The sequence below is a fragment of the Vicia villosa genome, linkage group LG4 (assembly GCF_029867415.1).
Source record: "Vicia villosa cultivar HV-30 ecotype Madison, WI linkage group LG4, Vvil1.0, whole genome shotgun sequence".
Lineage (NCBI taxonomy): Eukaryota > Viridiplantae > Streptophyta > Magnoliopsida > Fabales > Fabaceae > Vicia > Vicia villosa.
The window spans coordinates 120,864,764-120,931,991 of record NC_081183.1 but is presented as its reverse complement, the minus strand read 5'-3'; the positions used below and the strand labels follow the sequence as shown (position 1 = coordinate 120,931,991).

General features: G+C 31.2%; 3 protein-coding genes and 2 long non-coding RNA genes across 6 annotated transcripts; 4 read left to right on the top strand and 1 right to left on the bottom strand.

Annotated features, from left to right (window-relative positions):
* Positions 1 to 6,886: 6,886 nt before the first annotated feature.
* On the top strand, positions 6,887 to 10,141 carry LOC131597754 (chitinase 2-like). Its single transcript, XM_058870430.1, has 2 exons — positions 6,887 to 7,001; positions 9,711 to 10,141. The coding sequence occupies exons 1-2, from the start codon at positions 6,887 to 6,889 to the stop codon at positions 10,139 to 10,141; spliced, it is 546 nt and encodes a 181-aa protein (XP_058726413.1).
* Positions 10,142 to 21,318: 11,177 nt separating this feature from the next.
* Positions 21,319 to 24,062, bottom strand: LOC131599578 (uncharacterized). Its single transcript, XM_058871880.1, has 5 exons — positions 23,912 to 24,062; positions 23,634 to 23,804; positions 23,466 to 23,522; positions 21,953 to 23,074; positions 21,319 to 21,717 (listed from the first exon to the last, which is right to left on the bottom strand). Exons 1-4 carry the CDS (start codon positions 23,978 to 23,980, stop codon positions 22,952 to 22,954), a joined length of 420 nt encoding a protein of 139 aa, XP_058727863.1. The 5' UTR covers positions 23,981 to 24,062; the 3' UTR covers positions 21,319 to 21,717; positions 21,953 to 22,951.
* A 28,063-nt stretch (positions 24,063 to 52,125) lies between these two features.
* On the top strand, positions 52,126 to 53,189 carry LOC131599577 (chitinase 2-like). Its single transcript, XM_058871879.1, has one exon. It carries the CDS (start codon positions 52,163 to 52,165, stop codon positions 52,994 to 52,996), a length of 834 nt encoding a protein of 277 aa, XP_058727862.1. The 5' UTR covers positions 52,126 to 52,162; the 3' UTR covers positions 52,997 to 53,189.
* A 350-nt stretch (positions 53,190 to 53,539) lies between these two features.
* LOC131599576 (uncharacterized) lies at positions 53,540 to 55,629 on the top strand. The gene is made up of 3 exons (XR_009282850.1): positions 53,540 to 55,060; positions 55,151 to 55,210; positions 55,333 to 55,629. It is a non-coding gene; the product is annotated as an uncharacterized LOC131599576 (long non-coding RNA).
* A 226-nt stretch (positions 55,630 to 55,855) lies between these two features.
* On the top strand, positions 55,856 to 57,282 carry LOC131599575 (uncharacterized). Of its 2 annotated transcripts, none has more exons than XR_009282849.1 (5): positions 55,856 to 55,926; positions 56,249 to 56,408; positions 56,732 to 56,870; positions 56,996 to 57,128; positions 57,244 to 57,282. It is a non-coding gene; the product is annotated as an uncharacterized LOC131599575 (long non-coding RNA). The 2 variants fall into 2 exon arrangements; XR_009282848.1 differs by having other exon boundaries at positions 56,249 to 56,587.
* The last annotated feature ends 9,946 nt before the right edge of the window (positions 57,283 to 67,228 follow it).

Here is a 67,228-nt window from a genome sequence, read left to right as displayed (position 1 = left end):
GAGGACGAAAATCATTGTTACCATGGGTGTGGAAGTAAGGTTGCATAAGAGAAACGTGCACAATAGGGTGAGTCCGTGAGGAGGACGGAAGATCCAACATGTAAGCCACCTGACCAACTTTTTTTATCACTTTATAAGGACCAAAAAATCTTTGAGCTAATTTTTGTGAAGTTCTTTTGCTAACTGTGTTTTGTCTGTAGGGATGTAACTTTAACAAGACCAGATCTCCGATTGCAAAGGTAAAATCAACTCTTTTCCGGGTTGCTTGTTTTTCCATTTGATACGGCTTCTTTTCAAGTTGTCACTGAGTTGTGTTAATATCTCATCGCGTTCCTGCAAGGAAGTGGCTAATGATTCATCGGTGATGGTGCCACTCACATAAGCTTGGATGTTTGGTGGATCTCTGCCGTACAGTGCTCTAAAGGGAGACATTTGGATTGCCGTGTGGAATAATTTATCATACCAATACTCCACAAGGTGTAGAAACGGATACCATTTGCGAGGCTGGTTGCTAGTGAAACACTGAAGGTAAGTCTCCATCGATCTATTGACTACTTCAGTTTGACCATCGGTCTCTGGATGATACGGTGTGCTATATTTCAGGGTAGTCCCTTGGACTTTGAAGAACTCTTTCCAAAATTTGCTAAAAAAAAGGCCACGATCAGAAATGATAGATTTGGGGACTCCATAAAGTCGGGCTATTTCCACTGAAAAAATGGTGCGCCAGATCTTTTGATGTGAATTGGGTAGGCAGAGCAATGAAGTGAACGAACTTAGTGAGACCTTTGCAAACAACCCAGATAACCATGTGACCAAACGAGTTTGGTAGGTTTGTAATAAAATCCATTGTTTGATCTTCAAAAACATGGTTAGGGGTAGGCAGTGGTTGAAGTAACCTTTCTTTCTGAGTCGGGTATTTGTTATGCTGACATACAGTGCACTGCTTAACCAAAGTTTTAACTACCATGTAGATGCCAGGCTAGGAGAAAGAAGCTGCAATTCGAGCAAGTGTTGGTTTGATGCCAGAGTGACCACCTGAAGGTGAATGGTGAAATTCTTGTAATACATTGAGGCGGAGCTCCTGGATATCAGGTATAAACACTTTGTCTTTGTAATACAGCAGTCTGTTTATAAACTTGTATAGACTGGGGCTTTTGTTGTCAACTGTTGTCTGAGTTACTAATGTTCTACCTGATGGATCATTCGCATAGAATTGGCGAAGTGTAGCTAAAAGATCTGGAATCATAGAGGAAATAGCTAACAACAAGCAATCAGCGGTGGAAAACTGTCTACTCAACGCATCAGCGACAAGATTAGATCTGCCAGGTTTGAAATTAATTCCTTGTAACTTTGCTGCCCATGTCTGTTGTTCTGGTGTTTGAATCATGTAGTAGTAAATTGCATAAATTCTTCTGATCAGTGTAAATGTTAAATTTCTGCCCTATGAGATATTGACGCCACTTTTTAACTGCTTCTGTAACAGCGAACATCTCGCGAACATACACCGAAGAGGCTTGCATTCTAGGACACAGTTTCTTGCTGAAGAAGGCGATAGGGTTACCATCTTGGGAGAGCACTTCCCCAATACCAACAGCCGAAGCATCAGTCTCAATTATAAATTGTTTTGTAAAGTCTGGCAAAGCCAGCATCAGCATGTCAGTCATCTTCTTTAATTCTGTAAAGGCTACGACCGCCTCTATACTCCATTCAAATTTAGTGGAACGCAACAAATCGGTATGGGGAGCGGTGAGAGTGGCGTAGTTTTTTACAAAACAACTGTAGAATCTGGTGAGGCCTAAAAAACCATAGAGAGACGTGAGAGAACATGGTGTCGGCCAATCCAACATGGCTTTCACTTTTTCTGGATCAGGGGCAACACCTTCAACTAAAATAACATGGCCTAGGTAATGAACCTATTTAACTGCAAAAACACACTTCGATAGCTTCACCACAAAAGCATTAGATTTCAATAGGTCAAAAATAACCTGCAAATGAGATAGGTGATCACTGAAATTGTTACTGTAAATAAATATGTCATCAAAAAATTCTAAAATGAATTTATGTAAGTAGGGCCTTAGTAAATCATTCATAGCTGATTTAAAAGTGGAAGGGGCGTTTGTTAACCCGAAAGGCATCAGGAGAAACTCATAGTGCCCATCGAAATTCCAAAAAGTTATTTTATGCGTGTCTTCCGATGCAACGCGGATCTGGTGGTAGCCTGAGCGTAAGTCTAAATTGGTAAAATAATTTGCATTGCCTAGCTCATCTAGAAGTTCATCAATGGTGGGGATTGGGAAACTATCTTTTATGGTTACTGCATTCAATGCTCGGTAATCCACACAAAATCTCCATGTACTGTCTTTTTTTTTACAAGTAAAACCGGGGAGGAAAATGGGCTGTGGCTAGGTTTAATGGTTCCCTCTTTCAACATATCTTGAATAATGGTTGTCATGGATGCTTTTTGTGAGTGTGGATAGCGGTAAGGTTTCACATTGATTGGGGGTGTATTGGCGAGCAAAGGAATATGATGGTCGTGAGGTCTGGTTGAGGGAAGGCCCTCTTGATGTTGGAAAATGGTTTAGTATTTGGTTAGTAAGGATTGAATATCTGGGTTAAATTCTGGTGGTGGTTTCACCAATGAATCCGGTGGGGAAAAGCTGTTTGGTGGGGGTTCACTATTTTGGAAAATCATTAGGTGAAAAGAAGTAACTGAATTTGTGTGAATGAGATGTTTGAGCTGATAGTAGGCAGTGTGGCGGGATGGGTTGTGGGGTCACCTTTCAACGTGATGTTGTTCTTATGATGGGTAAAAGAGATTGAAGGGATGGAAAAGTCTGCTTGTAAAGGGCCTAATGTTCTAAGCCAAGCCATGCAAAGGACAACATCTGCACCTTCGATTAGCAATAAATAGAAGGGTAGATGGAAAAGTTCATTTTGTAACAATAGGGGAACATTATTGCAAATGCCTTCGCATTGTAAGTGGGAATCATTCCCTACCATGACTCAAAATTGAGTAATGGGTGTGGGTGATAGGTTGAGATGCTGTGCAATTCTTGGTTGCATAATGTTATGGGTGATGCCTGTGTCAACAAGCACCATGACTGAAAGTCCACTAATCATGTCTTTAAATTTGAGTGTTTGTCGTGAAAATTGGCCAGTTAAAGCTTGAGGGGATAGCTGGAAGTAAGTATCATTTAAGTCTTGCTCAATTTCTAGGTCAGCATTATCCTCATTTTGAAGAGATTCGCAAGTAGGTTCTTCTTCAGCTATAAGGATTAAAAATCTGCTAGTTGAACATTTATGTCCAATAACAAATGTCTCGTCACAATTAAAACATAAACCTTGGGCTCTGCGCTCTTGAAGTTAGACTTGGCTGAGTCGTTTGATAGGGAGCTTTGGGGGGGCTGGATTTGTATGAGGTTTGGGAGTTGGGCTGGGTGAAGTGGCAGCGGGTTTAGTATATTGGATAGAAAACGACTTAGTGAATTTGTGTTTAGATTCTTTCAATTTGGATTCGATGAGCTTTGCTAATCCAATAGCTTGCGAAATACTGGTTGGCTTATGAATGGCCATTTCATTGCGAATATCACTTGCCAACCCCGAAATAAAACAATTTAATATGGCATCCGGTGGTAAACCCACAACCTGGTTTCCTAACTTGTCAAACTTAGTTTGATAATCAACTACTGAACCATCTTGTCTCAATTTAAATAACTCAGCCTGATGGTTTTCAAAAGTGGAAGGACCAAAACGTAATTCCAATGCTTTGGTAAAAGAAAACCAATATGTTAATAAATGACTTTGGTAAATCCATTTAAACCAAGACAAAGCATCACCCTTCATGTAAAATGAAATTAATGACATACGATTTTCCGAAGGCATATTATAAAAATTGAAGAATTGATCCGCTTGAAATAGCCAATCAAGGGGTTCAGAACCATCAAACATACGGAGTTCGAGTTTTAGGGTCCTTATGGGTGGTAATGGAGGAATATGAAAAAGGTTGGAATAAGAAATATGTGAGGGAATTTGGGAAAAGGGAGTATTGAAGGGTTGGCTGGATGATAAAATTGATGGGATGGGTGGGTATGGTGGGAAAGGTTGAGAGATGGGAGTATTATTGTGTCTTGTAGGTGTAGGTTGAGGGTGTGTGGTCGAAAAAGTTGTTGAGTGTCTAATTGGTGTATGGGATGGTGAAAGAACATGAGAAGGGGGTGCTGCTACACTAGAAATTAAGCTAGGGTTAAATATCATACCTGATGAGCTGGCTGTTCCATGAATAGTAGCGGAGCTGTGCACTGTTCCGTGAATAGTGACAGATGGTGGTACTGTTCCGTGAATAGTAGCGGAGCTGGCAGCCATTGCTGGTTGTGGTTCCCTTTGAAGGGAGATCTCGGTGAGGAAAGCCATGAGGGTTGATAGATCTGAAGAGATTTGAGCAAATCTCTCATCCATTTGTTCTTGAGTTTCTTGTATTGCATTGTTTAAGTGGAGGTAGGATATTTGAACAGCCTCCTCTATGAGTTCTTTAGAAGAAGGGTTGGGGGTTTAGGGGGAGCCATGTGAGGAATGAAAGGCAAGAAATGAAAGCATCAATGTTAGGTTACACTAAGCTACCATAGATCTAAATTGCATAAGAAGATAAAAGCATAAGAAATAACTTTTCAGATTTTTATTAAACAACCAACAAGGTAGTTCTTACAATATATAGTTAGGGTTTAAAGGAACTATTGGGTCATGGGCCTCTAGACCCAATAAAACACAAACATAAACTTAAAGTCTAATAATAATAATAAATATTAATCATAAAAGTCTTTAAGTAAAACAAAGTCTCTTTTCTCTCTAATGGCCCTCTTCTTAACACTCTATCACCTGATATTGGCATCAAAATGGTAATTCAGCATCACCAATAACCTTTAAACCAGAAACAAAGAGAATCTCCGATTAATGACCATATTTTTAGAAGTTTAAACTTTATTAGGCAAGTGGTCAAGTATGGTTGAAAAACTATTTCTTGGTTAAATGTCTTAACATTTAAACTTTAAATATCTCTACCATCATAAAATCCATCATGACAAGACTCCAGAATTTCTATAGAGTTCGTTTTTGACAAATAGTTTGTACAAAACTTAATAGCTTCTTTTGTGATTTGTCGTTCAACGATCAAAGCTTTCGGACGGTGATGATTATTTGTATAGCCTTTAAAAATCTTAACCTATCGGGTACATCCACCGTAAATAAAATGGACCAAAAATTCTAATTTCCCTTACCAGATGAGCAACAAAGTGAACCATAATGTCAAAGAATGATGGAGGGAAAAACATCTTTAATTGGCACAAGATAGGTGCAACCTCATTTTCCAAGTCATCTAAATTTTCAGGATCAATGACTTTACTACACATAACAATGCAAGAATAAGCATTGTCTAGCTATAGTTACCCTTACATTTCTTTGTAAAATGCCAGAGATAGCCACTGGTAGACATTGTTGCATTAAGACATGACAATCATGAGTCTTAAGCCAACTAACTTGAGATCATTAATTGACACAAGTTTCAACAATTTTTACAATGACACAAAAAATTCCATTTTTTAGGAAGTTTTTTCCATGAAACTAAGAAGTTGTATCACTCGATTTTCATACTCTACTTAATCTATTGACTTTCATCCAACTACTGTCCATAATCACATAAAGCTTCTCAAAATAAAATAAAAATAGTACACAACAAACAAAAATAAAGCTTCTCAATAATCAACAATACAATAAACCACATATGTCTCAAAATAATAACAACAACAACGACGACGTCAACAACAACAACAACGATGGTGTCAACAACAACAACTACATCAACAAACAACAATCCTAGTAATGGATAACTTATACATACCAAAACTGTAATGAATGTTGTTGGTTCTTTCGTTCTTCCTGCACCCTTCAAGAAGAATGATGTTCTTTCGTTGGCCGGAGAAGAATGATGTTCTTTCATTCGCTAGGGCTCAGAAAGTAAATGAGCTAGACTCAAGATTAACTCGATCTGAAGGAATAAAACTTTTTAAGAGTTTTTTATCTCGATTTTTTAAAAACCGAGAGAACATATCTGATGTAAAGTCTATAAAATATAAATGCGTCTTTTTTGTTCCAAAAGAAATAAAAAAATTTAGAGAGTTTTTATCTCAATTTTTTTACAAACCGAGGGGTCATATCCGGAAAAACTCAAACCCTGAGCAATTTTTATGTCGGTTTTTCTGATAACTGAGGAAACAAATTAATTTTTTTTAAAAAAATAAATGACATGTTTTATGTCAATTGACCTCGGTATTTCAATAGCTGAGATGAAAGCTTTGTCATGAAATGTATTATTTATAGTAGTGGATATTTGATTTGAAATCGTATTTAAAGTGTATTGATATTATATTTTATATTATAATTTAGATGGTTATAAATTTTATTTTTTTATAATATATTAAAATTATCAATACTATATATTTTTGTTCAATATTATTTAAACAAATAAAATCTTTTTTTAGAGGAACAAATAAAACCTTGAAACAACAACTATACTATTTTAACGACTATTTAAAAAACTTGATAATGAATAACTTTAACTAATTAATGCATTGAAATAAGGAGATTGAATCTCATAGTAAAAATAAAAATTGTATATTGAAATACTCCTACTTATAGGACCAATTAATTAATGGACTAATAATTAATATTATAATTAGTCATTATATAGTACGTATTATAGTTTTGTTTTTTCTTTAAATAATCATTATATATATTTCTCTTATGTAACGACATTAATAGTTAATTCAATGAAATTGGAATGCTAACGACATCATAACTCATTGAAGAAAAAAATTTGTTCTTTTTCTTCTGCCGGATGATAATTCTTTGCTACAAAGTCGCATCTGGATTCTACTATCTCAAAGCTCAAATTTACAAGAGATTAGCTCCTAATGACCCTAGTCTCAACAGATCTCACACTCCTAGAGTTGGTAAGTTAATTACACTAGAATGATGAATGCTAGAGGTTCGAGACGAACGGTTTCAGGGTAAAATATCACGCAACAATGTTCAAAAGTTCACGGAATCAAAGCAAGAAAAAAATGTTCTTCAAGCTGTATTTGAGAGAGAGATTTTGTATGAATGACAGAATTCAAAATGGTTTTAAAAAACCTATGAGAGTTATGTGTGTGTATGAGAGTTAATGAAAGGAAAAAAAAAAAGAAAAAAAAAAGTTAAAAGACCTTTTTTTTTTTTTAAGCAAGTATTTGTTGATAAAAGAGAATCCAAGTTCTCAACTGAACTTACAAAAAACAGACAAGGACGAAAAACAAAACACCCCGAAGAAAAATTATCCACCAATTACAACTTACGGTAAAAAAAGCATGGGGTCTTTGCTAAAACTATAAAAATTACAATTGGTTTGGCTAATTTTTCCTATGACTAACCATTTCCAAGCCAAGGTCTTTGAGTTCCACACTATATCGTTGACATTCCACATATCATTTCTAAACACTATTCCATCCTAACCAGCCAAATGTTCCAGCAATTTGCCATCAACAAAACCCCTTCTATTCCTTTCCTTACTTTCCTGAGCTTGCAAAAACCATACCACTTCATAAAGCTCTCCTTAAGACTTTCAAACTTATCCACCTCCCAGCCTATTCAATCCGCCATATCCTTCCAGACCAAAGAAGCGACGACGCAATCCAATAATAGATGCTCAATTGATTCGGCAAATAACCCGCAGAAAAATCATTGAAGGGAAGATGTTATACCTCTAATCTCCAGCGCTACTCGAGTCAGAATTCTATTAATGAAACATCTCCAAGGAAACGCCTTCACCTTCATTGGAACATACATTTTCCAAATAAGTTTGAGAGCTTTGTTGTTTCTTTCCTTAGGACCGCAAGAAATATGCACTGCATTGATGATGCTGTAACAATTGGACACCGAAAAATCCCCGTTGTTATCAAACGCCCAGCTGACAGTATCCTTACACGCAGCGGAAACAGCGACTGAAGAAGGGCCAGCCTAGTGCATAACCGCTACATTGCTGGTAGAGGGGTCTGCAGCCAGAACAGAAACAGTTTGAGCTTCAATTCCTGCAAAGACTTGATGATATCGAGACAGCAAGAAATTAAGACTGCTGAGCGAAAGTTCCAGGATCTGTTCCACACGAGCTCTATGCGGTATGCCGAAGTCCGACCATTTCCAAACGCTAAAAGACCCTTATGATTTGATTTAAGGAATGGGAGAATGATTTGAATCAAGAACAGAGAATCCATATTTTATATTGATTATTCAAGTCATGATTCTTCTCATGTGACTCGAGTTAAAGAATTATGTGGTTCAAATCACATAACTAAGGACCTGTTTGTTTTGGCTTTTTTTAAAAATGATTTTTATAGTGTTACATAATTGTGTGAAAATTTTTTTACAAAGAAACTTTTTTTAAAAGCTTCAAATGAAAATTATGTTTGAATATTAATTCTTAAAATATGATTTTAAGTATTTCATCTATTTATGGAAAAAAAATTGGATATCAAAATTTCAAAAAATCACTTAATTTTAAAGCTATTTCAAATAGATTTTCATAAAAATCATTTTTGAAATACAACTTTTTTTAAAAAATTGCGATTTTGACTAAATTTTGGTCATTAATAATTTATGTTTTTGTTATAGGATGTCAAAATTAGTGTTTCATTTTAAAAAAAACGAATATAAAAAAACTTTTAATATTTTGAAAAACGATTTTGAATAATATATTTTCAAAAATAAAATAAAAAATCTATTTTTTAAAAGCTGAAACAAACTGGCCTTAATGTGAACACAAAACCTGATACTTCATCCACAATTAGAAGAAAGCTTTTTGATCATTCGAATCAAGAACTACTATGATTTAAATTAGATTTTTCTGTTATTCAAATCACACTTATATATGCAATTCATATTCTATTAAAATGAGACAAAGTTTATATCTTATGTGACCGAATTTTAATTATTTTTAATAGGATTATCTTTTTTTTAAGTCAGATGTTATGACAGCATATTTTTAAAAATTTACTTAAAAAAATTTACACCAATGACCAGTCGAAGTCGAAGACCCAATTAATCAAACCCAACTCACCTCAAATCTATTTAATTTGACCCAAAATATAAATCAATTCATATTTTATTCACTAACTATATCAGAGTAGATCATTAGATTTTAAGTGCCTCATATTTTATTCACTAACAAAACAACATCATTTCAATACGGCTTTAATTGGCTTAATAATGAATAACTTTTAACTAATTATTGCATTGAGACTAGAAGATTGATGGTGATAGTAAATAATAAAAATAATTGACACTAGAAGATTGATAAAGATAGTAAATAATAAAAATAATTATATTAAAATAGTCCTACTTATAGCAACAATTAACTTCTTGACTAATAATTATATTATAATTAGTCATTATATAGTATTAGACTTTTGTTGTTCTTCTAAATAAGCATTATTTGTTAATTGAGTTGAATTGGGATGCACACGACATCATAACGTATTTGCATTAGTTAATTGAATATTAGCTCTTATAAAAGAAAAACAAGGGTTGCTGATTAATTCAAACCACAACCAATCAAACCGACAAAAGCCAATTAATTTCCTTCTCATATTCAACTGATTTTTCGGTTGATATTATTCGCCCTGAAATAGAATTCCACTTTATTTTGGCCTTTGCCAATAAGGAGTATAACGAAGATGGGAAAAGCAACGGAAATTTCATAGAAACTTGGAATGAGGTTTACTTCGGTCCAGAAAAAGTGAAAAAATTGAAGGAAAATTTTCCAAATGTAAAGGTCATAATTAGCATTGGAGGTCGTGGTGTTGAAACTCCATTCGATCCTGCTGAGGGAAGTATATCGACTAGAAATGTTGTACATTCACTCAAAGTGCTCATCGGAAAATATAAAAGTGTTAGCGGTAACATAATTGATGGCATTGACATCAATTATGAAACTATCAAAACTAATAATGACCTATTTGTTAAAGGCATAGGGCAAGTTATAATCAAACTCAGGAATGATGATAACCTAAATATTGATGTGATGTCTGTTGTGAAAAACAATGTCAAGAACAAAATATAATAGGGAATTAGGGAAGATAAGAAGAACACAAGGAATTGGTTATAACTGATATTCTTTTACTTTCTCTTAAAACAAGATTACAAGTTTACAAGAATAACAAATAACCTCTCTCACCCTAAATTAGGATTTGCAGCTTAGCAATGATGAGAGACTAGTATGTTATTTATAATAAAACCTAATATACTAACTAATAGGCTTTTTCCACAAGGCCCATTACACAAGCCAACTTAATAAATAAGCTAACTTAACAAATTAAGGTTTAAACACTAAAACCTAATTTAACATGCTAACAACCCTAGCATCTTAGACACAAGCATGTGAACAACCTTCGGCTTCATGCTTAATCCCGTCGAACCAAGAAGCTACCCTTCGACCATACTAGAGTTCGATCCAATATCTCACAAATCTCCACCTTAGACCTAACTCTACAACATCAAGGGAACAAACTAGCTTTCTTCATGCAGCTTTATCAACTGCATACAGTGGAAAAACTTGCAACTCGACAATGTCTTTGTGATCATATCAGCAGCATTGTTCTCAGTCGAAACCTTCAGCACTTGGGCTTCTCCACTGTAATACGGTGAACTAACTTTTTGAAAGAAATGTCGCGCTAAGCAAGAGTCGCCACCGACTTTTATTTTATCCAAATTATCAGAAAGGCTAAAAGAACAGGAAAAACCTTTTAAATAAAAACTGAGTTCGGGGGGTAATTTATGCAAAGGGGAGGTGTAAGGCACCCTTTGCATCCATGGTTTTCCATGGGCTCTTAATTGCTTTGCTCTTTTGAAAGAAAAAGTGTAGAAAATAAATAAGACTTTAGCTTGTAAATAGGCGTAGCTTTTTGAAAGTTTTTGAGAAAAGGGTAGAAAAAGATTTAAGCCAGAGCAAGGCAATTAGGAGCAATTACCTGGTTAGATGAAAAATGTTCTTTTTAGCCTTTCAGGGCTATCCCTGCCATAGGAGGGCAAGGAAGTCCTTTGATTTGGAGGTTGAAGGGTCGTCGAGTCATCGTTCGCCATAACACTGTCCCATGCCATAGAGAGGCAGGTAGTCTAAGGGAAGGATCAGAATAGCCATCTTCGTTAGGCAACCAGAGGATACCTCAGCACTTCGTAGGCAACTTCGAGGGACGAGGTCATATTTGGGGAATCGAAGGTAGCATCATTAGGGACTTATGACCTTGAGAATGAACTGAGGGCAACATTGCTGAGGTATCATCGTATTCGAGGGACAAGGCTATTCTGCAAAAAACACAAGGCAACAGGCAACAGGCAATAAGAGAGGTACCATAAAAGGTGCGTGGGTGCAACAATCACGTGATTAATTCAGAAATTATCTTATAATTAGTTATTCTAAGTTTAATTCAGGGTTGTCACTCCCTAGGATTACTAACCACGCAATAATATAATATCACAGTTTAAGTGCCTTCAAGGCCACACAATACAACCTCGAAGCAGATACAATATTATGGGGAAGGGGAAAAATAAACCAGTGGACCAGCAGTGCAATAGGTTTGACATAAATAATAATTAAAGAAAGTAAATCAGATAGGTTTTAGGGTTACCGACTATTGAGCTTTGACGGTTGGCTAACCCTGAAAATTGGGAAAAGAGAAAACATTACAAAGGGGTGAGTGCATTATCAATTCATTGACAGTTAAGGCTAACCCTAATTTGATAAAGAAAAGAAGGCAAAGAAAATTAAAAATGAATATGAAACAGGACTTAGCTTTTGATCTGATATGGTTCGTAGTCGGAGGTAGCCTCGGGGTTAACCCTGAAAAATTGGCAAAGCAAAGGCAGACCAGAAAAGGAAGTGAGTGTAGGCGGAGTTCATTATATTTGAAGGCAAACCCTAATTTTAAATAAAATAATAAATATTTAAATAAGGATTAAATCGGGACTTAGCTTCGTAATAGGCGAGGCGTATAGTCGGAAGAAACCCTGTTGCTAACCCTGAAAAAATGCACAAAGAAATATTTTTTCAGTGTATGGCTAATTCTCGCAAACCCTGATTCGGGCGTAAAGTAAATAAAATATCAGATTTAATTAATTATTGGTTTTTAACCTAATTAATTAAATCGATCAAAAATAAAATTTCGATTTTTAAAATGCCAAGACTTATTTTTTATTAATTAATCAAAATTAATTTGCTAATTAAAACAATTTAAACAAATTAAACTATTTTAAAAAATAAAATCGAATAATCGATGATTGAAATTAAATAAAAAAAAGTTTGTTAAGATAAAAAAAAAGTTTTTTAGAGTTTGTAAAAAAAAGAAAATTTTTTATATAAAATTTATATATATAAATAAAATAAAAAAGGTTTTATGTAATTAAAAAGAAAAAATATTAGAAAACTTAGCGTGTGATCTGGTGTGGCGCATCAGGAGGGGAGCATGATGGGCCAGCGTCCTTGGCGCGTGGGATCTGAAACGGTGGAAATCAACTGGTTGAGAAGATGAGAACATTGTACTCATGTGTGGACGCGATACACCTGATCCTTTTTTTAAAAAATTATGCGCGCCACTTCGTCCAGCCAATAGAATGATGACACGCAGTCATCTTCTCCAAACGAACCCCCTGCAAATCCTTTTTACAACGCTTTTTCCATGGTAGCTGTAAAAGCTCGCTTCTACTACACCTGTGATATCAAATAACATCCAAAACACAACAAAAATATTTCGCGACTACGCTATTGCGATCATCCAGATGCCACGAGTTCCATGGTGTCCATGAATTGACCTAATTTTACGTTAATCATGAAGCCCTAATTCAAGAACTACAAACCCTAACATGGTAATCCAAGGAAAACGTACATGAAAACGCAATTAAACATCCAGAATTAATCAGAACATCACGATATACACGAACACACATTCAAAATTCAATTAGAATGCATGGAATGTTGTAATTGAGTGAATACGAATTTGATGAAACCTTGAGGGATTGAAGGTGTCTCCGGATGTATCAAGGCTTGCCAAGGATTGAGAAACGCTCAGTGATACTCTGGGAATGCGTTGGAATCTTTGAATCCTCTTGAACCAGCCTAAATCTCCAAGAGCAACTTCAATTTTCTTTGAGATTTGTGTGCTCGGGTTAGGTCTTTTTGAAGCTGCCAAAATGTCAACTAGGGGTCTAAATTTGTACACTACTTATAGTAGTATGAATTAGGTTAATAAAATAAGAAAGAATCTCATTGAATCATATATTTGTAACCTTGGAAATTCGATTGGAAATTATCTTTAAATCTTTCTATATAAGCACAATTTCAATCTCTTTTCCATTCAATTTTGTCTTGCACGAATTTTATTGATTTAGAGGAATATATTGTTTGATTTCTTGACTTAAAATCAAAGCAAAATCATATCTTTTATTAACTTATTATTTTATATAATTAAATTATGATTTAAATGAAAAAAACCATAAAATAATCAATAAAAATAATAAAAAATAGTGAGATATATTTTTGGGACGTGCATGGGCTTAATATGAAGATTGGATGAAAAGAATATAGGCCCATTTAGAAATATTTGAAGTTTTGGACCTTTTCTCTTCACACATGCCCTTGGAAATAGGTGAATTTGTACACCTTACCATTTCCTCATACTTCAACATTTTTCCAAGTTCTTGGACTTTTTAGAAACCTTAAAGAGTCCTCTAACCAATGTTTTTGGTCCCATGTCAAAATAATTTTCCATGCTCCTTGTGTGCTCTTTTGGAAAAGATGACTTTTGGTTGACTTTTGAAAAGGACCTATAATGTTTTGATTCATATCTCTCAAATGAAGCATTTTTAGACTTGGCATGTGAGATACAATTTTGTAGAGAATTCAATTTCCTTCAAAATGAGCTTTGGATGGAAAATTTCTGATGTTCCATGTAGGAGTTATGGCTGGTCAAAGTTCAGTTGATTTTTCCTATGGAAAACCCTAATTTAGAAACTTTTGGAATTGTTGATTTCTGATCTTTCCTTAATGAACCATGATCAATTCTTGATCAAATGGTGAATGATAATTCAATATGAGGATGTTGACAAAAAATCAGGAGTTTTGACTGTACTTTGACCACAGTTGACTTTTAGGTCAAATCAGTCGACTGTTGACTTTCTGAGCAATTGAGTGATCAATCTTTTGAATTGAGACCTGAAATTTGTCATGGAGGTAATGTGGGGTATCATGGAGCCTTTGGTTCATTGATTTTCCCTCAGAACAACAAAACCCTAATTCTTTGAGTCTTGTTTAGGAGAGAGTATCTTTGAGCTTTGTACCTTGATTTGAATTTGAACAAGAGAAATAGTATGGGCAAATTTTGGGGTATGACATCCACGCTCGATTACTCCTCTAACGAAATGAAGCCTCGCATCAATGTTCTTAGTTCGCTCATGATAGGCTGAATTCTTCGACAGGTGTATTGCACTTTGACTATCACATTTAACAGTGATACATTTACCTTGAAGTTTCATCTCCTTAGCAAAACCTTCAAGCCACAATGCTTCTTTCACAACTTCAGTTGGGGCAATATACTCCGCTTCAGTGGTTGATAGAGCAATAACCTTCTGAAGTATTACTTTCCAACTAATTGCCGTGTCAAACATGGTGAAAACATATCCAGAAATAGAATTTCTAGAATCCATACAACCTGCATAATATGAGTTGACATATCCTTCGATTACTGCTTTACTATCTTCACCCAAGGCTCCACCATAAATTAGGACTCTGTTCAGAGACCCATTAATGTACCTTAAAATCCACTTCAATGCTTGCCAGTAGGCCTTTCCAGGATTCGCCATGTACCTGCTTACAAGACTTACTGCATATGCTATGTCGGGTCTAGTACAGACCATAGCATACATCAATGAACCAACTATATTAGCATATGGGATGCTATTCATATAGGCTCTTTCGACATCAGTACTGGGACACTGATCAATACTCAGCTTGAATTGAGGGTTTGTTGGAGTCACAACTGCCTTCGAATTTGACATACCAAACTTTCCGAGAATCTTTCATAGATATGCCTCTTGAGACAAGCATAACTTCCGCTTCTTTCTATCTCTTCGAATGACAATTCCAAGAATCCTGGAAGTAGCTCCCAGATCCTTCATATCGAACTTCTTATTGAGTTCAGCCTTCACCCTCGTCACATCTTCAACATTGTTGCTTGCTATGAGAATATCATCCACATAAAGCAACAAAATAACAAATGAATTACCAGGTCGAAATCTGAAGTAAACGCAGTGGTAAAACTGACTTCTATTGAAACTTATGCGTGCCATGAACTTGTCGAATCTCCTATTCCACTGTCGAGGAGATTGTTTCAGTCCATATAAAGATCTCTCTAGGTTGCACACATAATCTTCCTTCCCCTTTTCGATATACCCTTCAGGTTGCCTCATCAGGATTGTTTCATCTAGACCACCATACAAGAACGCAGTCTTCACATCCATTTGTTCTAGTTCAAGGTCGAACTGTGCCACCATGTCAAGCAACATTCGGATGGACCTATGCTTCACAACAGGAGAAAACACATCATTGAAGTCGACACCTTCTTTCTGAGTGAAACCCCTTGCGATCAACCTTGCCTTGTATCTTTTTTACGTCACTCCTTCAATTCCTTCCTTAACTTTGAAAATCCATTTACAACTGACTAACCTGGCTCCAACAGGTTTCTTGATCAGTTCCCAAGTGTGGTTATCATGAAGAGATTTCATCTCATCATCCATGGCCTTCATCCATTCAGTTTTATTTCGACTCCTCATAACTTCATTATAATCTCTAAGTTCATCATCAAGAACGTCATTGGCAGAGATTAATGCATAAGCTATAAGATTTGCTTACCCAAGTCTTCGAGGTGGCTTGATGACTCTTCTTGACCTATCTCTTGACAATAGGTAGTCATCGACAGTTTCCTCAACTTCCTCAGCATCTTCTGCTTCTTCTTTGACTTCATCAGGGATATGCAATTCAGCATCAGCTTGCTTCACCTCAACAGGAATCTCTACCTGTTCCAGCTCTTCTGCACTTCGACCATCATCATCATTAGTTTTCTTAAAAGCCATCTCAGCTTTATTGAAAACTACATCTCAACTGGTGATACACCTCCTTTGACTTTGCTCTAGTCACCATAGCCTATAAGCTTTGACTCTTTCAGGATATCCCATGAACATGCATTTCAGAATTATGTGTGCTTGTCATACGACTTAATTATAAGAATCATTTGTTTTCCTTTTTTTGGTTCAAACAATACTTGTTTTTCTTTTCATACAAAATGTACATCATTGATTCAAATATGATCGTTTGATCCAATCGTTTACTTCTCTGATGCCGAATTTCCCATTCAAGGTAACGCGTCCTTGTTCTTTTTTGTTATAGATTTGTCTCTTATTTATTTCTTTTTGCATTTATGTTTATGTTTTCCTATGAGAAACAATAAAAATAAGTGAGTTTGGTATAAATTCTGGTTTGTCTTATTGTTTGAATGATTTTAGTTTATGTTGTTACTTGAGAGTGATTTTTGAATTTTGATTTGCATTTACTGGTTATTAATTTTGGGTGAGTTGCCTCTCCGTATTATTCTTAAACTTGAAATTCATTAGGGAAGTGACAAGGAATTCAATATGAGTACTATGTATCAGTTTTTTTTATTGAAATAAATGTATCAATTTTGTTAACGTATAGAATTCTAATAGGGAGGTGAATTAATTAAATGGTGATTATATTTCAATTATGCATTGATATTCAAAACGGTTTATTAAAACAACATTATATTCACTAAATATATGTAGCTTTAATACTCATAAATTAATTAATTACAACTACTTAATTTTTTTAAATTAAATAAAATATTATTAATCACTTATAATAATATTTTGATTTTTTTAACAAATTAATAAAATGTAAATAATAATAATAATAATAATTGAGGTAATAATATCTAAAAGTGTGTATCTTAAAAATATAACCCAATGTTTAAATCAATATATTATAAAATTATATATAACTTAAATATATATATGTATTTTAAATATTCTAAAGTTATATAAGTTGACTGAAAATAAATTAATATTAAAACAAATTAAAGTCATTTGCTCCTTTGAATGCCAACTTTCCAAGGAAACTGAATATAGAATTGTATAAAATATTTATTATTATTATAATTATTTTAAATATTGATATATGAATATTATATTTTTTCTATTATTACTAATTTATAAAATAAAAAAATAGTTTATAATATCAATGATAATAGGAGTTATATATATTAAGATTAACATATATTCAAAATAAGTATTTAAAATTTTAGGATTAGTTATATTAGTTATAGTTATAATTATTATGTTTATTATTATTATTATGATTATTATTATTATTATTATTATTATTATTATTATTATTACTATTTTAATTTTTATTATTTTGGTAAATGGGGTTTTATTAATTGGTAGAATTTTGTAAGGATGACACATAAGCATGAGGCTATATGAGATGACAAAATATAAATATGTGTGTAATAAGATGACCAAACAGAGATAATGAAATAGATATTTATAAAGAATAAAAAAATATTAATATAAATATGAATTAATATATATGTATATATATTTGGAAGTTACAAAATATTAATTAATATAAATATGAATTATTATAATTATATAAATATGATTGACGAAGGATACTCCACTTTTTTTTTGAAATAATACTCCACCGTTTTAACAAAATTTATTTAGTAATAAAGAAAATTAATTTGGAGTTAGTGTGGAAAAGTTGAAAAAAGAGTAACTATAAAACTGATCAAATGTCGATTTCTAATATGAGGGAATCAATTAATGCTGGTTGAATTTTGTTTTAATAAAATTCATAATTGTAGCATTTGTTATAATCCACCGTTTTTGTTTTATTTAGATTATACTCCACCGTTTAAAAAAATATATATGCACAATATTATAAATAAAATTAATAACAATTATTTGATTTTTTCTTGGAATAATATGTAACGATTGGTTGTCATTACATTTATTATAATTAATTCAAAATTTATAGTATTGAGTCCACCGTATAAAAAAATATATGCTCAACTATTATGCCTAAAATTAATAATAATAAGTTAGTTTTTTTTCTTTTAATAATATGTACTGATTGGTTGTCATTACATTTATTATAGTTAATTCAAAAATTATAATATTAATTAATTAATTAACGAAAAAATAAATGAAATAAGTAAGATTTTTAATATTTGGATACAATATTAAAAATGTACTAATATTAGAATTAGATCTTTTTATAAAAGTAATTAATTACTGATTGAAAAAAGAATGAAATAAGTAAGGTTTAGATATAAAAAAATTGATTTTTAATACTCATAATTTTTTTATTTCATTTTTATACCAATGATTAACTAAATTACTTACAACCATTTTATTTTATAATTTAAATAAAATATTATTAATCATTTATAACAATAGTTTGAATTTTTTTAAAATTAATAAAATATGAACTTATATTAAATTTATTTTTATTTTAAATCTGAAAGAAATTAAATAATAAGGACTTTTAATTTTTTGTTACAAATTACATACAAATTACATACAATCATTTTATTTTTTAATTTAAATAAAATATTATTAATCATTTATACCAATAGTTTGAATTTTTTTAACAACATTAATAAAATATAAACATATAAAAATTTATTTTTATTTTTGAATCTAAAAAATATTAAATAATAAGCATTAGGATTAGGTTTGTGTCTAGGGTTGTCATGATGACAACCTTAGATTTATATTAAGGAGATTATTATTATTATTATTAATTTTATTATTATTATTATTATTATTATTATTATTATTATTATTTTTATCTCTTACTATTATTAGTTAAACATTATGTTATTATACATTATTTATATAATTATTATTATTAATAGTTATATTTAATATAATATCAATTAATAAAAGTTAGAATTAGGGGATTGTATAAATTATATTACTTATATAAATAAAGTAATTTTATATAAATAATTTTAAAACATAATTTTATAAGTATAAAAAAATGAATTCTTAAACTATATTAATATAAAAATTTCTATTAAATATTATATATTACATATTTATATAATTATTATTAATATTTGTGGTTGAATATTATATTATATTATTATGATGAATATTATATTTATTTATTTTTAATATAGGGTTAAATTAGTAAAAGTAAAAATTAAGATTTTTATTTAGATTTACTGTCAAGGTGGCATGTGGCTAATTTTATTTAAAGATACTACCAAGGTGACATGTGGCTAGGGTTGTCATCATGACAACCTTGGATATATATATATATTAAGATTTAGATAAGATATGGTTTTTTCTCACTATAAATAAACTAAACATTCGATTTTAGTCCCTAAAAAATTTTCTTGTATGCATATAGTTTTAGTCTCTGTTATTTTCTAAAATTTTAAAAACGGTTTAATTACTCTTTAATTTCTAAATTTTTGAATATTTTTCTTATACATATTTAGAATACTGCAAAATATTTATCTACCAAATTTTAGAATTTTTTAAAATGAATAGAATTAAAAATGAATTTTTTAAATTTCAAAAAACAATGATAAAAGTAATAAAAATTTCGACTTTAAAATCAAATATTTTGTTTTTTTTTCAAAAAACTTTTTAAAATGTTCTAAACATGTCTGCAAGAAATCCATTTAAAAATACGCATTGGTTTAACAGTGAGGATAAAAACTATGTGCATAATAATTTTATAGGGACCAAAACATGTCATTTGTTTTTATATGGAAAAAATTCTATTTTATAGGAACCAACATATTTAACCCTTATATTTAATTGTAACTTTGTTATGAATATACACTATTTGGAGCGACTTCTAATTTTTTGTCTTTCGACATTGATTCTTTTTCAAATACCTTGAAGTCAAAGTTGGAGATAGTCCAAGAAAATTATCTATGTGAAAATATTTAATCAATCACTTGAAATCTAAATTGGTCGTGTGGAAAGGAAGGTATCTTACTATGGTGGGTCGTGTGGTGTTGATTAATTCGGTGATAACGCAATTTAAATATACACATTTTCCTTTTACAAAGCTCCTTCCAAAGTAATTACTTATGGCAAGGTTGTAAGAATAGACGCACGATTCATTGGGTTAGTTGGAAAACCGCTTGCTATCCTCGGGAGAAAGATGGGCTCGTGTGTTGAGACTTTGAGTATGGCCTTGTTGAATAAGTGGAAATGATGGATCATTATAGAGCAGGAGGCAGTTTGGACCAGTATTTTGAGAAGAGGATATGTCAATCCTGTTATAAAAGTTCTTGTTGGTGACATAAGTGTGTTGAACTGTAATGATTCGATTTGGTGGTGAGATTTGATCCTGTCCGATAAAGTTGTTGCTACCAATGGTAATCGTTTTGCAGGTGCGGCTTTATGTAAGTTGAAAAATGGCAGGGGACTTCGTTTTGGCATTCAAAATGTTAGGGCAACCAACTATTGAAGGAAGCTTTTCCTGAAGCATATGAGATTGTGAAAAATAAATATTGTTGTATGGCTGAACACTACAGGAAAAAAGGCCTCCTGCCACGCCCAGAAAACCGAGGCTATATGCAAAATAACCGTGGCGTAACGCTGAGGCCACGGTTTGGCCACGGAAATCCAACTGTGGAGTATACGGCCGTGGCCTAAAGTAAAGTCCACGGTTTTTTGGTATAGACCATGCCTTTTTTACAACCGTGGCTTTTTTAGGCCAGGGTTTAGGTAGCTTGATTAAGGCCGCGGTTTGTACTTGCCATGACTTAAAAACTGTGGCTATATGGTAAAGCCACGGTTTCATTTTAACATTTACGACACAGTATTAGTTCAAGATATAGCCACGGTTTGGTTATGACCACCTATTTAAAACCGTTGTTATATGTTATGCATTCTAAACCATTTATCTAGCCACGGTTTATTTCTGTATCATTATATATATATATATATATATATATATATATATATGTATGTGTGTGTGTGTGTGTGTGTAAATATATATATCAATATAAAATTAACAATAACCATAACACAGTTTAAGCATTAGCAAATAACCATAACACATATTTATATGCATTAAACTTTTTTACCAGTATATATAACGGAAGTTAGTTACACATATATATGAATAAAAAATGTGGGGCATTTCAAGCTAACATATTAGAAACATGAAACCAGCAAGATAAAGCCTAGCTATTTTCAAGTGCTATTCAATCTTAGCATAAAAACCATAGATTTATGGTATGGAACAAGCCTAATTACTTATGTATGTATCAGGAGGACACAAGACCTATTATTTTCTTCATTGCCAAATATATCTCATCTCCTAAGATGCAAGGTATCAAGAGTGAGCTTGTAGGATCATCCTTTAAAGCTTCACTTGATATCTGTTGAAACTGCAAATGCCAATGAAAAAGAATAGTTGATATAAAAAAATGTTATTTATAAAATAGGTACTAAACTAAACTGCAAAGCACCTGTTGTAACAAATAGTAATCAATGTCAATCAGCCATGTGGCCTTGTTGTTTCAATCTTTGTGCCACCTGTATGTTGATCAAGAAAACTATCCTAAGAATTGAGTAAATAAAAAGTGCTTACCCTAACAATTTCTTCATATGTCTCATCATCAATTTCAATAGTGGTAACAATTTCTTCAACATCACCAAGAATCATATTAAGATGCTGATCATAAGCCTCCAAATCGAAGATCAAATTGAAAAATAGCTACTAAAAATGTGTAATAAGAAACGAGAGATAAAAAGAAAAAGAATAAATTACATGAAGCTTGCCACGAAGCTCTCTGTCAGAATGGAGTTTGACATAGATACGTTCATCGAGACTGAGTCGTATGAGATCCAAAGGCTCCTTCACTAGTAGCAATGTCTGTGTGCTGCTGTCAACAACACTTACACAACAATGTTCCCTTAACATCAAACTGTTCAAAGGAATGAAATTAAGCATGCACATTTACTAAGTCAATTCACTTTTTTGTTCAGAATTAAATTTACTAAGTCAACTCCCTAACAAACAGCCTTGTTCAGAATTAAATTTACTAAGTCAACTGAAAGTTCTACTTTATTCCTTGGTGCCAACCAATGCCTCGACTAAGAATAGAAGGTGGTAATGGTGTTACACTTGCATACCTATATACAGCAAACTGAATCAATCAGTCTTAAGGACATGCCAAAAACACCAATACCGAAAAACAATGCTACGCTACCAAACAGCCTTGAGTAGAAAAACAAAAATAGATATAACAAACCAATTACATGCTGTCTATACTGCTAAACAGAAACTCAAAAGAAAATGAACCATTGGCTGATATGAACTATCTGCGGAAACGGTGGTGTTTGAATTGAAGTACACATGCAGAATTCCATGTTCAAATGTACACATGATTGCAGAATTCTATGCTGGAAATATAAACAGTTGTTAGAAATTAAATGAACAATATGTACCATATCACTATCATTCAACATACTCTTAAAGTTAAGATGGATAATAATGACTTTTTTAATTGCAAGCGAAAACCCAAAGATTTTTATAGGGAAACCTTACGCATTGATAATTGTAGATCCAACCTTACACAACAAATCATGTAGGGTGAAGGTTAACTACCCAGTAGAGCATATACATGTGATAACAAACAAACTCAGAAGCATACATACACCGTTGATCAGATGTTGTAGTCATTTGCATAGTCATTTGCATAGTCTCCGTTGATCTGGTCAGGCGACCAAGCAATGGCCTTCACAGCAGTAGTGTGCTCCGTAAGTCTCAAAGTGGGTGTGTAAGAGTGCTGATTCCATACCAATAGCTGCTCATATAATAATTAAACATGACATTGAAACCATTATATTCTACTACAATTTTTCTTTCTATTCCTTCAGCTGCTGTTCTCTGAAATGGTAAACAAACAATTTATAGTGAAAGTTGTTGGAAGCAAGAGAGAGAAACCATTATAGAGGCATCTAAAACTATTGAAATCAAAAGATCAACTACTGATATCCAATCACGCTCTCCATGGATTTCATACTTTTCATGTAAGGCATCTAAAACTACTGATATCAAAAGATCAACCATTTCGTCTCCATTCTTTCCTATGCTGACTCTTGTATTAAACTCCAAATCAAAGTAAAGGTGGCATGGTAAACCCTGGGAGCAAAGAAACTTTTAAGACTTGAATAAACACGCATAAGGCACTCAGATCGATCACATCACACAATGTAACTAGTACCTACAATATAAGTTTTCCAATGAAACCAGTGAACATTAAACACAAAATTATTACCTCTTGAATCACTTCATAATGATGACGGAATTTGGAAGGCATGTTTCTACCAGCAGCCTGAATTTAACAATAAAAAACAAAAAAACCATATTTCCTATCAGTCTACATTGAAAAACAACATCCTAAATACAAAACCAGAGTTCACATGAAAAAGGGTTAGGTATTAACCTTGCTTCTAGCTGAAAGAACTGAACTAAATGTCCTGACATTTATCTTAGATCTTTCTCTTAACTTTCTTCCTTTAAGAGGTTGTTTCTCTTTCACTTCAGCATGTTTCTGAGCTTGTTCCATCTTTTTCGCAGCAACAAAGTTTCCATTGACAACACCAGGCACTAATATCTACAACATCATTCAAATTCCATCAAAACAGATTAAAAAATACAGCCTTTCAAGAAAATACCATCAAAATATAACAAAACAAACTTAATAACAGATTAAAAACACACCTTGTTCTTCTCTGCTGCTTGAGCAATAGCAACTAATTGATTCATACAACAAAACAAAAATATAAACATGAGTTAACAATAATTTAGTAATTAAATAATTTAACTTTAATAAAAAATATAAAAACAGAACCTTGTGATGCGCTTAGGCTCATTAGCATGAGGATCTGCAGGATTAATCACAAGATTTCCAATATTTGCAACAACAACAATTAGCAACATTGAAAAACAAAATCCTACTCTCAGAATAAGCCACTTGGCAGCATGACAAGAACTCTTCAAAAAGATAGAGTTTTCTTATATTATAGATTAAGTTTTTTCTACAAGAAAATGCATAAACTAATCTTTGGATGTGGTGAGGACAAGCGACAAGGAAAACTCTACATTAAAAAAATTTAACACAAATGCGTACCCTGAAAATAATTATGATATTTGATATAAAATTGTTTTTAAAGTGTAATGATATTTTATTTTATATGTTAATTTACGTGGTTATGACATTTTATGTTTTTTTAATATATTACAATTATTAATATTATAGAATTTTTGTTTAATATTATATAAACAATAATAATCTTGAAAAAAGTTGGTTTCGGACCGGTTAAATACCTAACTGACTAAAACGTAATCCATCTAAAATCTACTCCGGTCGACCCAAAGTATAAATCAATTCACATGCTACAAATAAGGTATACTTTATGATCTCCATTTTTTACTACACTTACGTTGAATCTTGGATTGACTTGAACGGTTGAGTGCTAACCATACAGGACCAACTCGCGTTAATGTAAAGGAGATCAAAGTCACAATTCAAAATCATCAGTTTTCTAACTACATCAATTTTTGGTTCTCGAACGTAACAATATCATTTCAACGATGATTTTAATTAGCTTGATAATGATTAACTTTAGTTAACTATTGCATTAAAATAAGGAGATTGGAGGTGATAGTAAATAATAAAGGGGTTAATAGCTATTTGCCCCCTGCCATATGGGGCCTATACAAAAAACTCCTCTGTAAAATTAAAAGTCACATGGATGACCCTAAAATTTTAAAAAAGTCACATCCAAAATGCTGATGTGTCATTGTTTTTCTGTTTTTTCCATTTTTTTAAATGTCACGTGTGCTTATTCATTTATGGAAGGACATTTTTACCCTCATGTTGTTTTCTAACCCTATTCTTAAAAGCTCAGACATGATGGAATCCCTAAATTTCCCTCTCCTTCTACCGTATTCTCTCATTTCCATTATTTCAAAACATAACTTACACCTATAAATTATCTTCCATCAATTCAAAACATAACTTAAACCTATTATCTGTTACATGAACCCTAACACAAAGAACAACCAGCTACAAATAATTACAACTATCAGAAAATTCATCTTCTTCCTTAAGCCTTCAACTTTATTCTGCAATTCATCTATCTTTATCGCAATTTCTTTGTCAATTTGCTTCAAAAGATCTGACACATCTCCATCTGTATTTGTACAACTTTCACCAAAAAATTCATCATTCCAAATAAATAACTCACAGTCATCTTCTTTACCCCAAAACTTGCACTTCTAATAGTCCCTACCAGGATTTGCATCCGATTTTGAAACAAACAACTTCATGGAGAGATTAATTATGACAATATTTAGGAGTTCTTGTGCCGTTTGAATCTATGTTGGAGATGCTTGACTGTGAACAACCTGATTTTTCATGAATCTTTACTAAAAGTCACAAACAGAAGACAAACAAGGTATGGCGAGCAAGGAAGACGAACAAGGAAGGAGGATTTGAAATAGGGATGGGAGGAAACGAGAGAATACGGTAGAAGGAGAGGGAAATTTACGGAGTCCACCAATATATCTGAGCTTTTAAGAATATGGTTAGAAAACAACGTAAGGGTAAAAATGTCCTTCCATAAATGAATAAACACATGTGACATTTAAAAAAAATGGAAAAAACAGAAAAACAATGACACATCAGCATTTTGGATGACTTTGCATGAGAAAGGTTTTAATACTGATTTTTTCAAAATTTTAGATTCATCCATGTGACTTTTTTTTTACAGAATTTTTTTTCGTATAGGCCTCATAAAGCAGGGGTAAATAGCTATTAACCCATAAAAAGAATAATTATATTAAAATGCTCTTACTTATAACAATAATTAACTAATCGACTAATAATTATATTATAATTAGTCATTATATAGTATTAGACTTTAGTTGTACTTCTAAATAAGCATTAATAGTTAATTCAGTTGAATTGGGATGCACACGACACCATAACTCATAACTTATTTGCATTAATTAATTGAATATTAGGTCTTATAAAAGGGAAACAAGAGTTGGTGATTAATTCCAATCAAACCATTTGAATGAAAGTTGTTGTATATTTGGTTCTTTGTTGTTGTGGTTATGTAATTTTGTTTTCTATTTAAAATTAAATTGTTATGATATTTTAAGTAAAAATTAAGTTTTTTCTGCAAGAAAATGCATAAACTAATATTTGGATGTGGTGAGGACAATCCACGAGGAAAATTTTCTATTAAAAAATTTTAACACAAATGCGTACCCCCAAAATAATTATGATATTTGATATAAAATCGTTTTTAAAGTGTAATAATATTTTATTTTATATGTTAATTTATGTGGTTATGACATTTTATGATTTTTAATATATTAAAATTATCAATATTATAGAATTTTTGTTTGATATTATATAAACAATAATAACCTTGAAAAAAGATGGTTCCAGACCGGTTAAATACCTAACTTACTAAAACGTAATCCATCTCAAATCTATTCCAATTGACCCAAAGTATTAATCAATTCACAAGCTATAAATAAAGTATAATTTATGATTTCCATTTTTTACTACACTTACCTTGAATTTTGGACTGACTTAAACGTTTGAGTGATAACCGTACAGGTTTAACCCGCGTTAATATAAAGGAGATCAAAGTTACCATTCAAAATCATTAATTTTCTAACTACATCAATTTTTTATTCTCAAACAGAACAATATCATTTCAACGACTATTTTAATTAGCTTGATAAAAAAGGTGATTGGAGGTGATAGTAAATAATAAAAGGGTTAATAGCTATTTACCCCCTGCCATAAGGGGCCTTTACAAAAAATCTCCCTGTAAAACAAAAGTCATATGGATGACCCTAAAATTTTGAAAAAGTCACTATTAAAACCTTCCCCATGCCAAGTCATCCAAAATGCTGATGTGTCATTGTTTTTCTATTTTTTCTATTTTTTAAATGCCACATGTGTTTATTCATTTATGGAAGGACATTTTTACCCTCACGTTGTTTTCCAACCCTTTTCTTAAAAGCTCGTACATGTTGGTGGAATCCCTAGATTTCCCTCTCCTTCTACCGTATTCTCTCGTTTCCATTAATTTAAAACATAACTTAAACCTACAAATTATCTTCCATAACTTAAACCTATTATCTGTTACATGAACCCTAACTCAAGGAACAACCAGTTAAAAATAATTACAACTATCAGAAAATTCATCTTCTTCGCTAAGCCTTCAACCTTATTCTTCAATTCATCCATCTTTATCGCAATTTCTTTGTCGATTTACTTCAAAAGCTCTGACACATCTCCATCTATATTTGCACAGTTTTCACCAAAAAATCATCATTCCAAATAAATACCTCACAATCATCTTCTTTACCCCAAAACTTGCACTTCAATACTTCCTACCAGGATTTGCAACCGATTTTGAAACAAACAACTTCATGGAGAGATTATGACCACATTTAGGAGTTCTTCTGCCGTTTGAATCTATGCTGGAGATGCTTGACTGTGAACAACATAAATTTTTCATGGATCTTTACTGAAGGTCACAAACAAAGAAGATAAATAAGGTATGGCGAGCAAGGAAGACAAGCAAGGAAGGAGGATTTGAAATAGGGATAGGAGGAAACAAGAGAATACGACAGAAGGAGAGGGAAATTTACGGATTCCACCAACATGTCAGAGCTTTTAAGAATAGGGCTAGAAAACAACGTGAGGGTAAAAATGTCCTTCCATAAATGAATAAACACATGTGACATTTAAAAAAAAATGGAAAAAACAGAAAAACAATGACACATTAGCATTTTGGAAGACTTGGCATGAGAAAGGTTTTAATAGGGACTTTTTCAGAACTTTAGGGTCATCCATGTGATTTTTTTTACAGGGAGTTTTTCGTAAAGCCCCCATATGGCCAGAGACGGAGCCAGAATATTGAATACTGGGAGCAAACAAAAAATGATATATATATATATATATATATATATATATATATTGTAGTTTTAATAAATGAGAAAAGAATTTGGTATTTCCGAAGCAAGGTTGTTGGAGAAGAATTTGGTGGGTAGGAGTTTTAAGTTGCGGGAGAATTTTACTCTTTATGTGGAGCCGAAAGAAACACTTGAGAAGGATGCGGTGTGGTGGGAAGGGAGTGTAGGAGCGGAATTCACGGTGGCATCTTGTTATAAATTCTTGGAAAGGAATATAATACCTGTCGGACCGTATGGTAAACATAATGAGGCTTTCCATTTTTTGTGGAAAGCAGAAGTGCCCTTTAAAGTGAAGGCGTTTGGTTGGAGACTTCTTCTTGATAGGCTTCCTTTGAAGGAACTATTAGTTCGTAGAGGTATTTTGTTCCCTTTTGCAAAATCTTTTTGTACATTATGTGGGTATGGTGTAGAAAGTAGGAAACATTTCTTTTTTGATTGTAGAGTGGTGAATGAGATTTGAAGTGAAATAGCCCGTTGGATGGGTAAGGCGGTTAGTGTGGAGGATGAATGTTTATCGAATTTTATGGATTGGCATTCTTTCTTTTGGGTGCAAAAGGTGAAGGAAGGCAAGCAAGATGTGGTTTGGCTAGCAACGACTTGGTCTTTATGGGTGTTAAGGAATGGAGTGCGCTTTCGGGAGGAGGATTGGAACTTTAATGATACTATTTGGAATATTAAAACCTTAGTTTGAAAGTGGTCATTTTGTGGAAAAATTACCTATGCCAATTATTCCTTTTATGAGTTTAGTAGGGATCCCATTCTATTTCTCTCATAAATTTATTTGGTGTGTAATTTTCATCTTCTTTTTTGGGGGGTGGTTGTTTTGTGGCCCTTTTGTATAAAGGTTGGAGAACCCTTAGTTCTCCCTCTTTAATATATATATATATATATATATATATATATATATATATATATATATATATATATATATATATATATATATATATATATATATATATATATATATATATATATATATATATATATATATATATATATATGTTATCTCTTGCCTTTAAAAAAAATGAGAAAAGAGATGTTGTACTGATTTTACACTGTCGCCTAGTAATGATTATATATCTCGTTAAATTAGACTAAAGTTTTATATTTAAAAGTTTTTAATTTTTAAATTTTTCTATAAAATTTTTCTTATTAAAAATAAATTAATGATTTTATATTTAAATTTTTTAAAATTTTTTCATATTTATAAATAATTGAAAAAAATTTAGGTTGATATAGGGACCAACACGGTTCTCTCCTTCGAGGAGTTCCTGAATTTCTTTCTCTTTTGCGACAAAGTGAAGGGTGTGTCCAAGAGAAATGTTATGGCAACTATTTGGTTGGCCACTCTTTGGAATATTTGGTTGAAGCGGAATGCTATTATATTCAAGCAAGACCGTTTTAGTTTCACCGAAATCATGTCGATTATTATACTTTCTTCTTGGAATTGGCTTTTAGCTAAACACAAGTTAAGAGATTTTTGTAATTTTCATTTTTGGAATGTTTTACCGCTCGCTTGTTTCGAGCCGTAGGTGCTTCCGTTGATTTGTATAGTGGTTGGAGTATCCCTTATACTCCGTTGATTAATCCATTGCTTATTGAAAAAAAATGTATATACACTATAACATGTGTGTCAATTTGATTCGTTTGAGTTTTGTTCAAATTTTAAAATTACTTGTGATTCAATTGGATTGTTATAGCAGTTGATTAATTTAATTAGATTAATTTTTTTTGGAATAATGAATTAAGTATGTGTATATTAAAGGTAACTTAGCTGTTACGTATAGATGAAGTATAGTTTATTATATGCTATGTAGATTGTTGGTTTCATTAACATTTCACTGAAAATACATTCATTTAGATTGAAATAGAAACTTATAATCTGAAAATTAAGTTGTATTTGAAAACCAACTTATATAAATCAATGTTTTCCAGATTGCATGCTTCTTATCATTTATTTCACGCTCTTTAACATTTTAAATGTGATGCAATGACCTTAGTCCTTTAATACATCGATATCTTCTCTTATTGTTTAATTTAAATAAAATCTAATTATAGGTTGGGTCTACCTCATAGTCGTCGCTTTTCCTCGTGATTGTTATGATGATAAGTTATCATAACACTCATGATGATAAGCGACAACAATGAGGTAGTCCCAGCTAATAAATGGATGTTGTTCAAATTAAACTAAAATTGAAGGAATCAATGCAATAAAGGAATCACACAATTGAACCACATTTTATGCGTTAAAGAGCAAGAAATGAATGATGAGATGCATCAATTTGGAAAATAATGGTTTGTTTAAGTTGGTTTTCAAGAATAGTTTAATTTCTAGATTATATACTTCTTCATCAATCTGAATGGTTGTATTTCTTTAATGAGGTGTATGGAAAAACAAGCGATCTACATAATATATAATAAACTACAAGTACATACCACAACGGTTATCTAATGTAACCGTGATGAATTATAATTTATGATCCAAAATATCACTATTGAGAATAGAACCTGGGACCTTTAAGTCTATCACAACGGTTGAGTTAACTAACTATTGTGATAGCGCACGCGCTTTCCTGTATACTACAACGGTCGCAGGACCGTGATTATATGTATTTTCCAACCGTTATAAAATGGGTTTTCTGTAGTTATGCATACTTTGTCAAAAATAGTTATGATCAGCACTACTAAAAAACATATAACCTCGGAAACAAAATACATTTAACCTCGAGTACAGAAGAAAGGTAACAAAGGGCGTCATAAAAAGCTACCATTTTAGCAACGGTTATTAAAAACTTGAAGGATAAAGTTATGTGCACGGGAGTTTGATCCCCAGCATTTGCATTTTATTATTTTCATAACTGGATGGCGCGTCCAATATTAACTCAATATTTTAACCTCGGTTTTAAATAAAAACTGAGGGGATAAGATTTTTTTTAATAATGTTGTATGCACCTGTTTTACATATTCATAACACATAATATTGAACCATATTTTGCGTAATCCTGAAACAGAAACGTTGTACATTTTTCCAAGTTCTCAAACAAAAACATTGTACCACAAATATTTATTGTTTACACCAAATGCAAACCCAAAATGACACACACTTTATAATTTTACAACAAAACTAAATCAAATGATTAACCAACAAAATCAATAACCAAAATGGAAAGTTTTGTAGGTTGTCCAATAGGATTTGTCACTGGTCCTTAAACACCTATAATTTGAACAACATTTGAAACCAATTAGGATAAACAACAACAACTTTAAATCTTTAGTACAAGGAATAAAACATAAAAAATAAAATTATAAATTACTAAATGATGTAAATCATTTGCTTACTAGTTTTATCATATCACCTCTTTATGATCACGATGAATAACATGCATATCATCTAAATTATTTTCTTCAAATGAATGGCATACATGTATTATGAAACAAGGGGCCTCATATTTAAAATCTTAATTTTCATAAGTACTATCAGGAAGATATTTTCTGCGAAGAACAATTGACCATCTAGTGTTATAAGGATCATTTACATAAAAACTTGTTTTGCTTGGGATGCCATGATGAATGATTCCTTGTTATAAGTTTTCTTTCAAAGATCAATCTGTGTGAATCCTAATTCATCAGTTTTTACACCAGTTTATTGTCAATCCACTTGCACTCAAATAAAGGCACTTTAAAAGTAACATATTTAATTTCCAAAATCTCCTCAATTACCCCAAAGTACGCTCTAGATTCGAGTACAAGATTCATATCTTTGGAACTAGAAAAGTAAATGAATTCGGCTTCAACCATAACCCCACTATTTTGCATGGTGCTACGATCATCCTTTGATTTTGCATAGAATAAAAATTTAGTAATGTTGTATGCACTCCGAGTAATTACATTAAACTTAGGTATACATGACAACCATTTAATTGCATCTGATGCACTACTATCTTTAAAAACACATTCATTAAACCAATTTATGAAAGTTTTGTTATGGTATGCCAACAACCATCTTTCATTTATCAATGGAAAGTTTTCAGTTATAAGACTTATGTGAGTGGTCAAGTATGGGTGAAGAACTACTTCTTGGTCAAATGTCTTAACATTTAAGCCTTGGATACCTCTACCATCATAACATCCATCATGACAGGACTCGGGAATTCCTATAGACTTTGATTTTAACAAATAGTTTTATACAAAACTCAATAGCTTCTTCTATGATGTACTGACTCAATGATTGAAGAAATGGAGACAATCTAGTAATAGTCACCCTTACATTTATTGGTAAAATGCCAAAAATAGCCATTGATAGAAGTTGTTGCATCAAGACATGGCAATCATGAGATTTTAAGTCAACTAACTTAAGATCATTCATTGACATAAGTTTCGACAATTTTTACAAGTACAAAAAAAACCCTTTATTTTTAAGAAGATTTTTTTCCGCGAAATCAAGAAGTTGTATCACTCCATTCTCATACTCTTTACTAAATCTATTATCTTTCATCCAACTACGATCCATAATAATTTAAAGCTTCTGAAATTAAAATAAAAATAGTTCACAACAAACAAAAGTAAACTTTCTCAATAAACAACAATACAGTAAACCGTATATGTCTCAAAATAATAACAACAACGACGGCGACGTCAACAACAACATCAACAATTTATAGAAGTGAGGATGAGAATAATTATGAATACACGTAGCAACATCTTCAAGGGAAGTATTAGACACTGAACTCCCAGATTTAACACCACTGGATGACAAACCTATTGTTGATACTATGAAATTCATCATTGGTTTCTTCTATTCAAAATTCTGCATAGTTAGATATGCATATATCAACATGTATTTTTTAGCCTAGATAATGGCATAGATTTTCCACATTGCCCTTCATTGAAACCAACGATTAAATAAGCTTTAGATTCAGTTCAAGTACCCCATGACTATTATTAACAGGAAGCATTAAAAAATGCACATGAAAATCCATTGACTATTAAAAAGAAAGCTACATGTAAGGCTTGTTAAAGTAAACACTATTAAAATAGCTATTAACCCATAATAAAAATAATCATATTAAAATGCTCTTACTTATAACAACAATTAACAAATTGACTAATAATTATATTATAATTAGTCATTATATAGTATTAGACTTTAGTTGTACTTCTAAATAAGCATTAATAGTTAATTCAGTTGAATTGGGATGCACACGACACCATAACTTATAACTTATTTGCATTAGTTAATTGAATATTAGGTCTTATAAAAGGGAAACAAGAGTTGGTGATTAATTCCAACCACAACCAATCAAACCCACAAATACAAATTAATCTCCTTCTCATTTCAAAATGCCTAAACTTATCTTTAGGGAATATTCAACTGATTTTCCAATTGAGATTATCCGCCCCGGAATAGAATTCCACTTAATTTTGGGCTATGCAAGTGAGGAGTATAACGAATATGGGAAAGGCAACGGAAATTTCAGAGCAGCTTGGGCTCCAAGTTCCAACATCAAAGAAAGTTAATTGATTACAGGTATATAGTTTATACACCTATGCATGTTCTTAAGTCTTCAATAGTTCTAAGTGTAATTTCTTCGCATTGAAATTTTGCTTGTTCTGTTTTAAGGTGCAGAGGAATTCATACACACTTTTATGTTCAAAGTCAGTCTTGTATGATATCATAGAAATTCTAATATTGGTTGTATTCTTTGCACATCTAAGTTCATGAATGTTGTTTTGTAAGTAATAGCTTAAAGGTTGCGAGTAAGCCAATTCGATAGTAGTCTTGCTGTAGTTGGTTGCATGAATAACGGTTAGCATCCGAGACTACTTCATTTTATGTAGGGTTAAATATGGTTTTTTTTTTCACTATAAATAAACCAACATTCAATTTTAGGGAAAATAGATGGACACAGCTATAACACCTGGATTTACACACACCAATCACATTTTTTTATTAATTAAATAATAAAACTAAAATTATCTCTCTCCTCCATTATCACAACCACCCTCCATATTGGCAATTAAAAACGAAATTAAATTTTAAATAAATTTAAATTCTCTCTCTTCTTATTGGTTGTGCCTAAATATATGGATTTAAGTTCGTGTCCATGCGAAAATCTACTTAATATAAATCTAAGGTTGTCATGATGACAACCCTAGACACGTGTCATGCTAATAGCTAATCTAACATGAACCCTAGACACATGGCATCCTCATAGCCACTCTAACATCAACCCTAATTATATTTTTTATATTTTTACATTAATAACTAATAATAATAATAATAATAATAATAATAAAATATAATATTGCACTAACTCTATTAAAAATAATAATAATAATAAAATTAATAACTATTAACTAATATTAATAATAAAATATAATATTCCACTAACACTATTAAAAATAATAACAATAATAATTACAATAATAATATCATCAACTATCACTTTTAAAAATAATAATAATAATAATAATAATAATAATAATAATAAATGCTGTAAAAACTATAAAAAATCATTTAAAAAAATATATCATGAATTATTTTTATATGTTATTTGTATCATATTATTTATAAATTAATAACTATTAACTAATAATAATAATAATAAAATATAATATTCCACTAACACTATTAAAAATAATAATAATAATTACAGTAATAATATAATCAACTATCAGTGTTAAAATAATAATAATAATAATAATAATAATAATAATAATAATAATAATAATAATAATGTTGTAAAAACTATAAAAAAATGATTTAAAAAAATATATCATACGATTACTATTTTTATATGTGATTTGTATCATATAATTTATTTTTTAATCTCTAATAGAATATCTCAACAAAATATTAAATATGAAGGCATTATTAATTTATTCAAATTTCTCATTTTTAATTTATTCGGTTAATCTATTTCATCTTTCCTATTCCATAACCACCTACCATTTATTAGACCTTTTATTCCATCGGTTATAAAATTCATTTGCACATTTAATTGATTTTCAATTTTATTCTTCAACTATCATTATTCATTTTAAGACAATTAATTCCGTTTCTTCAGTTACAAAATTTTTTTACACATTCAATGGATTTTTATTTTATTCTTCCATTCTTTATTCTTCAATCCTAGACACATGGCATCCTCATAGCCACTCTAACATCAACCCTAATTATATTTTTTATATTTTTACATTAATAACTAATAATAATAATAATAATAATAATAATAATAATAATAATAAAATATAATATTGCACTAACTCTATTAAAAATAATAATAATAATAATAAAATTAATAACTATTAACTAATATTAATAATAAAATATAATATTCCACTAACACTATTAAAAATAATAACAATAATAATTACAATAATAATATCATCAACTATCACTTTTAAAAATAATAATAATAATAATAATAATAATAATAATAAATGCTGTAAAAACTATAAAAAATCATTTAAAAAAATATATCATTAATTATTTTTATATGTTATTTGTATCATATTATTTATAAATTAATAACTATTAACTAATAATAATAATAAAATATAATATTCCACTAACACTATTAAAAATAATAATAATAATTACAATAATAATATAATCAACTATCAGTGTTAAAATAATAATAATAATAATAATAATAATAATAATAATAATGTTGTAAAAACTATAAAAAAATGATTTAAAAAAATATATCATACGATTACTATTTTTATATGTGATTTGTATCATATAATTTATTTTTTAATCTCTAATAGAGTATCTCAACAAAATATTAAATATGAAGGCATTATTAATTTATTCAAATTTCTCATTTTTAATTTATTCGGTTAATCTATTTCATCTTTCCTATTCCATAACCACCTACCATTTATTAGACCTTTTATTCCATCGGTTATAAAATTCATTTGCACATTTAATTGATTTTCAATTTTATTCTTCAACTATCATTATTCATTTTAAGACGACATTTAATTCCGTTTCTTCAGTTACAAAATTTATTTACACATTCAATGGATTTTTATTTTATTCTTCCATTCTTTATTCTTCAATTCTATATATTCTGTCTCATCTTTCATTTTACACATTCAATAGATTTTTATTTTATTCTTCCATTCTTTATTCTTCAATTCTATATATTCTGTCTCATCTTTCATATTTTTCATTATCCTATTTATTCTCATTCTAATTCTAATTGGGTTAGTCAAGCAGTAAGTACAAACATAGATTCGAGTCATATATTTCTTAAGGATATTATGTCAAACACTACTATTAAAGTTAGAATCAGTCAGATGTGGGATAATCTGAACATTACTAGAAAAAAGAATTAATTAGCACATATATGATCTTAATAGATATAAAGGTACTCTTATTTCATCTATTCCTTTATTAAATTAGTTTTTGTTAATTTTTAATCTTTGCTTTTTAAATTTTAAATTTTGTAGATCAATTACATATCTGCAATGATACTAAGAAAGTTTTGAAAGAAGAGATAATTTATGTTATGGAAGGTTTTGAGGTGTTAAAGAATAAGACAAGATATCATGTTGTTGAAAATATTTCTTCAATGCTTTAACTATAAGGTGCTACAAAAGTGACTTCTCAAGAATGCGATTACAGAAAAATCTCTTGCTATATTTTTTAATTTGTTTGTTGTGTTACTTTTTAAACTTATATTTAATTATATATATATATATATATATATATATATATATATATATATATATATATATATATATATATATATATATATATATATATATCCAATTGGAAAAAAAAACTGCTCATGGCAAAGTAGAAATATCAGTAATTATAGAAATTTGTCTTTTTGGTCTTTCTTTATCTTTCTAATTTTAAATATAGATAACTTTAGACAGTATAATTTAATTACTTTAAACCTTTTCAAATTTAAATTACATAGTTATCAAAAAAAAAAAATTGAATCACATGTGATCATAAAACAAATTTTTTAATTAGCAAAACCTAAGTGTGGATTGGGTAAGTGAGAATACGTTATTTATGAATTACTAATCATCAAACAACACATTCATTATTTCTTTTGGTTGCTAATATATTTCATATTTTGTATACTTTTTTTTCTCTCCATTGATTTTATACATTTATATGAACTTTTAAAAATATGTGATTACTTTGTTTTATATATATATATATATATATATATATATATATATATATATATATATATATATATATATATAACGCTACTTGGTATTTTATTATATGATTCATAAGAAAATCTTAATAATAATATTTCTTAGTTACACTAATTTTTAAATATTTTTCAATTCTATTTCTTATATATTAAAGCAATCACTTAAAATAGTATTACTTAATAATAAGTTTTAATTAATAAAATTGTGAGTTATAATTTTTAATAAAAATTATTCTCTTATTAATATTTATTATTTTGCATACAAATGTATAATTTGTCCATATCTTTGTAATGAATTGTCATAGTATAATTTTTTAATATTTTTCGATTCTATTTCTTAAATATTAAAGCAATCACTTAAAATAGTATTACTTAATAATAAGTTTTAATTAATAAAATTGTGAGTTATAATTTTTAATAAAAATTATTGTCTTATTAATATTTTATTATTTTGCATACAAATGTATAATTTGTCCATATCTTTGTAATGAATTGTCATAATATTTATTTGTAAGTTACCATTGTAAGAGTCATGTATGATATTTTTAATTTTTAATTTAAATTTTTTTATTTTGTATAAAGATGTATAATTGATACATATTTTAATAATTAATTGTGATAATATTAAGATACTCTAAGATCTTTAGAGTAAGAAAAGTGACTCTTAAATATTTTAATGGTAATTAAATTTAAAAGTTAATAATAATTTGAAAAACAAAAATTTAATTATTATAATAATAATATTAATTAAAAATGTCAATTTTGATATAGTATTTAAGAGTTTAGAATATGAAGAGTTCATATTAAATAATTAATAAAAATGATATTATAGAAGGATATAAAAGAAAAATATAATAACATAAAAAAATGACACATTAACAAAATATTTAATCATCAGGCTCAATTCTGAATTTGTCTTATGATTAAATTTAAAGATTTTGATTATTACTGTTATTGCAACCTAATGTTTAGAAATTTATTATTTTTAAGTTTGTAAATTTTTGAATAATCGAGACTTATAATAGTGGGAAAAAAATCATAACTATATTTTATTACCTTTTCAAAATAAGAAAAAAATGTTAAAGTTGTATTGAAAAAATATGTTCATAATGATCTATCTAAACATTTTAAGATTTTAACACATAATTAATGAGTAGAAATATTTCACTTTCTGAAATATATTAATGGGGATATTATTCATGATGGCAATTTTTGTTAATCTTTTCAATTTCTTTAAATAATAAAAAAAAATTAATTCACCAACTCATATGGAAGGAAATGAGATCTACTTTTTATTTTGTATTGATATTTAATTTTATTAATTTTTTTTAGTTCTCATTTATTATTTTTTTATAATATAACAATATTCACGTAAATATAACATATCTTTCTAATTTAAAGAAAATAATCTAAAAAGAAGTATAATTTATTAAGATTTTTCATACTGTAAAATTTTATTTTGTATTTAACATAATTTTAAAGCATGTTCAATCATATAATTATAATTAACTATACTTAATCAAATATATTATTTCATTTAAAAAATCAAGGTAAAAATTTTAAACAAACCCGTGCAACGCACGGGCCAAAAATCTAGTTGCTCCAATTTTAGTCTCTAAAAATTTTTCTTTCGGTGAATGGTCCTTCTAAAATTTATATGCATACAGTTTTAGTCTGTGCTATTTTCTAAAATTTTAAAAATTGTTTAATTACTCTTTAATTTTTAAATTTTTGAATATTTTTTGTATACATATTTCGAGTACTGCAAAATATTTATTTACCAAATTTTAGAATTTTTTAAAATGAGTAGAATTAAATATGAATTTTTTAAATTTCAAAAAATAATGATAAAAGTAATAAAAATCTCGACTTTAAAATCAAATATTTTGTTTTTTTTTTCAAGAAACTTTTTAAAATGTTCTAAACATGTCTGCGAAAAAAATTATTTAAAAATACACATTGGTTTAACAGTTAGGATAAAAACTATGTGCATAATAATTTTATAGGGACTAAAACATGTCATTTGTTTTTATAGGAGAAGATATGTCAATCCTGTTATAAAAGTTCTTGTTGGTGACATAAGTGTGTTGAACTCTAATGATTCGATTTGGTGGTGAGATTTTATCTTGTCCAATAAAGTTGTTGCTACCAATGGTAATCGTTTTGCAGGTGCGGCTTTGTCTAAGTTGAAAAATGGTAGGAGACTACATTTTGGCATTCTAAATGTTAGGGCAACCAACTGTTGAAGGAAGCTTTTCCAGAAGCGTTTGAGATTGTGAATAATAAAGATTGTTGTATGGCTGAAACAGTGATTTGGAATGGTTCGGCTTGGTCTTGGAAATTATTATATATTTTTGATCCAAAAACAAAATTATTATATATTTTGAATTTTTCTTTAGCCACCTCCCTATGGGAGTCACCCCCAGCAAAATCCCAAAATTACCCCTGCTTCGGAGATGCATCTCCGAAGTTTTTTTTTTTTAAATTTTTTTTGAATTCGGAAATGAATCTCTGAAACACCAAAAAATCCAAAAAATTCAAAAAATTCAAAAAATTTTTTTCTTAATTATTCACCATTACAGTACAAAAATGAGTTGTAATCAACCTGATTTGAAATTTCTAAGTGCCTTTTCTTTCTCCCCCACCACTCTCTGACGGTTACCTTCTAAGAAATGTGGTAACACTTTCCTACTTAAAAGCCTGCTCTCTCACCCATTTTTCCTCCATATGTTGCAGCTCCTGTTGTTGCGCCGGTTACTTCCTTGAGTTCGGCTCCGATTTCCATCGAGAGCCTGACTGCCGAAGTTAAATAGAAGGCTACTCTAGAGTCGGCTCCGTCGTCTCAGAAGGCGGATAGGTTCCCTAACCGACCTGGTTACGGTCAATTGGGAAGGAAAATTCAAGTTCGTGATAATCATTTCCAGTTGCGAGTGGCTGATACGGATCTACACCACTATGATGTAAGTATAGTTTGCTCATAAGTTTTTTGAACTTTAAGTGTATAGTTTTTGTTGTTGTTTATTATGTTGGTAAGTTACAATGTGGTATGGATTTCTAGAGGATCAGGACTTTCTAACCTGTTGCAGCGTCTCCTCCATCGTCTTCCTACTTAAAAGCCTGCTCTCTCACCCATTTTTCTTCCAATCACAATGTCTAGCTTGTAACCGCTTTCATCATAATGTCTAGCCGCGGTGGAGGAAACCATCCCGAATATCGCCGGAGTCAACCATCTCCTGCACATGCTTAACAATCATCTGTCAATGCTGCAAGATCAGGTCGTGGTGGTGGTGGCCGTGGCTCTCGCGGTGGACGTACCGCCGGTTCTTCTTCCTCCGGACATCCACCTCCTCCGTCATATATATGAGAATCAATCGGGTTAAACTTGACTAAAGCACGCTTCATATATGTGAATGTACTAGTACTCATTAACTGTACTCATACAGTATCCTACAAGATATTTTACAACATGTTTAAATGATAACAGCTATGTTAACAAAAAGGCAACAATTTCTACACCTCTCGGTAAAAACAGTAAAAGTAAAGAAAGTGTAATTACCGGGAATATGAAAAGGAGGAGGTAGGTGAACAAGGGTTGGGTTTGGTTCAGTGATGTGAAGAAAGTGAATCGATATAAAAACAGTAAAAGTAAAGAAAGTGTAATTACCGTGTTTAACAATATGTAACTTTAACCTTATGTAATGTGATCGATGTAATCTTCATCCGATTAATTAAAGCGAATCGTTCTTGTTTGTTATTTTTCTTCTGTCCAGACCTTATTTCGGAAGTACATTTCCGAATTCCTCCAAGGGGGGTGAATTCGGAGATGCACTTCCGAATACACCAATTTTCTAAAACAACAACTTTATTTCGGAGATGCATCTCCGAAATCAATATTTTTCATTTAAAAAAACACCTTTTCGGAGATACATTTCCGAAAACACTTTTTTTTTTCAATAAAAGTATGTTTTCGGAAATGAACTTCCGAAACAGAAGGCATTTTGGTAAATTCACCAGAGGTGACCAAGAAGGATAGGAGGTGGGTGAAGAAATTTCCTATATTTTAATGAAGTTGAAATGCTTATTTTACTGTGATTTTTCCTTCGAATTTTCCTGTGAATTTTCCCACATATTTTCCTATAAATTTTCCACCATTTTTAAAAAGTTCATGGTTAAGAAATCTCTCCACTTTTCTACGTTTCCAGTGAATTTGAAGTTCAATAGAATTTAAAAGGAGCAACGATGAGATAAAAATTATTTCATTTGTTTAGGTTCCTTCTTCCTCTTTTATATTATTATAATGATCACTTTGAAGTTTAAACAATGATTTTTAAAAAGGCAACAGGGTTGTCAAAGTTAGGTTCATCACCATCAACCACTTTGAAATTTAAATTATTATTGATTTGAGATTTTGTTGATAGAAATATAGCTTTACTAGGTTTGTGAAGTTTTATTTGAGAAGTCTTTTGCTCTGAATTGATTGGAGAGTTTGAGAGATCCGTGAGAACATTTATGGATGTTGTTGCAAATTTACTTGTAGAATTTGTTATGGATACTCTTTAGTAAAAAAAATTAAATAAATAAAAATTTTAAAATGCTTATATTTTGAGGGTCTTATAAGAATATTCAAAAACTAAGTACTAAAAAATAATATATTAATATGTAATCCTAAATTAGAGTAATATTTTAAGTTTTAATAGTATTTAACATTTTTCTTTAATATTTATATTAATATTATATTTATTTATATGATAGAATATGATAAAGACTATGGAATTTCAGTCTAATATACATCTATAAAAATTTAAGTACCTGAAATAAGTAAGTTTAACCTCACTAATCCAAAATTAATTTTGACTAATTACAAGGACATCTTAGTCTTTTTTTACCACTACTCTCACCACAATGTTTTGGCAATAAATGTTGTTTATTTGTCATCAGTACACATTTTGTGTAGTGATATTTTATTTATTTGTTTTATTCTTTAACGCTCCATTACTCCATACTTCAATTGATCAATCATTGAATCATTGAATATGCTTTTTAAAAATACACAACTTCCAATCATCTCACCCTTTTAAATTTCGATATTGATCAATAGCACCCATAAATATGACAGCAAGCTCTGCTCAAACCCTAAATTATTCTTTCTCCAAACTGTAATCAGGTTTTCTACTTTTTTTCTTCTTTTGAGTATGATGTCATATTCATATTTCCAAAGCGAGATGACTCCAATTGCTCGTATTCGTCATGCATTTTCCAAAGTGAGATAACTTCATAGACGCAAGCGCAAGTGATTTGAACTCATGCTCTTTGCTTATTCTCTCTTTCTCTTCATCTTATTGTGACCTCTGTATTTATTCACAGACAAAAAGAGAAAAACAGTCACTAAAAATTAAAAACACAAAGATACAAAGAGAAGCAATTAATAGACAAAGATGGATTTTATATTTGTGTTTTTGTTTTTGTTACAGCCCATGTGTTTTATCATTCAATAGACACCTCTGATTATTTGATTCAACCTCTGATTAATTGAAACACATCCTTAAACTATCACATATGGAATATAAAATTTTCTATTACAACTATTTCATCTTCATGAATTATCATCTTTAAACTATTATTATTTAATTGAAACAATTCATTCTAAAGAATAACTTTTGCTATTACAACTGTTTCATCTTCCTGAAACTTTTACAATTGCATTTTTATGATCTTCATGATTTTTGGATTCTAAATAGAGCTAATTTCAAAGCATGGTATAAACGTGTTTACTAATAGTATTCTATTTATTAGCACTGGTACATAACCTATTACAAGTTTATATTATTTCTATTATTATTGTTTGAGAAACACTGATAAAATATTTTTTTGCTTATTAGATGGAGAAGAATGATGCTGAGACTGAGCAGGAAGTCTTTAATTTGAATATTCCAAAAAAAAAGATAGAAACAGCTAGCATATTTTTCTTGTCATTTTGGAACACACCCATAATTATTAATTATTGTTAATAATTTACAAAAATCCCCCATTTGTTATAATAATGACAAGTCCAATTCCAGAATATAGAAAACAAAAGAATGTTAATATAGATAGATATCTTTTGATTTAAACTTAACCTTTGTAAAGAAAACGCAAAGTGTAATCGGAATTTTAGGTAGCTATGCTTTGAACTGTTATCCCATGTGATTATACCGGCGTTACCATACACACACTCTTTAATGGTTCTTCGCCTGCATCTCTCGCCTATCACTATTTTATGGCCATGTATTTTTCCTGTTTTTCATGAATTTTTCATGAGAGAAACTCCAACTCTCACTTTGAGATACACCATCTCGAAATTTAATTATATAGGTAAAGTTGAATTTGTATCCATTTCTTGAGATACATATCCTCGATATATGACTTCATTAAGAGTTTGAAAAACTCAACCCTCAATACGTAATAGTCAACATGGTCACAAAATGTTGCACAAACATCAAAATCAACGACTTGTTGTTATGCATTGAATCTTAGGTTAAGATTTGTTAACTTCAGTTTGGGTTGCCATCGTTGTCATAATCCTTATTCAAGGAGTTTAACACATACCTCTCGAGATAGTCTTTATTAAATCTCTGACCAGTAGTTTAGTAAATAGATCAAGCAAATTATATTTCCATTGTATATATGTGAATGAAATAATTTCATCCTCAAATATTTTTCTCACGAAAGAATGTCTAAGTGCTAACTTGTCTAAAGTGGCTTGACTATTGAAATGTATCAACACCTTTGAAATATTGTATTTAGCCAATGGAACTTCCAACTGATGATCTCTCAACCATTCAACTTCTTTGACCAGTGGAAGCGAGTTCCCCACACTATAACTCCATGGTTGAGAGAGTGATATATGTTGTTTCTTGCTCTTACAAAAATCTCATCCCTAACTAGTGTAAATATCCACTCAGTTGAAAATTTTAAAAACTGTTAAATTACCATTTAATTTCTAAATTTTTGAATATTTTTCTTATACATATTTAGAATACTGCAAAATATTTATTTACTAAATTGTAGAATTTTTTAAAATAAGTAGAATTAAATATGAATTTTTCAAATTTCAAAAAATAATGATAAAAGTAATAAAAATCTCGACTTTAAAATCAAACATTTTATTTTTTTTTCAAAAATCTTTTTAAAATGTTCTAAACATGTCTGCAAAAAAACCATTTAAAAATATGCATTAGTTTAACAGTAAGGATAAAAACTATTTGCATAATAATTTTATAGGGACCAAAACATGTCATTTGTTTTAATAAGGAACAAAAAAAAATTCTATTTTATACGAACCAACATATTTAACCATTATATTTAATAGCAACTTTGTTATGAACATACACTATTGGGAGCGACTTCTAATTTTTTGTCTTTCGACGTTGATTCTATACCTTTCAAATACCTTGAAGTCAAAGTTGGAGATAGTCAAAGAAAATTATCTATGTGAAAATATATAATCAATCACTTGAAATCTAAATTGGTCGTGTGGAAAGGAAGGTATCTTATTATGCAGGGTCGTGTGGATTAATTCGGTGATGAACGAAGTTCAAATATACACATTTTCCTTTTCCAAAGCTTCTTCCAAAGTAATTTCTCATGGCAAGGTTGTGAGAATAGACGCACCATTCATTGGGTTAGTTGGAAACCGCTTGTTATCCTCAGGAGAAAGATGGGCTCGGAGTCAAAGATGTTGAGACTTTGAGTATGGCCTTGTTGAATAAGTGGAAGTGATGGATCATTATAGAGCAGGAGGTGGTTTGGACTAGTATTTTGAGAAGAAGATATGTCAATCATGTTATAAAAGTTCTTGTTGGTGACATAAGTTCGTTGAACTGTAATGATTCGATTTGGTGGTGAGATTTGATCCTATCCAATAAAGTTTTTGCTACCAATGGTAATCATTTCGCAGGTGCGGCTTTGTGTAAGTTGAAAAATGGTAGAGGATTGCGTTTTGGCATTCTAAATTTTAGGGAAACAAATTGTTGAAGGAAGCTTTCCCTGAAGCGTTTGAGACTATGAAAAATAAAGATTGTCGTATGGCTGAAGCAGGGATCTGGAATGGTTCGGCTTGGTCTTGGAATCCAGCAGATTTGCAAGAGTTTAGATCTTTTAGAACATAGATTAACAAAGGATATCTCGGATTTGCTGTGTGATTTCAGTCTGGATAGGGAGGCCACAGACTGTTACGTACGGAAGTTAGAAGTTGATGGAATTTTTTCTGTCGAATCCTACTACAATTTATTCTCTCCAGCCAATGCAGGTTCTGTTGTAGCTAGCGATGTTTTCAAGGCTTAGAACCATTTATGGATGGTTGTTGATCCATCTAAATTGCTCTATTTTGGATGGAGAGTTTTACTCAATAGGATACCAACTAAAGACCCACTCTTCAAACGGTTGATTATGTCGGATATTAATTATTTAAGATGCATTTTTTTGCTCGATGGAAGAAGAAATTGTTTCACATCTTTTTGGGTCTTGTTCTTTTGCGGATAGTATTTGGAGAAGAGTCTACGGGTGTATAAGATCCCTTTCGGAATTGCAATTGTGGGAGTTTAACTACTTCTTCTTTACTTTTGAGAAGGTGAAGAGCAATTTGAAGAGGACAATAGTGGTGGAGATTGGGTTAGACATTGTTTGGAGTCTTTGGTTGATGAGAAATGTGTGATTTTCAAAAAAGTTGTTCCCAACTTTGAAAAATGTATGACAACTATAGTTTATAGATCATGGATTTGGCATTCTTCTTTTTGTAAATTAGCTGATTGTAGTAACTTTTATATTTGGAATACTTTACCTCTCCTTTGTTTTAGGAGGTAGGGACTTTCCAGTTGTTTTTCGCGTGGAGTATCCCTTATACTCTCTTTAATAAATTTCTGACTTATTAAAAAAAAAAAGATAATTATTTTTCCTACGGATATTTAGTGGAAAATTTTCCGCAGGAATACATGTTTTTTTTGCGAATTTATAATTAAAAAAAATCTATTTATGGAGAAAAAGAAAGTTGGCAGAACATCCGCAAATTTTCTTGTGGATTTTGCTCCTAAAAGCTTCCACACGGACAAAACCGCATGAAATTCCGTAGGAAACTATTCAAGCAAGAAATTCTAGAGAAATTCCGCAAAAAATTACTGAGATTTTGCTGTGGTTTTAACCTAGGGATCTTACTGCAGAATATGCTGCATATTTTGATGTAGATTTACCTGCGGATTTTATAAAATTATATTTTAATGATTTTTTTTACAAAGAGATAGTAAAAAAGATTATAAAAAAATATATATCTCATCTCTCTAAACAAATTTTAAATTGATATTATCAAATCTCTTTTTGATTCTACTTAGTCGAATATATATAGTTCATATAGATTTCTAATTTTTTTTTACAACAACTATGAATATATATATTTTTTCTTTAATACAATAGTTCATAAGTTTGTAATAAGAAACTATTATTTATCTTTGATCCAAAAACATAATTATTACATATTTTAATGAAGCTGAAATGCTTGTTTTCCTATGATTTTTCCATCCAATTTTCCTGTGAATTTTCCCACATATTTTCCTATAAATTTTCCACCATTTTTTAAAGTCCATGGTTAAGAAATCTCCCCACTTTTTTAGGTTTCATGTGAATTTGAAGTTCAATAGAATTTAAAAGGAGCAACAATGAGATAAAATTATTTCATTTGTTTATGTTGTGAATTCAATGCCAATAACAAAATATAAAACAACGAAAGAATGAAGAACAAGGAAGAAGAAGAACACAAGAATTTGTTATAACTGCTATTCTTTTACTTTCTCTTAGAAAACAATATTACAAGCTTACAAGAAAAGCAAATAACCTCTCTCATCCTAAATTAGGATTTGTTGTGTGCAATGATGAGAGACTAATATGCTATTTATAATAAAACCTAACATACTAACTAATGAGCTTTTTCCACAAGGCCCATTACACAAGCCAACTTAATAAACAAGCTAACTTAACAAAGCAGAGTTTAAACACTAAAACCTAATTTAACATGCTAACAACCCTGACATCTTCGACACCAGCATGTGAACAACCACTACAACATTTTTGGCCTACGGCCACGCTAAATTTTTCCATATATAGCTCAAAAATTGTGGCCATATACATGTTTTGGCAAGGGTTTTCGAATCGCAGACATATGTTTTAAAAAATTGAATCCGAAGTATGAAACTATGGCTTTTCCTTCGATTGCCATGGTTAAAAAACTAGAGATGTTTTAAGCCGCAAAGAAAAACCGCGACCTTATAATTTTCAATTCAAAATGTGGCCCAAACCCAAAAAAAATGTACCCCGCCAGAATTTCCCTCTTTTTTAGTTTCCCTCTCATAATTATTTTCTTTTCTAATTTTTTATCTACCAAGTTTTATCTACCAAGTTTTGGTAGGAAACAGACACAGGAGAATGACCTGATTCATTGGATATATGTGTAGATATAGAAGGTAGTACAGGTGCTACACAATTACTTATTTGAGAGGAAGTAGATTCTTGTGTTTGGGCAGTGTGTTGCGCATCTCTCTTCTCCTTCATTCTAAGTCTTCTACTTTGTCTAGCAATAGAACAGTTAGTATGACTGTTTTGTTCATTAGTTTGTATCATATTTCATAAAGATAGCAAGGATGCTAGTAAGTAGTCCTAAGAAGAATTTGAGTGGACCAATTATATAGATCAATTACAATATAAAACTATATGGATTCAAATTAGTGGAGTTAAAACAGCCGTTATGAAACAAACAGATATAATATTAATGGGGTATGTTGGAAAGTTGATTGGGATGAGGCAAATGAATGGATAAATTTGTTAACTGTCTCAATAAGTGAAGAATAATCTTCTATATAATTTCGACAATGCAAATGGAAGGTCTTGTCATTATAATTTCCAAATGTTATGTACAATCCTTTATATAACCGATTATAAGAGTCTGTATTAATGATAACATGAATGAACATTAACATATTTCTAACTCTCATGTGTACCTTTATTTAAATCTGTGGCTGATCCTATTATCGAGGCTAAACGAATTGTATCAACTTTTGTTGTTTATCTTCCTGCCCCTAGTGTTTGCCCAGCAACCCGTGCAACCTCTACAACATACTTAACCTATTATGCACAAACAAAGACAATCAGAAGCAATTCAATTATCCCAGGTGCTCAGATAAATGTCAACAAATTTAAGAGAATACATCCACTGTCATATCGCTCAATCAGAACCGAAAAAGCTAACAGATTCTTAACACACACCATAAAAATAAAGGAAAACAATTACACAAGCACTACCTGACCAACGTACTCTTATATTAATTATTATTTATAACATCCAACGGATCATTTTTTCTGTGCATTTTAGCCGTGTTGATTTCTCAGCAAAATTGCAAATTCCTTTTCATGTTAGTATGTTCATTTTAGCCGTGTTGATTTCTCAACAACATTGCAAATTCTTTTTCATGTTTTTTTTTTAGATTAATTAACATCCAATGGATGATTTTGTCTGTGTCTTTTAGCCGTGTTGTTCTCGTCAATATTGCAAATTGTTGTTCATGTTGTTTTTGAGATTAATTTTTTATAATAGCATGTAATGCTAGTTTGTGTATTGTATATGAGTAAAAGACAAAGTATATCATAGCAGTAGACTGAATGATTAACAAAAAGCAGAAAACTCTTATATTAAGTGAACAGAAATAAAATTACATAGTGGTAACCAAACCAAAAGGACTACACTCACAAGTTTTATTTGTTTATGCGGCAATCCAAACACAAACCGAACAAAGTGGAAAGGAATTAGAACATGTCCACACCATAAAACAAAAACACACCAAAACATACATAAAATTATGCTGGAAGTACTAATCTATCTTCTCAAGTTTTATAATTTTCTTGAGCTTGTTTGATGAAAGTTCTCCATCACAAGTGCCATCCGAGGTTGTCAACTCACTTGATGCTCCTGGAAACTGCCTTTTGCTAGTAGGAGTAATTGGATATGTGTTATGCGTCGAAGTTACATCAAGATCCTGTTACATAAGTGAACAAACATCACACAATATTGATGTTGATCATTACAATCAAATTGGAGTACATTTCAGTCCATTAAATGTTCTTACGACGACAAAATCAGGTTCTGAAAGAACAGTGCCCGTTGCTTCAACACCGGCTTGTTTCATCTACAAATCATTGGAAATGTATTACATAATCATAATATGCACAAAGACAGTTTAAAATGAATTAACTTTCAACTACTAAGAGACCAAAATCATATAGAAACATAAATACCTCAAGCTGGTCAGCCGGTATGTAGTTTATAGTTACAACCTCCTATTAAGAGTAAATTAAAATATATTACCATGAAAAAATATATATTATAAAAGGCTTCGAAATCAAAAAGCATTGATTAAATTCAAATACTTCATCTGTGTCAAGCTGATCAGCAAGCTCTTTCACAAAAGGGTCATTCTTCAATAGCATAACTACCAAGGCATTCTTCCACTATGGTTGCCACTTGATTTTAAAAGCCATCTTGCGATCCAACATCTGATCCAATGCCAGTGGGAATTCCAATGGATCATGAATGCCAGCCTGTACATGAATGCAAGTCAATGATTATTTAAGTCGGCATAATTGTCTATGTTTTTGGGACAGTATATAAACGGAAATACCTTAATTATTGTATGACGCAGTTGAGAAGCAGACAATCCCAAAAGAAGCTCACACTATCTGTCCCAAAATAGAAAGTTACAATTATTCCCTGCATGAGTAACTTCAATCTCAATCTTATACCTACATTTGCAGTATACATAGATCACACAAACAGGTCAGTGTCACGTATCTTGACGATCACACATTTAAATGAAATAACGTAAATCATATGACAAGTATGCGAACCTTGAAATCTCTGCCTCAGTGAAATGGCCTGCCTCACACTCAAACGGAGGTTTGTCACCACGCGCAATACAGGAGCAAGCATGGCAACCACGATAATACCATCCATAGGGAGAGGCCACCAGCATTTTAGTTTCTCCAACAGTCGCACAAAATGTAATCTACAATAACGGAACAAAAGAATAATATGATACACAGTCAAATGCAACGAAAAAATGGCAATATATAATAAATAACGATAAATTGCAAACAACTTGGAAACATACAATCCTAAGTTTTATGATATCCCCAATAGGCATAATAACGGCCTTTGAAAGCAATTTTTGAACAGGAGTCAACTGTTGATTTTCAGAGTTCTGCACTGAAAGCTGCAAATCCGAACCCTCCTGCCCAGACAATGTAATCACGGACTCCTTCAGAATGTTGTCAAAGGAAGACATAAGTGTGAGCATCGCATCACATAAAAACTCCTCTGTAAAATAAAAAGTCACATGGATGACCCTAAAATTTTAAAAAAGTCACATCCAAAATGCTGATGTGTCATTTTTTTTTCTGTTTTTTCCATTTTTTTAAATGTCACATGTGCTTATTCATTTATGGAAGGACATTTTTACCCTCATGTTGTTTTCTAACCCTATTCTTAAAAGCTCAGACATGATGGAATCCCTAATTTTCCCTCTCCTTCTACCGTATTCTCTCATTTCCATTATTTCAAAACATAACTTAAACCTATAAATTATCTTCCATCAATTCAAAACATAACTTAAACCTATTATCTGTTACATGAACCCTAACACAAAGAACAACCAGCTACAAATAATTACAACTATCAGAAAATTCATCTTCTTCCTTAAGCCTTCAACTTTATTCTGCAATTCATCTATCTTTATTGCAATTTCTTTGTCGATTTGCTTCAAAAGCTCTGACACATCTCCATCTGTATTTGTACAACTTTCACCAAAAAATTCATCATTCCAAATAAATAACTCACAGTCATCTTCTTTACCCCAAAACTTGCACTTCTAATAGTCCCTACCGAGATTTGCAACCGATTTTGAAACAAACAACTTCATGGAGAGATTAATTATGACAATATTTAGGAGTTCTTATGCCGTTTGAATCTATGTTGGAGATGCTTGACTGTGAACAACCTGATTTTTCATGGATCTTTACTAAATAACACAAACAGAAGACAAACAAGGTATGGCGAGCAAGGAAGACGAACACGGAAGGAGGATTTGAAATAGGGATGGGAGGAAACGAGAGAATACGGTAGAAGGAGAGGGAAATTTACGGAGACCACCAACATATCTGAGCTTTTAAGAATAGGGTTAGAAAACAACGTAAGGGTAAAAATGTCCTTCCATAAATGAATAAACACATGTGACATTTAAAAAAATGGAAAAAACAGAAAAACAATGACACATCAGCATTTTGGATGACTTTGCATGAGAAAGGTTTTAATACTGAATTTTTCAAAATTTTAGGATCATCCATGTGACTTTTTTTTTTTACAGGAATTTTTTCGTATAGGCCTCATATAGCAGGGGGTAAATAGTTATTAACCCATAATAAGAATAATTATATTAAAATGCTCTTACTTATAACAATAATTAACTAATTGACTAATAATTATATTATAAATAGTCATTATATAGTATTAGACTTTAGTTGTACTTCTAAATAAGCATAAATAGTTAATTCAGTTGAATTGGGATGCACACGACACCATAACTCATAACTTATTTGCATTAGTTAATTGAATATTAGGTCTTATAAAAGGGAAACAAGAGTTGGTGATTAATTCCAACCACAACCAATCAAACCCACAAAAACAAATTATTCTCCTTCTCATTTCAAAATGCCTAAACTTATCTTTAGGGAATATTCAACTGATTTTCCAATTGAGATTATCCGCCCCGGAATAGAATTCCACTTAATTTTGGGCTTTGCAAGTGAGGAGTATAACGAAGATGGGAAAGGCAACGGAAATTTCAGAGCAGCTTGGGATTTGGAATACTTTAGCCCAGATAAAGTGAAAGATTTCAAGAAAAATAATCCAAATGTAAAGGTGGTAATAAGCTTGGGAGGTCGTGATGTAGAAACTCCATTCTTTCCTGCTGAGGAAACTCTATGGACTAGGGAGGCTGTAAAATCACTCAAAGTGCTCATCGGAAAATACAACAATGAAAGCGGCAGTATAATTGATGGCATTGACATTAACTATGATACTATCAAAACTAGTAATGACCTATTTGTTAACTGCATAGGCCAAGTTATAACAAAACTCAAGAATGATGCTGACCTAAATATTAATGTGGTGTCCATTGCTCCATCCGAGAAAAACAATTTCCTCTACCGAGATTTGTATCAGGCAAACAAAGCCAATATCAACTGGGTTGACTACCAATTCAACAAACAAGAAAAAACTGTATCCACAGTTAAGGACTTTGTAGTGATCTATAACAATCTAATAAAAGACTATCCTCCTAACAAAGTTCTTCCGGGAACAAGCACGGACCCTAACAATAATAAGATACCGTGGGAGATTTTTATTGCTGGCTGCATACAACTCAGAAATCATTCAAAACTCCTTGGTATTTTTATTTGGAAGGCTAAAGGATTTCCAATCCCCCCAATCCCCCCTTATCATGATTCCTTGGAGAATAGCTTGATAAAAATCCTCACTGAATAAGCTGATGAATTACTAGCTATATCTATCTAGTAAAAACTCTTTCATAATTAGGGTCAAGTTATAACTATCACAGTATATAATAGAGTTAAACGTACGTTCTAAACTCTATATGTGTTAGTCTTTTATATTTTAAATAAGACCCAAGTGTGCTACTTCATTTTGTATTTTATTTCATGTGTGTTTCTTGTATTATCTTGTAAGTGTGGAGAATAATTTCTCTTTGTATAATTATGTGTGCTTGTCATACGACTTAATAATAAGGCTTTTCTGTCTCATTCTCTACATCCAACCAATTTCATACACTACAAGAAAATATCGGTTTAGCTACCATAATTTAGCTACCAATTATATCAGCGGTTAATCTCAAGTTATAATGATGAATTTCAACTGCAAATAATATTTTTTTTCAAGTTTTTATCAAATTGATCATTATAATTATATTATATTATTTATATTATTTATATTTATTTCTTTATAGTTAATATTATAAGATACACTTGTTTTCTCTCTCTAACTTTTGAGAATATCGTGTGCGCGCTCTCTCTCTCTCTCTCTCCAAGTGTTGACAAAACAAACTCGCTCTTTGAATCGCTCTGAAAACTCAGAACGAAACTCAAAATCTCCATCTCTTTCATTTTCCTCATGGCTTCCACCGAAGAAAACCTACGCAAAACCCTAGCCGACAAACTCTCCGCCGTCGAAATCCAAGGTAACATCGTCCGTTCACTCAAGGCTTTATCGGCACCTAAAACTAACATCGAAGCCGCCGCTCAAGCCCTAAACGCCTCAAACTTGAGTAATCATCGATAGAGAAATCATCCATAGCTTCAGTCGTTACTCTCTGGCTCCGATTCTCGTGAAGGCTTCCATCAATTTGTTGTTAATACGCTGGAAACGATGGTTGTTTTTATATTCTATCGTTTAAGATTTATTGCAGTGTTGCTGGTCTATATGATTATGGTCCTCTAGGTTGTGCCGTTAAATCCAATGTCTTATCCTTTTGTGATCAGATGAATTGTTAATGGTTACAAAACAGAAACTAACTAATTGGAGATTTATCAAATTAATTTCTATGCAGCGAAGAATGAAATGTGATTAGGAGCTGAATTTTGTTAGATTAGGAGTTGGTTTTGGTAGTTTAGGAGTTGTTTGGATTGAATTATTTGAGCTTATTTTCTGTCATAATCAGTTAGAGGGGGAGAATGTTTGAAAAAACCTATAGTAGAATCAGTTTAGGATATGTTTGGGTTGATTTATTTTTAGCTTATCTAGTGGCATAAGCACTTGTTAACGGTTAGGGGTAACTTAGGAAAACAACTTAGACATGTTCATAATTTGTTTTCATTTTATTTTTCGTAAGCTTATGAAAATAGGATACAGTTTATATGAAAATAATTTTACTCTGAGATTTTTTTTATAGAAATAGCTTATATGGAAGTAGTTATGCTTTCAGTGGTTTATTGATTTGTTTATCCAAATGAGCCTTACCGGTATGTCCATTCGCTGTTTTAGAATACTTTCTTAAGCTTTATAGATATATTTATGGATATAGCTTATAGCTCAGATGAAAACAATTTTATTTTATTCTATCTTTTGTTAAAATCAGCTAGAGCAGTCGCAACTGCGACGCAGAAAAAGAGTTTTGTGCTTCCAGTCTCGTTTCAGCCGCAAAGACGAATGATCTAGTGGGAGTGGTTATGGGACTGTTAGGGGATTGGAGTTGATGTGGCTCTCTTCTCTTCATCTCTTTGGAGAGCTTTTGCATTCTTATTTGATTTCTGTTCTCATTGTACGCCATCTAACATGCTAACACACATTTGTGGCATAAGATTTTTACATGATTAGCCTTGTGTGCAGGATCTTCGATTAATGAGGATCTAGGATGATTGCATTGTGGATAAAATGCATAATGAGTAGGTCTCTCAAGTTAGTTTAACTTTGGACCTTCTTAGTCATGTCTTGTTTTCTAATTGAGTTTTAGTCAGTAGTCTACACTTTTTCAGATTGGAGAATCCAGATGACCATACCAAGCAGAAATTGAAATCAAAACTTGACGAGTTGAAGGTTAGTTCTTTCGTGTTCATTCTCGTTTCTCATATCATACATAGAAGTTTGAGTATGGGCATTTGTGTTTAAGGACTTTTCTTTAATCAGCTCGAAAGAGAGATGGTGCGATTAAGTAATCAAGAAATGCTAAGAAAATTACACCTAAAGGTAGAAACCAACAGTCTTTTACTATACTCTTCTGCTTTAACTCTACATGTCTAGTACACTTAGATTATATTCAATTTATTTTGTACATAAGATTACAATTGTTTAAAAATAAACCATTGCAGTTTCATGAGCCATGGGGCCAGCGTATGAAGACTGGTTATCAGAACTCTCGCTTTGTTCATTAGGTAAAATTAAATATTGGTGCATCTTCACATTTGTAACTATATCTTTTAAATCATAATGTCTATTAGGTTGTGGTACTAATGTTTTCAAATAACATACCAACTAATGCTAAGTCATGCCTCAATTTACTAACATGTAGTAGTTATGCAGGTTAAGTATAACATTATAAAACTGATCTCACGAAAGGTAATTTGGTTAATGTGCATGATGTAGGTCGATAGATTTGCCTGCCTTTATACGAGCCAGGTATCTAACTTGGGCTTGCTATCTTCAGACAAGTACTTCTGATGTTAGGTAACATAAATTAAATGAGTTTAAATAAACTCTTCCAAAAACTCTCAATGTTATAAATTCTCCCTAAGATTCCTACTGAAAATAGTCTCACTAGTTACTCAGCACAGTGCTGCAAAGTTTTCGACAGGGTTCATATTGATATGGTTCTTCTCATTTTGTTGTTCACAAAATTTGAGGCAGAGCAAGTGAGGGATAATTTATGGGTAAAGCTTCAACGGATATACTTGTCAAAAACAATGGTAATGCTTTTCTACATTGATGTTCTGTTACACTATGTGTTTTATTTATCTTGTCTTTAGCATTTTTTATATTTTGATTTACTTTGGGAGAGGTCAAAGTGATCCACCCAAACTTTCTCAATCGTGCACTAGTCCATCACCACCACATAAACATATTTTCCCTAGGTATTTCACTTTTATATTCCAGGGAGAAACCTCTTCTAACTGTTTCCAAACAATATTTCTGAATGCATTTCCCACTCCTCCTACTTCCTCTTTTATAACGGAAAATCCATTAAAATCAGGGAAAACTTTAACTAACTCTTATTCTCACTGCTTTTAGAAGTTGTGCTGGTGTGGATTGAGTCCAATGATTAGGTCATCAAACATATGAGAAAGTCTATGCTAAAGTCTAGTGGCTGAAAGTGGTTGTGCCATCTCATTGCTCAACATTTCTAAAAGGGTTGACTTAAAGCTTCAAATTCTAGCAAGACGTTTCATTGGTATTTTAAAAGTTTGTTCAATTAACACTTGAATATGGAATAATTTCACAAAATCAAGAATTGTGAAATTCTTCAAAGCACCTCGTGCCTTTTCTCACTTGAACTCAGCAACATTTGCTTTCGAAGTTCTTAATTCTGGTAGTAACCGTACTCGCTCAAATTGCAGCCTCAGTTGTAAGGTTTGTATGTCGCTAGTTGTGTATGCTTCTTATGTTTATGTCCAGTTGGTAACTTTTTGATGGCTTCATCGGTATTTAGGCCAATAAACAGTTTCTATAAACTCAATTAAATAGTCTCACAAGTTCGTTATTATGTGTGTGCAGCTTGCTGATGGGGCCACGTCAGTCTGCACAAATTGGAGAGTTACATACTCATGCTTGCAAGATGGAAATCATAGTTTGGAAGTTTGCACCAATGGAAATTGTAGCTTTGTGGGCTGTGCTAGCTACAATTGGACTGTTGGTTAAGAAACCATACTTCATTCCTTATGCTTTTATTTATCATTTTGTTATTACCAATGGAATTTGGCCTTTTAAATCGTGTTGCGTGTCTTATGAATGATAAAAAGTCATTTTTACTTTTTTCAGACACAATTCCACCAACAACATATGTTACAGCCTCAACAATTTTCACAAGTTCTTCGAATTTTCCGTAAATTTATCTTTCACCAAACCTTGTATAGGCGATGGTTTTGGATGCAAGTCTGTGAATGCCTGCAATGTAAGTATATGTCCATCTACAATTGCTTAGATTTCTCAAAATAAGATGGAGCGAGTATTGTGTTACCGTAATATCAGATCGATTTTTAACTTCTTGTTGTTATATTTCTCTGCAGCTTCTTGTCTATGGTGTTGGCCAGGTTGTACCATCTTCCGGTTAGCATCCGAGACTACTTCATTTTATGTAGGGTTAAATATGGTTTTTTTTTCACTATAAATAAACCAACATTCAATTTTAGGGAAAATATTAGATGGACACAGCTATAACACCTGGATTTACACACACCAATCACATTTTTTTATTAATTAAATAATAAAACTAAAATTATCTCTCTCCTCCATTATCACAACCACCCTCCATATTGGCAATTAAAAACGAAATTAAATTTTAAGTAAATTTAAATTCTCTCTTCTTATTGGTTGTGCCTAAATATATGGATTTAAGTTCGTGTCCATGCGAAAATTGCTCCAATTTTAGTCTCTAAAAATTTTTCTTTCAGTGAATGGTCCTTCTAAAATTTATATGCATACAGTTTTAGTCTGTGCTATTTTCTAAAATTTTAAAAATTGTTTAATTACTCTTTAATTTTTAAATTTTTGAATATTTTTTGTATAAATATTTCGAGTACTGCAAAATATTTATTTACCAAATTTTAGAATTTTTTAAAATGAGTAGAATTAAATATGAATTTTTTAAATTTCAAAAAATAATGATAAAAATAATAAAAATCTCGACTTTAAAATCAAATATTTTGTCTTTTTTTTCAAGAAACTTTTTAAAATGTTATAAACATGTCTGCGAAAAAAATTATTTAAAAATACACATTGGTTTAACAGTTAGGATAAAAACTATGTGCATAATAATTTTATAGGGACTAAAACATGTCATTTGTTTTTATAGGAGAAGATATGTCAATCCTGTTATAAAAGTTCTTGTTGGTGACATAAGTGTGTTGAACTCTAATGATTCGATTTGGTGGTGAGATTTTATCTTGTCCAATAAAGTTGTTGCTACCAATGGTAATCGTTTTGCAGGTGCGGCTTTGTCTAAGTTGAAAAATGGTAGGAGATTACATTTTGGCATTCTAAATGTTAGGGCAACCAACTGTTGAAGGAAGCTTTTCCAGAAGCGTTTGAGATTGTGAATAATAAAGATTGTTGTATGGCTGAAACAGGGATTTGGAATGGTTCGGCTTGGTCTTGGAAATTATTATATCTTTTTTATCCAAAAACAAAATTATTATATATTTTGAATTTTTCTTTAGCCACCTCCCTATGGGAGTCACCCCAGCAAAATCCCAAAATTACCCCTGCTTCGGAGATGCATCTCCGAAGTTATTTTTTTTTTTGAATTTTTTTTGAATTCGGAAATGAATCTCTGAAACACCAAAAAATCCAAAAAATTCAAAAAATTCAAAAAAAAAATTTCTTAATTATTCACCATTACAGGACAAAAATGAGTTGTAATCAACCTGATTTGAAATTTCTAAGTGCCTTTTCTTTTTCCCCCACCACTCTCTGACGGTTACCTTCTAAGAAATGTGGTAACACTTTCCTACTTAAAAGCATGCTCTCTCACCCATTTTTCCTCCATATGTTGCAGCTCCTGTTGCTGCGCCAGTTGCTTCCTTGAGTTCGGCTCCGATTTCCATCGAGAGCCTGACTGCCGAAGTTAAACAGAAGGCTACTCTAGAGTCGGCTCCGTCGTCTCAGAAGGCGGTTAGGTTCCCTAACCGACCTGGTTACGGTCAATTGGGAAGGAAAATTCAAGTTCGTGATAATCATTTTCAATTGCGAGTGGCTGATACGGATCTACACCACTATGATGTAAGTATAGTTTGCTCATAAGTTTTTTGAACTTTAAGTGTATAGTTTTTGTTGTTGTTTATTATGTTGGTAAGTTACAATGTGGTATGGATTTCTAGAGGATCAGGACTTTCTAACCTGTTGCAGCGTCTCCTCCATCGTCTTCCTACTTAAAAGCCTGCTCTCTCACCCATTTTTCTTCCAATCACAATGTCTAGCTTGTAACCGCTTTCATCACAATGTCTAGCCGCGGTGGAGGAAACCATCCCGAATATCGCCGGAGTCAACCATCTCCTGCACATGCTTAACAATCATCTGTCAATGCTGCAGGATCAGGCCGTGGTGGTGGTGGCCGTGGCTCTCGCGGTGGACGTACCGCCGGTTCTTCTTCCTCCGAACATCCACCTCCTCCGTCATATATATGAGAATCAATCGGGTTAAACTTGACTAAAGCACGCTTCATATATGTGAATGTACTATTACTCATTAACTGTACTCATACAGTATCCTACAAGATATTTTACAACATGTTTAAATGATAACAGCTATGTTAACAAAAGGGCAACAATTTCTACACCTCTCGGTAAAAACAGTAAAAGTAAAGAAAGTGTAATTACCGGGAATATGAAAAGGAGGATGTAGGTGAACAAGGGTTGGGTTTGGTTCAGTGATGTGAAGAAAGTGAATCGATATAAAAACAGTAAAACTAAAGAAAGTGTAATTACCGTGTTTAACAATATGTAACTTTAACCTTCATCCGATTAATTAAAGCGAATCGTTCTTGTTTGTTATTTTTCTTCTGTCCAGACCTTATTTCGGAAGTACATTTCTGAATTCCTCCAAGGGGGGTGAATTCGGAGATGCACTTCCGAATACACCAATTTTCTAAAAAACAACTTTATTTCGGAGATGCATCTCCGAAATCAATATTTTTCATTAAAAAAAACACCTTTTCGGAGATACATTTCCGAAAACACCTTTTTTTCCAATAAAAGTACGTTTTCGGAAATGAACTTCCGAAACAGAAGGCATTTTGGTAAATTCACCAGAGGTGACCAAGAAGGATAGGAGGTGGGTGAAGAAATTTCCTATATTTTAATGAAGTTGAAATGCTTATTTTACTGTGATTTTTCCTTCGAATTTTCTTGTGAATTTTCCCACATATTTTCCTATAAATTTTCCACCATTTTTAAAAAGTTCATGGTTAAGAAATCTCTCCACTTTTCTACGTTTCCAGTGAATTTGTAGTTCAATAGAATTTAAAAGGAGCAACGATGAGATAAAAATTATTTCATTTGTTTAGTTTCCTTCTTCCTCTTTTATATTATTAATGATCACTTTGAAGTTTAAACAATGATTTTTAAAAAGGCAACAGAGTTGTCAAAGTTAGGTCACATTCATCATCATCATCAATCACTTTGAAATTTAAATTATTGATGTGAGATTCTGTTGATAGAAATATAGCTTTACTAGGTTTGTGAAGTTTTATTTGAGAAGTCTTTTGCTCTGAATTGATTGGAGAGTTTGAGAGATCCGTGAGAACATTTATGGATGTTGTTGCAAATTTACTTGTAGAATTTGTTATGGATACTCTTTAGTAAAAAAAATTAAATAAATAAAAATTTTAAAATGCTTATATTTTGAGGGTCTTATAAGAATATTCAAAAACTAAGTACTAAAAAATAATATATTAATATGTAATCCTAAATTAGAGTAATATTTTAAGTTTTAATAGTATTTAACATTTTTCTTTAATATTTATATTAATATTATATTTATTTATATGATAGAATATGATAAAGACTATGGAATTTCAGTCTAATATACATCTATAAAAATTTAAGTACCTGAAATAACTAAGTTTAACCTCACTAATCCAAAATTAATTTTGACTAATTACAAGGACATCTTAGTCTTTTTTTACCACTACTCTCACCACAATGTTTTGGCAATAAATGTTGTTTATTTGTCATCAGTACACATTTTGTGTAGTGATATTTTATTTATTTGTTTTATTCATTAACGCTCCATTACTCCATACTTCAATTGATCAATCATTGAATCATTGAATATGCTTTTTAAAAATACACAACTTCCAATCATCTCACCCTTTTAAATTTCGATATTGATCAATAGCACCCATAAATATGACAGCAAGCTCTCCTCAAACCCTAAATTATTCTTTCTCCAAACTGTAATCAGGTTTTCTACTTTTTTTCTTCTTTTGAGTATGATGTCATATTCATATTTCCAAAGCGAGATGACTCCAATTGCTCGTATTCGTCATGCATTTTCCAAAGTGAGATAACTTCATAGACGCAAGCGCAAGCGATTTGAACTCATGCTCTTTGCTTATTCTCTCTTTCTCTTCATCTTATTGTGACCTCTGTATTTATTCACAGAAAAAAAGAGAAAAACAGTCACAAAAAATTAAAAACACAAAGATACAAAGAGAAGCAATTAATAAACAAAGATGGATTTTATATTTGTGTTTTTGTTTTTGTTACAGCCCATGTGTTTTATCATTCAATAGACACCTCTGATTATTTGATTCAACCTCTGATTAATTGAAACACATCCTTAAACTATCACATATGGAATATAAAATTTTCTATTACAACTATTTCATCTTCATGAATTATCATCTTTAAACTATTATTATTTAATAGAAACAATTCATTCTAAAGAATAACTTTTGCTATTACAACTGTTTCATCTTCCTGAAACTTTTACAATTGCATTTTTATGATCTTCATGATTTTTGGATTCTAAATAGAGCTAATTTCAAAGCATGGTATAAACGTGTTTACTAATAGTATTCTATTTATTAGCACTGGTACATAATCTATTACAAGTTTATATTATTTCTATTATTATTGTTTGAGAAACACTAATAAAATATTTTTTTGCTTATTAGATGGAGAAGAATGATGCTGAGACTGAGCAGGAAGTCTTTAATTTGAATATTCGAAAAAAAGGATCCAAGCAGCATCAGTCTATGATTGAATAGAAACAGCTAGCATATTTTTCTTGTCATTTTGGAACACACCCATAATTATTAATTATTGTTAATAATTTACAAAAATCCCCCATTTGTTATAATAATGACAAGTCCAATTCCAGAATATTGAAAACAAAAGAATGTTAATATAGATAGATATCTTTTGATTTAAACTTAACCTTTGTAAAGAAAACGCAAAGTGTAATCGGAATGTTAGGTAGCTATGCTTTGAACTGTTATCCCATGTGATTATACCGGTGTTACCATACACACACTCTTTAATGGTTCTTCACCTGCATCTCTCGCCTATCACTATTTTATGGCCATGTATTTTTCCTGTTTTTCATGAATTTTTCATGAGAGAAACTCCAACTCTCACTTTGAGATACACCATCTCGAAATTTAATTATATAGGTAAAGTTGAATTTGTATCCATTTCTTGAGATACATATCCTCGATATATGACTTCATTAAGAGTTTGAAAAACTCAACCCTCAATACGTAATAGTCAACATGGTCACAAAATATTGCACAAACATCAAAATCAACGACTTGTTGTTATGCATTGAATCTTAGGTTAAGATTTGTTAACTTCAGTTTGGGTTGCCATCGTTGTCATAATCCTTATTCAAGGAGTTTAACACATACCTCTCGAGATAGTCTTTATTAAATCTCTGACCAGCGGTTTAGTAAATAGATCAAGCAAATTATATTTCCACTGTATATATGTGAATGAAATAATTTCATCCTCAAATATTTTTCTCACGAAAGAATGTCTAAGTGCTAACTTGTCTAAAGTGGCTTGACTATTGAAATGTATCAACACCTTTGAAGTATTGTATTTAGCCAATGGAACTTCCAACTGATGATCTCTCAACCATTCAACTTCTTTGACCAGTGGAAGCGAGTTCCCCACACTATAACTCCATGGTTGAGAGAGTGATATATATATGTTGTTTCTTGCTCTTACAAAAATCTCATCCCTAACTAGTGTAAATATCCACTCAGTTGAAAATTTTAAAAACTGTTAAATTACCATTTAATTTCTAAATTTTTGAATATTTTTCTTATACATATTTAGAATACTGCAAAATATTTATTTACTAAATTTTAGAATTTTTTAAAATAAGTAGAATTAAATATGAATTTTTCAAATTTCAAAAAATAATGATAAAAGTAATAAAAATCTCGACTTTAAAATCAAACATTTTATTTTTTTTTCAAAAATCTTTTTAAAATGTTCTAAACATGTCTGCAAAAAAAACCAGTTAAAAATATGCATTGGTTTAACAGTAAGGATAAAAACTATTTGCATAATAATTTTATAGGGACCAAAACATGTCATTTGTTTTAATAAGGAACAAAAAATAATTTCTACTTTATACGAACCAACATATTTAACCATTATATTTAATAGCAACTTTGTTATGAATATACACTATTGGGAGCGACTTCTAATTTTTTGTCTTTCGACGTTGATTCTATACCTTTCAAATACCTTGAAGTCAAAGTTGGAGATAGTCAAAGAAAATTATCTATGTGAAAATATATAATCAATCACTTGAAATCTAAATTGGTCGTGTGGAAAGGAAGGTATCTTATTATGGAGGGTCGTGTGGATTAATTCGGTGATGAACGAAGTTCAAATATACACATTTTCCTTTTCCAAAGCTCCTTCCAAAGTAATTTCTCATGGCAAGGTTATGAGAATAGACGCACCATTCATTGGGTTAGTTGGAAACCGCTTGTTATCCTCAGGAGAAAGATGGGCTCGAAGTCAAAGATGTTGAGACTTTGAGTATGGCCTTGTTGAATAAGTGGAAGTGATGGATCATTATAGAGCAGGAGGTGGTTTGGACTAGTATTTTGAGAAGAAGATATGTCAATCATGTTATAAAAGTTCTTGTTGGTGACATAAGTTCGTTGAACTGTAATGATTCGATTTGGTGGTGAGATTTGATCCTGTCCAATAAAGTTTTTGCTACCAATGGTAATCATTTTGCAGGTGCGGCTTTGTGTAAGTTGAAAAATGGTAGAGGATTGCGTTTTGGCATTCTAAATTTTAGGGAAACAAACTGTTGAAGGAAGCTTTCCCTGAAGCGTTTGAGACTATGAAAAATAAAGATTGTCGTATGGCTGAAGCAGGGATCTGGAATGGTTCGGCTTGGTCTTGGAATCCAGCAGATTTGCAAGAGTTTAGATCTGTTAGAACATAGCTTAACAAAGGATATCTCGGATTTGCTGTGTGATTTCAGTCTGGATAGGGAGGCCACAGACTGTTACGTACGGAAGTTAGAAGTTAGCGATGTTTTCAAGGCTTAGAACCATTTATGGATGGTTGTTGATCCATCTAAATTGCTCTATTTTGGATGGAGAGTTTTACTCAATAGGATACCAACTAAAGACCCACTCTTCAAACGGTTGATTATGTCGGATATTAATTATTTAAGATGCATTTTTTGCTCGATGGAAGAAGAAATTGTTTCACATCTTTTTGGGTCTTGTTCTTTTGCGGATAGTATTTGGAGAAGAGTCTACGGGTGTATAAGATTCCTTTCGGAGTTGCAATTGGGGGAGTTTAACTACTTCTTCTTTAATTTTGAGAAGGTGAAGAGCAATTTGAAGAGGACAATAGTGGTGGAGATTGAGTTAGACATTGTTTGGAGTCTTTGGTTGATGAGAAATGTGTGATTTTCAAAAAAGTTGTTCCCAACTTTGAAAAATGTATGACAACTATAGTTTATAGATCATGGATTTGGAATTCTCCTTTTTGTAAATTAGCTGATTGTAGTAACTTTTATATTTGGAATACTTTACCTCTCCTTTGTTTTAGGAGGTAGGGACTTTCCAGTTGTTTTTCGCGTGGAGTATCCCTTATACTCTCTTTAATAAATTTCTGACTTATTAACAAAAAAGATAATTATTTTTCCTACGGATATTTAGTGGAAAATTTTCCGCAGGAATACATGTTTTTTTGCGAATTTATAATTAAAAAAAAATCTATTTATGGAGAAAAAGAAAGTTGGCAGAACATCCGCAAATATTCTTGTGGATTTTGCTCCTAAAAGCTTACACACGGACAAAACCGCATGAAATTCCGTAGGAAACTATTCAAGCAAGAAATTCTAGAGAAATTCCGCAAAAAATTACTGATGATTTTGCTGTGGTTTTAACCTAGGGATCTTACTGCAGAATATGCTGCATATTTTGATGTAGATTTACCTGCGGATTTTATAAAATTATATTTTAATGATTTTTTTTACAAAGAGATAGTAAAAAAGATTATAAAAAAATATATATCTCATCTCTCTAAACAAATTTTAAATTGATATTATGAAATCTCTTTTTGATTCTACTTAGTCGAATATATATAGTTCATATAGATTTCTAATTTTTTTTTTTACAAAAACTATGAATATATATATTTTTTCTTTAATACAATAGTTCATAAGTTTGTAATAAGAAACTATTATTTATCTTTGATCCAAAACCATAATTATTACATATTTTAATGAAGCTGAAATGCTTGTTTTCTTATGATTTTTCCATCCAGTTTTCCTGTGAATTTTCCCACATATTTTCCTATAAATTTTCCACCATTTCTTAAAAGTTCATGGTTAAGAAATCTCCCCACTTTTTTAGGTTTCATGTGAATTTGAAGTTCAATAGAATTTAAAAGGAGCAACAATGAGATAAAATTATTTCATTTGTTTATGTTGTGAATTCAATGCCAATAACAAAATATAAAACAACGAAAGAATAAAGAACAAGGAAGAAGAAGAACACAAGAATTGGTTATAACTGCTATTCTTTTACTTTCTCTTAGAAAACAATATTACAAGCTTACAAGAAAAACAAATAACCTCTCTCATCCTAAATTAGGATTTGTTGTGTGCAATGATGAGAGACTAATATGCTATTTATAATAAAACCTAACATACTAACTAATGAGCTTTTTCCACAAGGCCCATTACACAAGCCAACTTAATAAACAAGCTAACTTAACAAAGCAGAGTTTAAACACTAAAACCTAATTTAACATACTAACAACCCTGACATCTTCGACACCAGCATGTGAACAACCACTACAACATTTTTGGCCTACGGCCACGCTAAATTTTTCCATAGCTCAAAAATTGTGGCCATATACATGTTTTGGCCAGGGTTTTCAAATCGTAGACATATGTTTTAAAAAATTGAATCCGAAGTATGAAACTATGGCTTTTCCTTCGATTGCCATGGTTAAAAAACTAGAGATGTTTTAAGCCGCAAAGAAAAACCGCGACCTTATAATTTTCAATTCAAAATGTGGCCCAAACCCAAAAAAAATGTACCCCGCCAGAATTTCCCTCTTTTTTAGTTTCCCTCTCATAATTATTTTCTTTTCTAATTTTTTATCTACCAAGTTTTGGTAGGAAACAGACACAGGAGAATGACCTGATTCATTGGATATATGTGTAGATATAGAAGGTAGTACAGGTGCTACACAATTACTTATTTGAGAGGAAGTAGATTCTTGTGTTTGGGCAGTGTGTTGCGCATCTCTCTTCTCCTTCATTCTAAGTCTTCTACTTTGTCTAGCAATAGAACAGTTAGTATGACTGTTTTGTTCATTAGTTTGTATCATATTTCATAAAGATAGCAAGGATGCTAGTAAGTAGTCCTAAGAAGAATTTGAGTGGACCAATTATATAGATCAATTACAATATAAAACTGTATGGATTCAAATTAGTGGAGTTAAAACAGCCGTTATGAAACAAACAGATATAATATTAATGGGGTATGTTGGAAAGTTGATTGGGATGAGGCAAATGAATGGATAAATTTGTTAACCGTCTCAATAAGTAAAGAATAATCTTCTATATAATTTCGACAATGCAAATGGAAGGTCTTGTCATTATAATTTCCAAATGTTATGTACAATCCTTTATATAACCGATTATAAGAGTCCGTATTAATGATAACATGAATGAACATTAACATATTTCTAACTCTCATGTGTACCTTTATTTAAATCTGTGGCTGATCCTATTATCGAGGCTAAACAAATTGTATCAACTTTTGTTGTTTATCTTCCTGCCCCTAGTGTTTGCCCAGCAACCCGTGCAACCTCTACAACATACTTAACCTACTATGCACAAACAAAGACAATCAGAAGCAATTCAATTATCCCAGGTGCTCAGATAAATGTCAACAAATTTAAGAGAATACATCCACTGTCATATCGCTCAATCAGAACCGAAAAAGCTAACAGATTCTTAACACACACCATAAAAATAAAGGAAAACAATTAC

Excerpts from the sequence above, each read along its gene's own strand:
- LOC131597754 (XM_058870430.1), top strand. The coding sequence starts at position 6,887 with ATGATAATTCTTTGCTACAAAGTCGCATCTGGATTCTACTATCTCAAA. Across the intron at positions 7,002-9,710 it reads ATCTCACACTCCTAGAGTTG|AATTCCACTTTATTTTGGCC; the intron begins GTAAGTTAATTA and ends GCCCTGAAATAG.
- LOC131599578 (XM_058871880.1), bottom strand. The coding sequence starts at position 23,980 with ATGTTTATATTTTTGTTTTGTTGTATGAATCAATTAGTTGCTATTGCT. Across the intron at positions 23,805-23,911 it reads AAGCAGCAGAGAAGAACAAG|ATATTAGTGCCTGGTGTTGT; the intron begins GTGTGTTTTTAA and ends ATGATGTTGTAG. Across the intron at positions 23,075-23,465 it reads ATTATGAAGTGATTCAAGAG|AGAACAGCAGCTGAAGGAAT; the intron begins GTAATAATTTTG and ends TTACCATTTCAG.
- LOC131599577 (XM_058871879.1), top strand. The coding sequence starts at position 52,163 with ATGCCTAAACTTATCTTTAGGGAATATTCAACTGATTTTCCAATTGAG.